Below are 72,089 nucleotides of genomic sequence, written 5' to 3'. Positions count from 1 at the left end.
TTAAGAGGTATTCTCTGAAATTTAACGGAATCTTGTAACACCTATTACTGAACTATGTGTAAATTTATGGTGTTCATAACAACTATTCTGTTGTCCGATTTAAGTTTATCTGGCACAATACCATCACTGTACTTTAAATATCAAATAGAAACCATAAATGTTCGGTGAGATTGCATCAGACATTGGAATGTCTTGCAATTACCATACCTTATATTAGTAGTGCTTGAAATTTCACTAGAGGAAAAGGTGCCCTTGACAGCAATGTTCCACTTCAGGGTTTATTGCTTTTATTGAAAAAGGATCAAAATTATGAAAGCAAAATCATTTGAATACCATAATGATGTTCGTTTAATATTGGGTATTATAAGCATATTTTGGGCGTATGTGCCATATTAAAAAATAATATATAATTACGAGTTTTATTATAAAATACATAGCTAACAACATTTGCCGTTATACATAAAGTTAGAATACATCCAAAACATATGGCTTGACAGACATCACATGATTAATTATTTAACTTTACATATATTTTATGTATATATATATATATATATATATATATATATATATATATATAAAACTTTTTATAGATAAATAGCATCAGATAGACCCCTTATATTTAAATAATCATAGTTTCCGCCAACTAATGTTGGTTTGTACAGTATTCTATATTGAGCTTACAGAACAGTTGGCGAATTTTTATCCTTTCAAAACAGGTTACTCTTAATTGATGGTTACTTTTTTCATTAAAAAAATACATAATTTGGTTCCTACTATTTTGTACAATTAACGTATTATCTTAGAAAGCCTTTAAACATGTGTGTATAGTCTGTTTTTATAGTTTTAAATTCATTGATGCAAATACAAAAAGGGTTACAAGTTTTTTTTATCAAGGATATGTTTGTATTTCCTTTTGAATTCTAACTAGTTTCTATCACTATTACCCAATAAAAAAATACTTTTACTATTTACATAGTTATATTAACTAATATGTTTACATACAATACTATTCAGTCCAGTGCCTTTACAAAAAGTTTTTTATACGAGTTATTAATTTATGCCACAACACTTACATAGTTTGCGATCCATTTTGAGGAGTTATATAATAAGCCACAACTTGTTAGTGTGAAGAGATCTGCCAATCAGTATCTCAGGTGCTTAATTTTTTACAATTCGTGGAGGGAACAATACATCTATACATAAAACAAATGACGTAATACACAGTAAAATTATATATTTAAAATATATGACAAGCCATGTGTTTATTTTATTTTTTATATTCATTAACAAGAAAATATTCCATTTTGACTTACAATTATTGAGGTAGTAGAACACTAAAACTTAACGGCTAGATTAAAGCAGTAAACCCCATATATATTGATATTCTGTGATATTTTATACAGTTGTATTTTTAATCTCAGTTATAGCTGTTTTACAGGGATATAAAAATAAAGATAAATAATAAATATAAACACAAATATAAGTTCAGGTATCTTATCAAATTTCAAAGTATAATTTTTATACTAGTTTTTTTTTAAATACAATGTGGTTTAATAAAATGTAAACTATATACATTATATTATAATGTATTATATAAATATAATATATATATATATATATAAATACAATATATATTATATTTATATTATAATAAAGACCTACTAAAAATATACATAATTTAATGTAAATTTCAGCTGTTGTTGTCATTTAACATACGAACATTTGATGTTTCTAAATGTTTGCATTAAAATTGAAAACACAAATCTTTAAAAACTATGACATTGCCCCCAAATATTTAAAAACGAAAACGACTAATTACACATTCCTAAAGGATGTTTTTAGGAAGGAAATAATAATATTATTACGTATTTTAAAATATTATATTGTGTACATAATACATTACGTAACAGTTACCATACAGTGGCTGGTTAATTAGTCACAAAATCATATTGGACGAAAGAACTTAATAATAAATATTGTAATATGTGGCTAATCAATTTTACATTGATAGCAACAGAGATGTCAATACTATACATGTAGAATCGTGTATTTCGTATAAACACGTTGAGGCAGAGTGTAATTATGATTAATACCCAGCTTAGTCAAATTATCTAATATTCATATAGTGATGTTTTGTTGCATAATCGTCATTAGACTTGTTAATTTTCTATAAATAAATTCGTGATTTTATATACATACGAGTTAGGTCGAGGTTATTATGCTAAATAGCTACCTCAGTCAAATTATCAAACATTCAAATCATCATGTTGTGTTGCGTATCCGGGATTAAAAGACTTGTCAATATTCAACATGTATAGATATGTTTTCATATAAACACGTTTTTTTGGCGGAAAATTATCATGCTAAATAACCCACCTCAGACAAATTATCAAACATTCAAATCGTCATGTTGTATTGCATATCAGGGGGATTAAAAGACTTGTCAGTATTGAACATGTGTAGTCATGTTTCCATATAAACACATGTAGGCAGAATATGAATGTTGATATTTGACTGGGCAGGGGTATTTAGCTTAATAATCATTCCAGCTTAGTCAAATTATCAAACATTCAAACCATCATGTTTTGTATATACGCGATTATCAGATTTGTAAAATTCTACAGATAGAGCCGTGTTTTCGTATAAAAAACGTTAGGAAGAGGATTATCAAGCAACCATTTCCGCTCAGTCAAAACTATCAATAAATTCATATCACTTCGTTTTGTATTATTTCAGCTTATCATACATATCAATATTATAAGGGTAGATTTGTTTTTTTGTATAAAGACGTTAGAGCAGAGAATCATCAAGCAAACACCCAGCTCAGTTAGATAATGAAGCATGAATATTGTTACGTTTTGTTGTTTTCGCGATTGTTAGGTAGTTAATAAAAATACGGGTAGAGTCGTGTATTTCGTTTAAACTCATTGAGGCAGAGGGATTATTATGACAAATATATCCAGCTCAATCAATGTATTGAACATTGAAATCGTTATGCTTTGTTGTGTCCACGATCATCATTGTTGTCAATAATTCAACAGGTAGAACAGTGTTTTCGTAAAAAACTCGTTGAGGCAGAGGATTATTATGCCAAATACCCAGCTCTGTCAAATTATTGAAAAAATATTCATGGTTTTTTGCATCCACGATCATATTTGTTATTATTTAACAGGTAGATCCGATTTTTCGTAAAGAGACGTTGAGGTACAGGATTATTATGATAAATACCCTGCTCTGATAAATTATCAAACATTTAAATGGTTCAAGCTTTTTTATTTGCGATTTAAGTTGTTAATATTCTATAGGTAGAGTAGTGATTATTTTTATTTGTTAAGGCAGTGGATGCGTATGCTAACACCCAGTTTCAGTATAAATATCAAACATTCCAATCGCCATGTTTGGTTCAGTTTTATCTAAAATTCCAACACGCGCTGAAAGGGTATAAGGTGAAACCTAAAACATAAAACAGGATTTGTACACTATTTGAAGGACAAAAATGTTTTAGCTATGTGTTAATAAAAATGTATTATAATTTGTATTTCAGAATCATATATTATTATTGGGGTATAATAGATTTAAATCATTCGAATATAGAGTTTGATTATTTTGCACGATGCGTCGAGAAAAACTACCTTTAAACTAAATATTTTGCATAAAACTTTCATTTGTACCCTGGCTACCCAACACTAGAGGTTAAGGATGCCAACCAGCAATATTTGTTCTATGGTTAAAAGTTTCCCTTGACCTCAGAAAAGCCCGTAACGAGTTCTATCACACCTTTTTAAAATTTAAATCAAAGTTACACAATATTCCCAATGCAAATTTGAGTTATTGTATACTTTCTGTTTTCATTTGGAAAATTTTCCATCATATCAATCTATATAACTGAATACAAAAAAACTAATTGAATTGTATGTTGGAAATAAAAATTTGTAGTGATCGCAAAAACACAGACCTCCTCGCTTTTATTATTACAAGGAATTTATAATAATATGTTTTAATAATACTAATAACATAGAGTAGTCTCTAACAATTCGAACACAACTCCTTAGGTTATATAAACGTGTGAGATAATTAATTATTTTACAATAGTGTCCTAAGTAATTTATCCAAAAAATCTACCTTTGGCCAGAGTTTAAACAGAATTAATTTTCTTATGTTGGATATGTTTAAATATTTATAGTTATATCAAACATGTTTAGAACTAAAACGTTATATAACAATGCTAAGTGAGCCAAATAATTCTTATTATCTGTTTGTATGTTTAAAGACGCACTGAATAGCAGCCGTAATGTAGATTTTTCTGTAATGTAGCATACTTAACGCAGCCTTAAAAATTACAAACCTATTCATATCACATATACTTTCATGATGAGCATAAAGATATTTCAGCATGCACCTTGCAGTCCATGCCCATTTTTTAATGTTAGGATTAGTAAATGTAAATAATTTTGTGTAAACTTACAAACCTAACCACCCTTTAGTATAAACATTGTTCTTGCAATTAACGAATGCATTATGCTTTACAGGAATATATGCCTAAAACGAGTATTAAAATTTCAATCACTTTTAGTAAATTAAATATAATTCGCTCAAAAGAAAAAAGTTACTATACATTATAAGTATTTAAACAGGTAGTTGTAATTGTTACAGTCAAACTTTTACTGTATGAAAACTTGTGTAAATAAAAAAAGAAGATTAATATACATGTTTTATAAAGAGGAAACATCTACGAGTATTTTATTAAAAATTAGTTTTTTGAAAAACAACAACTGATATATTTGTATAAAGGGATGTTTTGATCTTGGTCGTTTAGCTAACGGAGCTGGCATATACAAAAGATGTTATAGTAAATTTTAAATAAATTATGGTAAGAAACTTAGATTAAAGCAGACGAGTAAGTAGGGATCGTGGCCTGCCAGAAACTCCCCTCCAATCCTCTAATTAGGAGTCTTCGCTGTTGTATATAATAGAAATTACAATCTGGCGGTTCCATCACAGGAGATTTAAACCCTAATGGCTTCTCTGCTAAGCCCATCTCAACTTGATCCCGTTGGTGCTTCTGTGTCTTATGGCAATGTGAGTGTCCTACAAAATTCTTAAGATTATAAACTTGAAAAAGTTTTAATATAACAATTGTAAACAAGTATATACCTATTAGCTATTTAGTAGGACAATCCTTAAATTAGGCATGTAATTTAATTGGCGGTTTAACTAATATGAGGTTTTCTTACATTTTTAGTGTTGACATGTATTACGCATTATTTAGGATGCTATAATGTGTCTTTTCATGTGAGTTTTGCGGTTTTTGTCGGGAATCTGTGAGTTATATAATTTTTAGTGCGTAAAATAATGTGGAAAATGAATGAATGTGGAATTTCATTCATATTATAATTAGTAAAATAATTTTATTAGCCAGCAACAATGTACTAGTCACCTTGTTACTGATTTTATTAAATAATAATTCGGGGGTAACTGGATTACCGATGGAAGGAGTAGGCCCAGATGAATGATAAGGGCTGGACTGTACAAAAGAGACTGCTATCGGCGAGGCGCGCATCGCAGATGGCAGAGTGTTTGATAACGAAATTTAGAGGTGGGGTGAGGTAGACCTGCCGTGATTCCGTCTCAGTTCATCGGAAGTGATTGTATACGAGTAGAGTTAATAGTGCTTAGAGTAAATCTTTTTGCTAATCGTCATCGGATCGAACCTGCGGGTAAGTGAAATTGTTTACTGGAGTCCAGTCAATATTCATTCTAAGTTATTTTGAATAATTTTGGGAAAGAAATATTGTAAAAATTAAATTTAAACGGGAATTTAGCAACTAGTCCTTTTGATCTGTGCAATATAAAACTTGTTGGTGGAGTGAGCACATGTATATACAATTTTATGTAAAAATACTAAAAGGGTTTTTGTGGTTGTTACAGATGCTTTCAGCAATTTTTTGATTTTAAATCTCTAACACTGAAGATTACTTTTAAAGTAAAGTAAAGAAAATTAGTAAGATAAAATAATAATAGTAATATAAATAGTATATATAGTATTTATATAGTATATAAATAATAAAAATATAGTAATATAAAAGATTGATATGTAATCCAAATAGGCACAAGACACAGCAAAGTCACTAGACGGTTGATGTCGCAGAAGAAGACGAACAAGTACTTGTATATATTACTTTATTCTAAAATGTAGTGCACATACTTAATACTTTGTAATTAATGCTCTCCTCGAAGGAGTATATGGTTTAGAATCATCACGCTCAACCGGCCGAACGCAGGTGAATGGACTGACTAGAAGAATTCCCTGTGCCCACCAGGAAATCGAACAAAGGGCCAGCTGTTGCGTCCAGAGATAGAGCCAGGAGCGTACCGAGCGGCGCACACAGGAGCGCACCAACCGGGGCACTCGGGGGGTGTCGGCGCCCTACTATGGTTCCACTCAGCATCATCTGGAGCTTCGTTAGTTTTAAGACTGATTATATGTAAAGATTATATGTAAATAGGAAGGTGTGTGAATGTGTTTGTAGTTGAATGTGTTTAAAAAGTAAACGAACAAGAAATTTTTCTTTTAATAGGACTCTTCCCACGGTTAATGCCAGTTTTGAGCGTGGGTGATGCACCATACTAAAAGACTTTTGAGGTTGTTACAGATGTTTTCAGCAATTATTTTATTTTAAAATCTCTAACACTGAAGACATTTTTTTATTTTAAATCTCTAACACTTGAAGACATTTTTTATTTTAAATCTCTAACACTGAAGAATACTTTGAAAAGTAAAGTAAAGAAAAATTAGTAACAAATATAATTGAATTTTTGAAGATAAATTAAAGTGATGAATTGCCAGAATCAGATTAGAGTGTGAATGTTTGAATTTTGAAAATTGAATAAAATACAAGCTGTAAGAACTTTGTAAATTTTTGGGAGTGAAGAATATATTACAAGTTTTTGAATTTAAAGTCATCAAGAAGTTTTTAAATTAATTTTAATTCCAATTAATTATGTTAATAAGAAGTTTTATTTTTAGTTTGAACTTTTATTTATTTTCAGAAGATTCTCTTTTATTTTGAACCTTCACAAAAGTTTTAAATTTCAAAGCTAACCCCTCATGTGCCAGTAAAAACGGTACAAAACCTATTTAAAAACCAAAATATCCTTTAAAAGTTTTAGAGTTATTCATATAATGGGACTATCATAAGTGTCTTTTCCCAAAATCTTTACCGATATCCTTTGTTCTTAAAGATGAATCAGGTATTATAACGTATATCAGACCTCTAATATCTGACTCCTTATAGTAAAAAAACTCTATAATATAAATGCCACAAAACAAGTGAAGAAAACTTGGATATATCTGATATAGTTATACATTTTGACTGTATTTATGGTAATAAAAGCTCATTGACTTTAGGCTTGGTTTTCGTATTAAAACTACAAGTATTTTAAAATACAGCTATTTAGGATTTAAGAATATAGCAAGATTATATGCAAAGTTCCATGAATTGTAGCTCAAATGTTTCCTGATATATCGAGCGAAGGAAAAACAAAACAATCAGTTTATGAGTTATATAAGCAGATGATGAAATTACTTAGAACCCTTAGTGACAACAAATATACAACATATTCCTGTTTATAACTTTACAAGCAGTTTCCAGTAACGAATGACAACAAAATTTCGTAAGCTTTACACGTATATGAGCACTTCTCCTTGTGAATGAATTATATTTCTAACACCAATGTTTGGTTTTCTCGTTGCCACGATGAAGAACATCTTGTATTGGTATATTTATTGTATATATATTTAACCACACAATAAATATAACACAATATATATTATGTAAATATATATATAATATATATATATATGTATAGTTTTTATAAAATGTTATATTTTTAGTGTAAGGTTGGTACAAATAATATGTTCTACTGCTTTTTTGTTTGTTTGAAAAATAAATATCTTTTGTAGATAGCATAAATAACATCAATTAAATTAGTTAATATAAAAGTAAAAAATTATGTATTTTTTTGTCTGTTTCTGTTCGTGCAGATATAACCTCAATTGATCTACAAGAAATTAATAACAAACTGTCACCCTTTTTACGGGCCTCTAATCATAGAAAAAATAAAATAGTAATAGAAAATTATTCGAGGCTGATTTTTTTCCAAAGCCGTCAGAGGAGCGGTTTGGAATCCTTGTGATGGAAGCGCCTTGTGATCAAATATAATGGTTGCATTGGTATTTTCACTATTAATAATTTTACTATGTCATTCAAACAGGTCTTTTTAGTGGTTATAATCGTTAAAAATAAATTTTAAAACACAAATGAACATTTATTTTGTACAGACATATGAAATTAAAATATTTTCAGACTTATATTTTTGAAAACACATAATAAACATATGCTCTATAAAATCTAATTAATTTAATTGCTTACCATTGCTGATGAGTTTATACAGTAAAAGCTTACATTTTTTTATTTAAACATAGAATGAGATGTTTAAAAGTAAAAAATAAAACTAGATTATCTTAATGCATATTCTAATATGTATACTGATTAAAACTATAATGTATACCGGTATTAATCAACCATTTGTTCGTCAATATCTTCAAACATTACTCCATCCATTACATTCACCACAAAGATACGCTGTCATATGTTCCAAAACAGACGTACTGGTTACATCCTCCACATTTGAACCTTGTAGGCCCTATTCTTCTTTCGATCGAAAAGAAAACATCTTCCTCTTGCTAAACCTGTGATCTCTTGCACCGTATTTTCAGGACGAGTTAGTGGCAGTCCAAGAATTTCACATAGTCGAAGTTTCACTGATCATGCGTTTATTATCATTCGTCTCCATTTATTTCGTAGTCCTAACAATAAAAATTATGAAATAAGGTATGTTCCATGACGCGAGAGTATTCGCCCGCAAGAAGTCAGCTGATGGCTCTGGGTCTCTGGAAAGGTACCGTTTGAAGTTGCCGCATCCACCGGCGCCGTCATGCCTGATTGCCGCCCCATACCCCACTGATCTGCGCCATGCACCTCCGCTGTTCCGAATCAGTAAGTTCAGTTTGAATTGGGGTTTAGCTGGAATTTTGTAGGTTATGTGGGTATTGTTTTCTTAGTCACTTTTAACTGCAGATGAGATAGTTAAGTCAAAGCGTTATGTATACAATTATTTAATTTTATCGATCATTGAATGTATTTATCCCTTTTTCACTCGGTATTAATTTACAAATATCTTGTATTTGCATCGTATTTATTTGAGTTTGTTTACAAGCTTGGAGTGGCTGCCTCGCTGCCGCCGACATTGCGTCGACCCAACGCGGTACCAATGGTTGGCGGTGAAGGGGAGGGTGGCTAATTGTGTATAGCACTGGGCGGCAAATCTTCAAATCCGCCTCTGGTTCTAATGTTTTATAGATTAACAATTGGTGCAACTTTCAAGTGGTCAACTTATCTACAAAGTCATTCAGACTGGCAAGCCTAAATATCGTAGGGCATTAGCTTATTTTTAGACACGAAAAACTCGCTGTACTCGATAGGATGGCATAGTTAATTTGCCAAGGGTCAGTCTAAAAATTGGCAAGAAAGCTTTTAGATACTTTTGACAGGAGATATACACTGTTTTGCCACCTGCTTTGGAGAGCCTTAACTACCATTCGTTTGGAACTCATTTAAAAATATTTTTATATAATTTAATTTAGTTTTACAATGATGATTATTTATCCTTTTGGTATGAAATTTGTTTTGTACATCAGCATGTAATTTTGAACAACGCTTGCTGAATAAAGCCATTATGTATTTATTTTTGAATAACTCGGTCACTTATGTAAGGAATTGTGAACTTCGTTTTATTTTGCTTTGTAATTACATATTTCTTAAATTTATTAGATTAATTAAATTGTTGATCTTATTAATATTCGATTTTTTCTCTAAGCGTATTTAATATTAAGCGAATGATAATTTAAATTGTATTTATACAACTTTCATGATTTTTAACACAGTAATCCACATGTTTGAGCCTTACCTCGGCCCTTGCCTCGTATCGTAGCACGTGCCGCCGTTTAGACAAGAGTGCGAACTGCAGCTCTCCGGGACACTGAAGTCCCTGGCGTCACAAACACACTCGGCCGTCTCCTCAACCCTCGGACCCGCCAGGACGGTGGTGTTACCGTTCACTATGTGCAGAGCTGGCAGGATATTCCTCCTTGTTCTACATCCATTTTCTCCTTCACACAGCTCCTCGTCTTGACATTGCTCCTCTCCGATAGAAAATATGTTCGCAGAAAGTGCGCTTTCTATCTGTAATGATAATTTACACGTTTTAACGGGAGGATTTATTTATTATTAAAACAATCTAATAAAAAACGTCTACGTGAATAACAATGCCGTACATAAATGTCGCATTTTAAAACCGAAATTTTAAAAAAATTATACATAATAATTCAAACATGTTCATTTATAACATAAAAATATATAAACCAAATTTTATTTTGAAACTAGAGATTCAAGAAGACGTATTAATGGGTTATACAAATTTTAGAAAATGATTTCACATATTGTTTGTGGTTTATCATTTATATTAAATCATGAAATAGATAAAGTATCTTTTCAATAAAAGTATAAGTATAAACTAGTGCGTGTTATTAGTAATAAGGAATTTATTTATGACAAATTTCATGAAATGAAATATTTCTTTATTTGAGGCGAAAATTAGGGCCTCATGGCCCTTTCTTACATTTATCCTTACATGTGGATTGATTTTTTCATGATGATTTCTGAATTTATTTTGATACAGAGTGTTCTTAGAATCTGCTAATGTAATACAGATTATATAAGAACGACATGCTGCATTATTGTAGGTGAGAACTTATCCTTCAATGTAAACTAAAAAACACACCAATTATTTTTTACGAAATTACTTAAAATTGATAAGATAATTAAGTATGAAATTATTTACTGTGATTTCTTCAAATGTACTAAAAGATATCGTACACTCTTCTCAACTCATAAACATCCAAAACTATTAAAAAGTGCATGATATTTTATATTTGTTACATATACGAGTATGATATATGTGAATTTAAATTTAAACGACTCACTGTGTTTCCGTTCAACAACATTTCCCCGAGTAGTCTGACAGGCTTAAAGTATTCTGAGTGTTCCTTGACACAGAAGCGGACTCCGGTGTATAGCTTGCCTCCACTACTGTTCCCAGGGGCGGGGCTGTACACTGAACACTAACACGTTATCTGTATATGTCTCTAGTAACTGTCCGACTACCTCTCTGAATGTTTCCAGCCTGCTTACGGTGGAATTTCCTTTCTGAAAATCAATAACAAGATTTAAAAATTTTCATTTTTGTATCTTTAAACAGTTATTTATTAAAAAAAATATATATTTGTAAAACAGTTTTCAAATAAATGTTTTCTGGTAAAATATTTTTGAAGTAAACACATATTTTGGAATGATATATTTTGATTCTCGAGTCACACATGAACTAGTTAATACAAAAATAAATATTGGCTATATTGACTATTACAGGTTGCCTTTATGTATAAAAACAAAAACTATTGTGTCTTTTAAATTATACAAGAATCTTATAACTAATGTGGATCTAATAAACGATTTTCTGAAATGTAAATATTTATTTATATAAGATTAATTTTTAACTCAGTACATTTATATTATATTTTATTTTAATATTCCGTAAATTTACTAAAACTATTATCCTCGTAAATAAGCACTGGAAACCTAAAAAATACCAAAAAGTTGGGATTCTAATAATGAATTAAAAGTTTCTTTAATTAATAGTACCCAGGAATACTAATTTTTTAATACTATACACATTATAAAACTTATTATTATCTATTTCACTTAGGTTATTAGGCTTTAAAATATGATAGAGCTATATCTTTACATATTGGAAATTTAATTTTAAATATTAACAACAAACACTTTTTACTTTTGAATGCTGAACATTATTTACTAAATTATTAGACTTTTTAGAAAAAAAAATTAAAAAATAATATGTCAAATAAATACATTAAATATTTTAAACGTGTGTATATTTTTACAAAAAAGGTTAGAAAATTGTGAACCGAATTTGAACGCGTCGATAAAATGTTTTAAATAAACGTTTAAATACATTTCATTTTATAAATTTGTGTTTATTATTTCCTCTTATTTGATTGTTAACAAAGGCTAGAATTGCCTAGTTTCCTAGTTGAAGGTATTTTATAGTTTTAAGTAACTGCGGGTTTTTAGTTAAATTTATTTGTTAACCATCAGCAGTTAAATGTTAAAATGGATTTAAAACTTGACCGCGTTTATCCTTCTGTGACGCAATTATTTTAAAGAATAAACGTTTTATGTGCATTTTTTTTATTATTTGAAATATTAATTATAGTATATTTTAAAATGTTAGTTTTGTTTATTTACACGAAAGAAAATAGTCTACTAGTTTTGGTTTGTTATGTAAATAATAGTTTTGTACAAATATTGGATATATTATTGAAAGAATGCTTTTTGAGATACTTAAATTATTCTTATACTCCTAAAACTGTTACCTTAAATTTCGCAAGCAATTTTTAAAAACAAACGTTCGTAAAGTACTTTGTAAAATACACTAATGATGTAATATAACGGTCCCCTGCAATATTTTTCAAACTAAAATAGGCATAAAATGAGTCTCATATTTATCAGTATTCATGGCGAGACGATCAAAGGTTAGACTTATTCTTATATAAGGTTTGGCGTATATCGGATAATTTCGGTTTAAAAATAAATTATACGTGATTTCCGATGGCATATCTGAGTTTGCCTTGTTACCCTGATCAATATGTATCAAAATTGTATATTAACCACTCATATGTGTAATTGAAAATTTTAGACATTCAAAACATTTACAACATTAAAGTAACAAAACATTAACTAATAAATCTGTTATAAGTTTTTTGTCACATTTATTACTGGGTCCAATCCTATATAAAGAGGCGAGGTGTTATACGTAAAAACATAAAATGATTATCAAGAAACTGTGAACTGTGAACATGTAAGAGTTTAAAACCCCTTAAAGGCTGAGATTGGTTTATCATGTTCCATATAATACACAAGCTTTATTCGTAAATCCTATTATCCTTTACCTCCAGTGCCACCTTTAATGACTGTGAATGGAATAATCTTCATAAAGCTACAGAAGGATCGTATAAATAAATGGAATATACTATCCTGTATGTTTAAATAATATAGATTTAATATATCTATGTAATCATGTGAGTTTTCAATATTAAGAATATTAAAATTATGATATCTATTAATTCGTTCTCTACAAAGCATAACTATACAATAAATCAAGAACTTTGCAACAAAACATATAATTGATGTGAAGAGGTTAATTAAATTTATTTAAATACATGCATATGCAATGTTGCAATGGCTGATAAATCTGAATAGGCAACATCTTGAAGATTAAAATATATTAACATAAAAGCATATTTAGATACTCAAATCCAATACGCAAAGCAAATTCATCAGATATTTTCAACACTTTTCTGAAACTAAGAAACATAAGAATTACAAAAACAAACAAAACATGATTTTTTGACTAACAATAAAAACGTAAGTCCGAATGCATCTGCTTGTTATCCCTCCTCGCAATCATTGCATCACATTAATGTTTGTTTTATATGACGTGTATAGAGCAATTAGAATGATTTTCGTACAGTCTATCACCTAATATGTTGTGTGCAGTACGTGTTATTTATCCTTATTACTGGAGTGACGTAGTTGGATTAGTCTTGACGTGATATACATGCATAAGTAATTTAACAGGGACAGCTAAATGATCATACATTTATTATATATATTTTTTGACATTTTATTTCACCTTAAGCATTTAGTTTTTATTGACAACTAAAGAAGAGGATTAATTTCAAACCATAATTCATAAAGCTCTCTTCTTGTTACATAAAACGATGGCACATATTAGTCCGTTTAATACTTCGTTACAACATCGTTCAACATTACTTTATCCCTTTGAAGACACTCGCAATTGCTTCGATTAAGCTTGATGCTATAACATAGGAGATGTACACAGTAATTGATTAATAAAATGATAGTACTATTCTACCCATTAGGTTTTTTTTAATAAGGAACTTCTACTAATTTACATTAAGTATTGTACGTAAACATTGTTGTTCAAATATTTATGTACATTACAGTTATTATATTTATGTATTACAAATAATAATGTATCGCCTCACCACAATGAAATCCCGGTCCGTGACTCCCTGGAAGGTGACGACCTCTGAATGGTACCAGTCTGCCATTGTAATCTGGTCTCACCATGACAGTGAACTGAGGAAACGACTGTGTCCAAGGAGTGTCTGGAGTCCCGCACCCTGACCCTCAGCCGATAATCCCCCTCCGCTGTATCACCGGATATCCTGAGGGTCCCAGTCTCCTGGTCCAAGTGGAACTGTGGAGACGGGCTCGACTCCCAGTAGAAACTCTTGTCTGGCAGGTCCCAATCATCCTTATCCTCTACGTACACTCGGCCCACTTCCATGTCTTCCTATGCTTCCCTTGAATTCAGTTTATTTAGAAAATAATTATTAGAAAAGTGTATTATTTAGTTGTTAGTAAACTAGAGTCCCAGACTGTAGTTTTCTCAGCTGGCCAAGCCCACAACAGTGAATGGCTGAGGTCTGTGAGAATATTCGGCGTTTTTTGTAACCACGCACTTTTTATTAACTCAGACAAAATTGCCATTATTTTTCTCTTTGGATCTTTAACTGTGATTTAAGTTAAATGATCTATTAATAATAAACTTTTTAAGATTCAATGTTGAAAACGTTGGTATTGGTTATTTTATATTTTTTATTTGGGTGAAATTTAAGTTACAGGTCGATTTGTTTTAAAGTAGTTTTAGTGTCAGTTTTTTCATAGTAAAACTCAAGTAGGTCTTTAGTACTAACAGAATACAAACTCATTCCAATAGTTTGAGCTCCGTCTCCACTAATTGCACTAAAATATTTAAACTAAATTATAACACACGCTATAGCAACTACGGCTATAGCGATATTCACATAAAATCTTATTTATGAGCGACTTTCTGTGGGCTGCAAGTAGTAAGCCTTAAAAACACTGAAATGTAAATCAGTGAGGGCCTCAAGTTGTAGCCAACTTAGCTGAGGGCCAGAAAGTGGTCTTAAATCGGTGACCTGATGAAGAGAACAGCCATAGTGATCCGGAGATCTCAGAGGGCAATCATATAATCTTAATTTCGATGGCAAAGGTCTAATACTCAATATTATGCAATAATATAATTGATATACAATAATGTATAATGGCCTACTCACTTTTAACTTATATACAAGAATGTCCGTAGTCCTAGCAGCCATTCTGTTGTCATTCACATCACCGATGACGACAGTGAGAGTAGATGTTCCTATCATTAAACGGATCTCTGGAGACCTGTATGGTGATGGGTAAATGGTACTCTTTGTGGCGTTCACGATCAAAACTGACTAGAGATGACACAATTGCCACGCCATGGCCATTGTCTCCTCCTGAAATTTGTGGAAAAACTAATTTATAAAATATAATAATTTAAAATAATAATTTTTGCTAATACTTTCATTGTAATTATTTTTATATAGGTATATCAGCATGCACGTGGTCCTCTATTATTAGAAAAACTATCTTGTAGAAAACTTCTGTCTTCGAATAAAAGACGAGAAGCAAAATTAATAAACGTAGAATGTATGTAAGAATGCCTTTAACAGTTAATTATGTATTAAGGCCTTTAACAAACAAACTTTAAAAAGGTAATCTAAGTAATATTTTTTAACAAATTGTTCAAATGGTATACTTGGAAAATAATATAACAACATTTGTTAAGTATTTATTGCGTTAAATAACTAGTTTTTTTATTGCCTAATATAAAAAGGCTACTTTTATTGAATAATAATTATGTATATAATTTTTTGGGCAATTTATACTCTATATTTGCATTTATTTACTAAACTGTATATACTACATTAATCCTATATCTCTTTCTGCGGCCTAGCGCCTACAATACCATTCCTTACTGGATTAAAAATATTCACGTACAGTGACAGACCAATGAAACATTGTTTCCCGAATCAGCTGTTTACTGTACAACTCACCAACCAATCACAACGGTCGACTTATCAAGGATCAATTGCCCACCTTGCAAGCGTGGGCACGCTTTGCTCGTTATACTCTCGGTCCCGCCTGGGGCACTTATGTACTCTCTCTAGCCACTGCTGACCATACTTACTCTCTCCCCCATGTGTTACTCTCTTATTTAAATATTAGTTTATCTCTATTTGTTGTACATTTACATTAACATTAAAGTCAGTGCTCTGGATTGGCAATCTCTACCAGAACGTCTCTGCTCCCGGACACCCCGCGTCTACCGTGCTCTACAGGACTAGCCACCGTGTTATGAACTATTCGTTTGCGGTCGTATTGTGCGTGAGTGAATCCGTGAAGGACATCTTCCGTCTTCACGCCTGCCGACAAGACAGCAGCCTATTTCCACACTTACTGATTACAACCTAGCCCTCAACAACAGCAGACTACGGTTAGGTACCTCTCATGAAAACAAAGGTAACTGTTTATTTTCTGCACTTTATTTGAATATGCACTGTTTCATAAACTCATTATGTGTAACCTAGTGAACTCTTGTTAAAATCAGTTTGTTCGGCGTCTTCACTGCCTAGTGTGAAGTGGTCCTTCTTAATCGAGCCTCTAAAATATTATTTCACGGTTCTCATAACCAAAATTCATTCTTTTCAACATTTTAAAAACCTGGGCTTAGAACATAAATGTACAGCTATTACAAGTTGACGATATAGAGTTATTTTTCATAGAATAAATTTTGTGTAACGGCAAATTGGCACAATTTATTTCAATGGTTTATATCATGCACTACATGTAATATTAATTCACTCATAACAGCCAATTTCATGACTAACTTGGATTAGTATCGACAGAGAAGAGCCGGTTCAGGGAATGGTTAGCGGCAGGGTCCAAGTGAAATGTATAGGGAGGTCCGTTCCCTTTGGCATGGTCATCCATATCTTGTGCGAATAACTCCAGCAGTGTGAGAGGCGCTGTGTTCTCCAGGAGGATGGGACGATATATTCTACGAGCAGACGGGGAGCATTGTCATTTACGTCTAAAACGTTGACGGTCAGAGTGGCTGTCGTAGTCCGCGGTGGGTCTCCATCATCCGAAGCCGTGATAAGAATCTGAAAAAGTATATGTTTTATAAATCCATATCTATTAAATTTAATAGGTGGCCCACTCCAATAGTAAAATTTGAGGCTAATTTATAAAGTATTTTAAGTATCGGGTGTATTGATTTTTCATGACAGAAGCATAACACTAGAATGTAACGTTGATAGTATATAATTTGTTGCCTCTTAAAAATTTTTTCTGTGTATCATAAAACCGAGATGTTAAATTCATCTAAAGTTTTGACTTTCCAGAATGATATTTTACACTTTGTATGATAATAGCAGTAACATTATTTACAGACACAATAACTAAGGTATCATAAAATATATATTTATATATTAAATTATATTCCACTAAAAAATATTTTAGTATTTAAAAAAAGGGGTTTTATAAAAGTAAACCTTCATATTATGTAATACGAAATATGTAAAATTTAAATGGATTATTTTTATGAAGTTGTACAGCACAAAGACAGTATATCATTCAATTTAACATTGATTGCTAGAAAATAATATTAACTAGCCTGGAGGTTCTGTTCCAAACGTTATATTGCCAAAATTATATCACTATATTATTAGTAAGAATGACCAACCATAAATTTGATGTTGTACTGTAAAAATTATAAGAAACCATTATAAGCTCATATGATTAAACACAATATAATTGGCCAACAAAATTGTTTCAGCCATTTAGTTCCAATTTCCAATAAAAGTACTAATTTTTAATTTAAGAAATGTTGTAACAGCATATCAATAATTTGAAAATCAAGGTAACCAGACGGCTCTAACCGGGTATATGATAATTCTCCTTCCCTTTTTTAAATAAAATTTTAGTTCTGTATATAATTTACAAATATTCCACAAATAACTGGCTAGAAAGCTTTTGTATATAGTATTGTTTATAGTATAGTAAAAGATATACTCCTTCCATATAACTATAATATTGCATCTATAAATATTGATCGAACACTGCCTATACATATTGAACATCACACAAAGCTTTGAGAGAGCTGTTGTGGAATTAAAGTTCCGATAAGGTACCGGTCTGTTGTACAGTTTAAGCCCGTCACAGTAACATGTATGACAGACAAGGGAAAGCCTCCATAAGCTCACAAGAGCAGAAGGCTTACCGATGCAGAAGCTGATTACACGTTGACCTTTGGAGTTTAGTTTCTCATCAACCACAAGCGACAAATATCTTGATGTAAAAAATGACCGTTCATATATTTGAGAAAGTTAAGTTCATAACATGACAGCTTAAATTGGGTGCTGCTTTATAGCAGTAGTAGTTAAGTTAAGTAGTTATTCCTAAATAACTGTAAACATTTAACTGCTTCTGTAGTCTGACCCGGTTGGTTTACTATACATATGTTAATAAAGAAATATATTTTTAGAGAACAATCACCCAAGCAAGACTAATAGTATAAATAAAAAAAATTCGAATTAAAAGAACGGTTTGGCAATATTGTTTATAATTTTTTATAACCTTAATAATTAGATATTATTAGATTTTTTGTTCTTAAATTTCACACCTCAGCACTATGCAAACTCATCTCTTCAGCGTATGTTGAATACAATAATTTTTGTAGGTATTACAATTGCTTATTAAATGTATACTGGCCAGGTTTGTATAGCCGCCTTATTTTTTTGCTTCATTGTGTTTTATTGTTTTGTATTTAACTGTTCTAAATATTGGCGACCGTGCTACGTTATTTTAAATTTGTGACTTGCCGTACGTCAACTGACTGTATTTAGGGGTGAATTACTTAAGACAGCTAGTTTGTGTCAAAGAATGAAGTCTCGCATCCGCAACTCACTCAAGTTCCACTTCAAACATTTATGACTTACGATGGGGAAAAGTCTCCAAAAAGATGTGGCTACTTAGATGGAGCAATTCTCTCTTAGGAAATGACCATACGAATGATTTATACGTCCAAGGATTGAGGGGAATCAGTGTTCATAAAATAATGCTAAGAAAACTCCATGAATCAGCATGAGCTCACTGTTATATTCTGTTGTAATATTAAAACTTCGGAAGTTACACCTAATATACACTGACGGACATCTAATAAAACGTGTATCGTTCATAAACTTTTTTAATTATCCGCCGGAACTCTAGTTTAGGCATTCTCACAAATTTAGGCACTATCCAGCAGATAAAGGCAATGTCTTTAGACTGTCTTAACAGAGCAGCTGCTTAATATACTGAATTCTATAAATAAAACTGCTCCTTCCTACTTAGTAGTGTATAAATCATTGCAAGTTATCTTAAATCTAGACTCTTCACTACCCTGCATATGAATCACATACTAGACCACACTACTATGTATAATAGACCTGTCAAGCCCAATGTTTTTTTTTTATTTCGTTCAAGGTTCCTCTAGTCTTAAAGTACTTGCAGTGCGAAATTACTGCAAACTAACCTCTACTTTATGCATATTTGTTGGATAAGCTTTATCACAGGTAGATAAAAAGCTTGAACACTCTCGGCCCACGCCTATAGAAGATAATGAGTTTCAAAATTGAAACCTCGAACACTCTCTCTTCTGCTAATTAAATTACGCAGTTCCGGAAAATGTAATACCCTCGCATTTATGATGCTAATCTTCAATCAATTCCTCATGATATCAAAGAATTCCTATTCTAACCCTAAACCGCTTTTCAGCTATGGTATGTTCACCATTTCTGTCGTCAGGAAATTTACCCCGCGCGCGAACGTCAAAGTGTAGTTATAACCATTGTTTGTCATACCTGCGTTACACATTATCTCTCACTGTAGCTATAATAGTAAGATATTTTTAGTAGAAACAAAACCATGTCTACCTTATGAATAGCACTTCTCTCCCTGTCAAGCGGCCTCTGCACGGTGATTCTGCCGTCCTCACTGACATGAAAGTGTCGCCTCCTATCACTCTCGCGATGTATACTGTACGTCACTCTCCCCTGCCCCTCCTTGGTCCGGGTCTCTAGCAAGGAAGGTATCAACCAGGGTGCCCACCTCCACGTCCTCCTGAAACGACACAGTCGAGCTCGTCTTGTCGAAACGTGGACTATTATTATCGTTAATGTCACGGAGCCTCACAACCACCCAGGAGCTCGCCACGTGGTTCTTATCTAAAATCTAAAAAACTAACTACGCCAAAAACTAACGTAATAAATTTTGTCTCCGTCAACAAGAAGACGAATACAGACCAATTGTGATGGCGGATGAAGCTATCTTAGATAAAGCCGAATCCACCAAGTTTCTGGGGATGTACCTGGACAGGGGACTGACCTGGAGCGATCACATTGACAGAGTTTGCTCAAAGGTTGCCTCAGGCACTTATGTCTTACGCAATCTAGCAAAATTCTGCTCGTTTGATGTACTGAAAAACTGCCTACTTTGGCATAGTACATCCACATTTGACCTACGGTTTGAGACTATGGGGCAGCTGTTCTAAATACAAATTTGACAGAGTATTTAGAACACAAAAGAAAGCTGTTCGAATAATTTCGAAATTAAAACCCAGAGAGTCGTGTAAAATTGCCTTCAGGGAGCTTGGATTTCTAACCTTACCCAGCCTCTATATTCTCGACGTTACCCTGTACTGCCGATTCAAATGTGAACTGGTTCAGGGCAGGGACGTCCATCAGTACGAGACCAGAGGCAGGAACAATTTCAGGACAGAACAGCATAGAACGGCTATGTTCGAACACTTACCCATCTCAAATGGGTTGTCAGGTTAATCAATAAGCTCCCTGGAGATCTCAAACGAATTAATGAACCCAAACAATTAAAAATCTCGATTAAGACACTTTTTGTTGTCAAAGGCATTTTACTCCGTTGATGAGTTTACGATGGGCGGCCGCTGGGATGAAAATTAACATTTTATTATTATTATTCTATTTATCCTTTTCTGATATCCAAAACATGCAAAATACAATATATTGTTAGGTTCACACATTAGTATGTGGAATTAACTGTGCCTATGTTAAGATAGGTTTTAGTTTATAGATTTTTAAATCCAAATGTTGAAATGACGCTTGCAATGCAATTTTGTTAATTGTTTTACTGCAATAAAGAATTATTATTATTATTATCTTCCGTGCTGTTCGGTCCCTAGACCAGTTAATGTTTCTCAATGAACTTCATATTAGTCATATATTAGCCATAAAGTGTATAATGTTTATTAATATGCTATGGGTAACGGATAAATTGTCGAGTTATGAGCAATAAATTAGATTGTCATTGTTGCTATAGGGTTTTAATGTAGTGCACTTTATTCTATGTATAAAAATAAATGTCGCAATGAAATTAACCTTACGGGTAGATAATAAATGTTATAAAGCATATTTTTATTTACTAATTTACTTCTCCAATATTATGGTTACCTTATACATATTTAAATTTGGCATACAGTACGTTTTACTTAGATGGACATAAGAAATCCATTTTTATCAATATATCAACTAAGTTTTTAAGATAACATTAGAACTATATGTTAAACAAAAAGCCTAAATTAATTGCTTATCATGCAAACCTCTTTTACTGAGAACTGCGTAGGTAATTTGTAACGTCATTATACCTTATCAAAACCACAAATAAAGTAAAATAAAGTTTTTAATATGGATAAAACAAATTACTAGGTAATGTTTAACTAATAATTCAGACATTATTAAAACCTTACAGTACAAACATTGATGTGGAAACACGATGAAAGTCAGAGAGGCAATTCACCTGGTCATTCACCTGTATTTTGAACCGGAAGCCCGAACTCTGCAACGGGTCCTCGTAATCCAGGGGGTTGGTAACCCTGAGAGAACCTGTACCATCAGGATTGCGCACCATCATGAACTTGTCTGTGCCCAGTCCACTGCCTTCAACCAACTGAGGTCATCTAACATTAGCGGTAGGAACGTATGTTTTATTTTCATAAGTGTTTTCAATAATAGTGTTTTCACTATATACATAACCTATTTACATATCACTAATACTATTTACATAAGTGTTTTCACTATATACAAAACCAACTGTTCTAAAACTAATATATTTTATGGAATATTTAACATAAAATACCATTGAAACGTAATCATATTTGTATACTTAGTGGTCTGGAAACCTACACAAGTATTTTTTGTACACTTTTACGTTAGATCAATACATTAAAACATTGTTATGACGGACCTTGTAATAGAAGTCGTTGGTCTCAACTTGATCGATAACATTAACTGTCAGGATGGCGTGGTCTGGTATCCTGCCGTCTTCTGATTCGCTGACCTCCGTTACCCACTCATCTTTGGTGAAGGCGGGCGGCATATCGTTGATATCTGATACTATGATGGACACCGTTCCTGTACCTAATAACCGATTGTGAGGTTTAACTTAATAAATATTATAGTACTGATGATTTCCACATATTTTATTTCCAGCGGTTCTCGGTACATTTCTATTGAAATAAAATCGAGAAAACATAATAGTTTACTTAATATGTTCTTTGTAACAATACAAGGAGTATTAGGTATTCAAATTAAATAAATTATTCTGTTTATTGAATCTGAAACTCTCTTACTTATCAATGTTTGTATAGCCTAAGACCAAAACAATCGACTATAGTCTGTTTATAAGTTTATAAAGTTCAGGCTACATATTACTAAACGTATTGAAACGTACAAATAATTGTATCTAACTTAGTACCTTAAATAGATAAAGTATTAGCTTAAAATAAAAAACATATGTGTAATGTTTGACCCTAAGGGCTCGAGAGCCTTTTGAACTCATTTATATATTTCCGTACGTCTCATCGTACTTCTTCAGACCTTACATTCAATATTGTATTCATAAATATCTACAAAATTAAATCATTTAAACTAACTAAAAAATATTAACAAGAAAAAGAACTCAATTAGAATAATAAACCTATAAAAAAAAATCAATATATATATATATATATATATATATATACTATATATATATATATATATATATATATATATAAGATAAAATTGTATAATTAAATAGGTACTATTATATATATATATATATTATATATATATATATATATATATATATATATATTATATATATTGTAAAAATTAGTTCCTAATGTATTATATAATGTAATGTATACGTTTATTTAATCATTCTTAAATATGTTCTTTGGCTAGCGGTTTTTATGAAGCATTAATCATAATACACTAGGACCTATTTATTTAAATGGAATTAAATTAACTTAAATTTTATCTAAATATAACCTGCATGCTTTTGAAATCAATTAAGAAATTTCCTTTGAGTAAGGCACTTATTTTTCTAGGTAGGTGGAGTTTAGCATGAAGCGTCTCAAAATTGCTAATTGTATGAAGTGTTTATTCTGTCTTATATTTATAATAGTATGTTTCTCAGGCTGACACAAAATCCGTCAGCCCAGTAAATAAACCATAACCCAGATCGGTCAACCCCGTATATATCCTTAAACTGGCTACTTTTACTTCCTTTACGTAATTCACAGACGAATATGGAATCAATATTTATTTATCTGACATTTAGTTTAATTATATAAGGATTGTTTAAAAAAATATAATCTCAAATACATTTTCTATTATATTTACCGTTTTGATACTAACCCATTCGACCAAAGTCATCACTTACGTTGCTGAAAATACATTTCTTTCATAACAAAAACTCATCGATGTTTTCAAAAGAAAATATATTACGCCGTTTATACAGTATAATGCTAGCTTCATAAATAAAAAAGATTTATAAAAATAAATAACATTATAATTTGTAATTTCTTTAAATGTAGAAAGTAAAATACATTTTTTTTATTAATGTTTCCTTGAATATTTCCTTGAAAGCTGTTACGTTTAGAAAAAGAAAAGAATTTCTTAGGAAACTTATTTTGTAAACTGGACATGACTAAAAGGTTTAAAGAGTGGTTATAGTTTTACGTCATCTCATCGGTATAAGTTTCGGTATTGTTTCTGTTACCATATACTGAGAAAAATAGTAAAAGTTTTATAAATAACTTATCATAAAACTTCCAATCATATTTACTTTTGCAAATTAAGAGGTTTTTCTCCGCGTTCTCTATTCTGTGGCTCATTTATTGCCTTCAGAGTAAGGTACCTAAATTTGGTAATTGTAAGATGTTTTTAGTAGAAACAGTAACATAATGTATCATTGCTTTTCGTTTTAATTGTACAAACTATAATAAATAACGATATTTAAATGCCATGGTCGTAATAAAACTAGGCGCGTGCGTTGCACTCGCGGGTCAGATTTATCGTAGTCTCCGCGAGGGGTACTTACAAGGATTGTTGCTGCCGCCATCTAGAGGGCGCGATTATCGAAATGATATATGACCAGGAGTTACATTTTTGAGTTTCACTAAATAGTAATTTCAAGATTTGTTGAATAAAGTTAGAACCTTAATTTTGTTTGATTGCTTTGCTTCGCGTGCTATATTTTGTGTAAATTTTAATTAGCTTCATTCTCACTATGAATGTGCAGGCATTTACAAAAAGCATATGTGTTTATAATTTAGTTTTAATGATTAGATTGTTGTATAATAAAATATTATGTTAATACTAAGCATTCAGTCTCCTGTGAAAATCTGTATTGTCTATAATTACTGTAGGACTCACTAAATTACCAATTTGCAAACAAAAGCAGGTAATAACTTTACACTGCGAGTAAATAAAATTGTTATTCTATTAATTAAACATTTCTTTTATTTTTAGGCTATTTTACTGCTGTCAAATTCGGTCCTGCATAAATGTAATTTTAGAAAGTCTAAAATTTTCGGTACTACAGCTCAAAGCGGGTAATAAAGATAAACAGTATCTAAAGTAAATAGTTTTGATTGAATATAATATTTTAAATTAGGCTCTTGGAATTATATCTAAATCAGTCCTGTCAAAATAAATGTATTCATCCCTAAATTTCCTTTATGCGGACATAATTGGGTCACGACAAGTAATCACGAGTTTATTGAACTATTTTTGGGTTAAATAAACCTCCGTTTACTATAATTAATTAGAGGGAATGATAATTCGACATTACAGAGTCTTTAAGATTACTGTTTTGTTGATTAAATTCTTCCCACCGTTTAGGTATAGCAATAAAATGTAAATGTTCGAAACAATTATCGTTTTTATTCTTCCTAAATTTGTTTCTGATGATCATTCATTAGCGTAGTTATGACGATTGTAATTTAGTAGTGAAATTTCACATATAATAATGATCGTGTATTTTTTGTGAAGGGAAGGAACTGGGTCAAAATATACTGCTATATATAGACTATTAGGAAATATCCTTAAACCTAAAATGATTAAAATTATCAAATATTTTGATATCTGTGAAATATGTGTAACGTCATCAACTTTGGTATATTGTTTCTAACGAAAGTCTTGGATACTTGCACAGAATACAAATTTAGCCAGCGTTAGGTTTTGCACTCGGATCTGCCATAAAAAGACGATTTGTTGTGCAAATTTCAACGTTCCTAAACAAAAACATGCCCCCTGCATAATATTTCAAGTCACGAATGTTGGGCTCTTGTAGTGTATTATTCATTGCGACTACAAATATCTTAAAGCCGGGAACAAGTACGATTAAAGTTCATGTGTAATGGATTGGCGATTCTTTAACAAGTTTTAGGACAGTTAAGTTGTTTTTACAATAGGACTGTATCGTTTTTAAAATTGCAACTTAATTATAGGGCGCAGTTGAAGGAAGAAACCGTAATTTAAATGTATTTTTAGGAAATCTCATTATTTTATTATTTATGAAGGGATTTACCTCCGTTATTCATGCAAAAACATATTGGAGTTGTAACGAATGCATTTTATGTTTGCATTTCAAGATTCGTTAAAGTATGGATAGCGATTTTATAACAATGTATGCAAATACCAGCTGTTCCATTTTCCGTCAGATTGGTAGTACTGAGACTCTGAAGGAAAATCGGAGCATTATCATTGACATCCTGCAAGTTGACGTGGATATCTGCATACCCCACCAAACCTTCCCCTCCTTCATCTTGGGCGAACACCGTGAACCTCCACTGGGGTCGTCCATGAGGGAGGTCACGGTCTAGAGGCTGTAAACAGAGGAGGAGGAAGTGCGTAAATATACATTTTATCTTACAGCTCATTCAAGCCTTTAAAATTTATTTTCTTGAAAATTGCACAGAATTATAGCCTTAAATAACGTTAAATTTAATAAATAATATATTTTTCATAATAAACCAAATAACTTAATTTAAAATTTAACTTTTTAAAAAAACATTCCAGATAACTAATGTAAATGATAGTTGTCTTTTTTTGATTTTTACTTATATGTATTTCTATTGATTTTTAAGCAATAACGTTTTATAAACATAATTTATTATGTTGAAACTTCAGTTAAACCCGTAACAATTCAACACTTGAATTTACGTACTCGTAAATGTATCAATAGTTAAATGAATATAACAAACCCACAGACCAATTCCAGGAAGAACAAATTAAAAACAACACTGTTATTCCACTCTAAACAACAATGTACATTTTATTGACCTGCATGATATTTAAAACAATTTAGGGTACGTTCAAAATTCAACTGATTAAATGGTTAGTTTTATGAAGTAAGCACACACTGCTACTCCATATGTTTCATTGTGGCCTATGAGTTTTAACAAGGAAATACAATTCCAACATTTATTACTAATACATTTTTGGTTAAATCACAATTAAACATCAACCACAGTTCGGTTTACATACAATACTACGAATAAATATATGTTCCAATTGTTAAATATAGGTAACATGATATCATATAAAACTAGTCTTGATAGTTTTTATTTAATTTTACTTTAATTTAGAAATTGCAAGTATAAATTTCATAAATCTTTGACCGTTGCCTTTTACTTTTTACGAAATAAATAACGGACATTTTTTTTTTCAAAGGAGAAGCCGATCTCCTTTTATGCCTTATTCTGCCCGTCCTCATGGGCCATTGGCCTGTGCGAGGATATTAACAAACAGTATAAGTGAGAGAGTCGATACAGTACAAGGTCGATGGTACTAATAAAAAGTGCAACGGTCACAGACAGGATTCGACACTGTGCTATCTCTAACTCAGACTCAAAGTGTATCGTCTTAGACTACTCGGCCATCGGCACTCTCAAATAATTTACATAATTTAAGGGGTGATTTGATAAATGAGGTAATTCACATTTATTTAAGAAAAAGAGTTATCAACATGCATGAAGGGGGTAAGTGCCAACTTATATTTTCCACTTACTCCCAGAATTCTGTGAGTCAAAAAACAGCTCTGATAGCCAATGTATGAATGAGGTTAGTGACTATGTTATGTTATATATCTATAGCATAATGGAGGTAGGTATAGTACTATAGTACTTACATCCTTCATCCACAATACATAGAAAGAATTAACATATCTCCTTCATGCACCTGTTAGCTGCTGAATATTAGATGAGAAGAAGACAATAAAGATTTTTAACTATTGGGTTATCAGTTTTTTTAATACCAAAATAAGTATTAACTTTTAATACAATATCTTTTAGAGGAAGGATTTTAACATATTTGAATGTAAAATGTAATAGTGATCTTGAAAGTATTGAAAGAATAAAAACTAATGAGCAAAAAGCATGAAAATAAGAACCTGAATAATCATAAAAAATGTTTCTGCAAGTATATAGAAATGAACATTTTCTTAACTTGCCTGCAAAAAGAGGAGAAATTGTTTCAATAATATTAAAAGTAACTACAAAAAGGCGGAAAATATTGCATTGTTGAAATCAAGAAAACTTATTAAGCCTTTCACTACTGAAAAGGCGAATTAAGACCCGCTAAGCAAAATTAATTCAGGAATTTTTGCCGCAAGTTTTATCAGTCAACAACTAAAAAGCGAAGAGAGGAAATATTTTCCTACTTCTAAAAACTAGGAATTTATGGGGAAAAATGTATTTCTTTTTAAGAGAAACGAAAAATTTAGCCAAATCGAGAGAAAATTGCAGATTAAAACATAAAAGCACCTCATACCAATTCAATTCAATCCGACTAGTTGTGGTAAACTAACAACGGTATGCTAACTCACTTTCATTTCGTTGCTTGGAATGAGTCTGAAAAATTTGGATCTGATCCAAAAATCAATAAGATTATGGGAAAGTAGTAATGATCTGACAGTAGAGGAAATACCCTCAGTCAGACCCAATAAAGTAACAGGTAAAATTGCCGGATATTTATCGAGCATATTTCTAGCTATCTAGATGAAGAAGTACACTAACACAAATATTGAAATATACATTAAAATATCTTTCATATCTATTTTAGATCCACAGAATTCATTAAAAATTTAATTGGATATTTTCTAAAGACCCGGAAAAGATTAACCATACCTAATAAAAGAGGCAACTTACATATTCATTTTTATTAATCATTCAATCTCACATATATTTATCCCAAAAATTGTAATTGTATTGTTATTTATGTCCTTGTAATTCAGGTAATACAAGCAAAGAACACATTGGAACTACAGATAAGCTTTTAACTCTCAATTAGTCCATAGGCAATATGCCAGAGACACCAATAACTCTGTCTTATATCGCTATAGATTTACAACGGACTATGCTACCACCAAGGCTTAGTAATTGAAAAGCTTTTTATTTGAGGCAGCTGTCGTTTATAATTTAGGAACTTAAATAATAAAAAAAAGTTAGAATACCCTGCCTGCACACGAAACAAAAATCAAGCTTCCAGAGACAGCTTAAAACTTTTAGCCGTTTTTTCCAAGGTATCGAATTGGATCCAGCCCTCAAAATAAAATTATCTCATTTTGTGGACAGAAATATGTTCCATCCCAGAGATACCATTTATATTTACGTTCATATGGAGCATTTGTACGCAATAAAAAAAAATTCAGGAAATAAACAAATATGTATACTCCTAAGGAATATCATGTGGTCATTGCGTCATCAATAAATATAATATTGTTATATATTTGCAGTTTTACTTTAGAGATACTAAAACTGTGATAACAAAATTAAACTAATAAATGGCATTACATATATTCTTCATGAATAAGTGAATTTCAAAACTGGAAATAAGTGGATTCGTGTCGAAAAATTTGGAGTGTATCTTTTCTAGGTTTTACGATTATAACACACCATTCAAAATGGTACGTATTCTCAAGCAATAACAATCCATTTTACCTGAAGATTTTTGAATGCCAAGCATCTTCAAAACATTGGATCCATATTTAAAAGAAAGACAGATAATCTAAAAGACCAGATGTGCTTCGTTTTAATAAGGATAAGTGGTATTATAAAGCCTTTATTGTGTAGAAAACTATTTAAGAAGATGATAAAGCACCCAAAGTATGCTAAAATGGATTTTAATGTGTAAAAAAATCTATAAATACCAAATATGTGTTTATCATATACTAATGTTATTTTATTCTTGCACATACATTTTGATCATAAAAATAAATATTTTAATGTTACATCTTTTTTTTTATAAATAACCTGCTGTTTCCCGCGGCTTCGCACGCTTTTCGTATGTATGTGCACTTCTGGCTCAAGTAAATCATATTTCCAACGCCAATGTAGAGTTTAATTTGTTGCCACGATCAAGAAAATCTCTATATGTTTATAGCCATTGTACATGTACATGTGTTTTATTATAAAGTGTTCTAACACTCAAGCACTCAAGCACTAATTAAACCAGAAAATTTATATTCAAGACAAATAAAATTCATAACTTAGCGCCTTCAAATAGTGTTTGGCTATTAAATATTCGTAACTGTCTCGTAATTACATTTTATAATGTGCAGGCGCTTTGAAAACTATTATTTTTGGCAACGCCACTTGGAGGCGAGTTACATCAATAGACATAGCATAGAGACCTTCTTCGTGGAAAAATACATATACATAGAAATTTTCGTAATGATCGGTCAAATAGTTTACGATTCCATATAGGACCAACCCACAAACATATATATATATATATATATATATATATATATATGCTTCTGTATATATATATTATATATATATATATATATACAGAAGCAATAAGTGCACTTATGGAAGGAGATAAGTACTAGTAGATAATTAATAATGTTTTTAAATAACTAAATAAAATTATAAGAAGTCTTTGTTCCCATGAAAATATTTCTACTCTAGTAAGCAATGTGCAATTAAAAACCTCGATCATAAAATATAAATTATAGACAACGTTTGAGTAAGGAAACTTTGAAGGAAAACTTTTCAAAGACCTAATTGTGTTACATAGTACTTTCATACCCCTATAATTATTAACAACTTACTTGTAGGACATAAACCTCTCCGGATGTCTTGTTAATGGAGAACTTGCCGTTCGAGGGAACATCTGCGTCTACACCCGGGCCGGTGAGGAAGTAGTCAATGTTCCGAGGCCTATCGATGTCTGAATCTGACACGTTTACCTGTAGAAAGAACATTAATTTTATTCATTATACACAGCCATTGATTCAAAATAATGAATAATTTCAACGTGGTTTAAGCGTTGAATCTAAGATATTTAATTTTAAGCTAGCTTTGAACAAGAACATATTAAAACAGTTTTGAGTTTTGTTCATAAAATAAACTTAAATGAATACTTTGTTCCAAATGCAAATAAATAAAAAGCATAAATAAGCGCATTACCACATCAAACGTTAAAAAGTTTGCCAAGGGTATTCCTGTTGACCTTGATTTCAATCGAACTAAGCATTAGAAGATTGGAAACTATTTTATAAATTTCCGCTAGAGGTCGGGTATTAATAAGTGTTGTCGATACACGGGCGCTCAGTGTCTGTCAGTGAGGAATATTAAAGTCACTCTCTGTTAAATTCTACAACCAACTTAATATTTATATTTTCTGAAATGAAAAATCATCGAGACACGGCCAAGTCGTGACCATAAGTCTGTCAAAACGTTTATGGTGTTAATAAATTCTGAATAGCTACTTGAGCAATTAAAAGAGCAATTATATAGGTACTTTTCCAATTCAAGATCTTGCACCATTGTAAAAAAAATCTATATTCTCAAATACTGATACTACTATAATAATCAAATATATACATTGAATGGAATTTCTACTTCTTCAGTTTTAAGTAATATATTTCGTTATAACACAAAAATTATTTGACTGAAACAATATATAATTAACAATAACAATAACAATATTTTGAAAAATTTAAGAATTAAATTAATTTATTTTACCTGTAGTATTTTTTTCGGTAAGTTAGTGGAGTCCTCCTCCAGCACAAGGGCACGATACAAGGGCTTGTCAAATACGGGAGGGTTGTCGTTGACATCTAGTACTGTCACACGTAGACTCGTGTAACTGATTGACTCTTCGTCAGTTACGGACAGTCTCAGCTCATACTAAAAGTTATTAAAAATAAATAGCTGATAATATTTTATACAACTAGACATTTATATCTTCCTATCTTTTTGACATGCACATGCTAACTTAATCTCTAACTCCCCAATAAATCCATAATTTCTAAATTTAAGTAATAACTTATTGGATGAAATATCACATAATATCTTCGTTAAAGATCTATTTAATTTTTGTAAATACTATGTATATTGACTATCTTAAAATTTTAAAATATTTCTACTTAAAATAACAAAAAACACAGGAACGTAATAGTTTTAATTCTTTTGTAGAGTATTAAAACATTTAGATTTATTTAGATTTATATAAATTTATTATATATATATATATATATATATATATATATATATATATATATATATATATTGTGATTCAATGTTTATCGAAATTAAATTAGGCTATTGCCACATATACAAATTTAATAAATGTAAGCAAAAGTCTTTTGAGAGGTATTTGGTCTTCCGATCATATGTTAGTTTGGTTATTTAAACGCATATGTGATAGATACGGCCAAATACAATATAATTTAATCGTATAAAGTGAGGGCTCTGTGGTGTAATTGTAGCACATTCACCCGGCAAGTGAGAGATCCGGGTTCGAGTCCCGGCGGAGCAAGTACTTTTTGTGATTCAATGTTAATTGAAATTATTTATATATACATAGATATATATATATATATATATATATATATATATATATATATATATATTGGAATATTTACCTTATATATTAAGGAAATATACTTAAAAAATCCAATACAACAATTCAATTTAGGACCAATGTAGGAAACAATATTTTAGAATAAAATGTTTTTAAATAAATAAAAGTCTTGTCGGTTGTAAAAATAATAATATTTGTCTTCTGAAAGCTATAACAGGAATTATTTGAAACAAAAGCTAAAGATAAAATATTTCCTCTAATGCCACAAATACTAAAAATGGCGTTTATTTTTTCGATAATGTCTTAATTTGGTTATTGAAATACATATACGACACAAACAATCCAGTACAAAATAAGTGACTCATTAAAGGTAAGGGCTCTGTGATGTGTTTTTAGCATACTTGACCGGCAGGTGAGACACCCTGGTTTTATTCCTAGTTAACCTAGTATATGTTTTTCAATATTTATTATACTTATATATACTAGATGATATTATTTTAAAATTAGTAATTGTTTTGTTAAACTACAAAAGACTTTAAAGGAAATAGATGCAACTTTATTGTTACTACTTACCATTTTCTTTGATTCGTAGTCCAGTTTTGCAGCAAGGGAAACATCCCCTGTTTGTGAATCAACGGCAAACACACCACCTATGTTACCGCCCGTGATCTCGTATCGAATATTCGTGGCTACAACAGCATTTACAAAACATAGCACACATATAAGTCAAACAGGCCGATACTAATACTCTTAATAAAGAATAGCAATAATATAATAATGTGGAGGAAGTAATAACATAACAATAATACAATATTTTTTCCACATGTTAGAATTTATAAGTTGCATATGTTTATTATAAGATAATGTTTTATAGTGATTGAAAACGTTTTTATTTTATGTTTTTGCCTATTCTAAACTAATTATTTTGGCCACAAAACAACAGAGAAAACAACAAAATTTTTTTACTGCATCCTACCAAATTCTTTTACTATCAAAAAAATGTGTCATTAAGGGTTTTATATAATACTTGAATGTTTTCTTTTAAAAAAATTTAAGAATAAGGGTATTGGATTGGTCTGAATTTGGGACATTGGGAAAATATTATGAAAGAAAAGACTAAATTAATTTGTATAGGTCATTAAGAATTATACGATATTTTTAAATAAGCTATTACAAATTATTGCTATAATTCACTATTAATTAAAGGTTCAATAATAGTTTAGATTTGAATGTCTGGTTTCTCTGCTACTTTTGACATTTGTTAACGATGATCAAGGAATTTATTATAGACACTTTCTATAACTAAAACAATTACTAAGCCTTATATCTATCTTATAAAATTTTGCATATATGTATTAAGCAATTAATTGATTGAAGTAAAAAACTTAGTTTAAAGAATTAAGACATGTGCATTTCAATTAAAAATGTTAACATACAATCGCTTTCAATGGTTAGGCCTTAATCTTTATAATATCTTCTCTCCATGTTTTAGCTTATAGCTTTTTATAAGAAACATATTCTAAATTGTTCCCGATAGCCTGAATGTGTTTGTGTAGTAATAATTTATCATACTTAATTTTATATATACATATAAGAATAAATAATTCATTATATTATTTAATATTCCTGAATACAAACAATATTGCTGTTGATTAGATAAACATATTTACTCAAGCACAATGAACATCTAGGAAGATTTGTAAAAATTTCATTTGGCAATAAAATTTTTTCAAGAGTTGAATTTTCTACAGACGACAGTATTTTAAACCAGGTATCAAAAAAATTGTTTATATTAACAACTAAAAAAACTTTACCATCATCGTGATTTTGGGCGGCAATACGCATGATTGGAGTATGTAGTTTTTCATCCTCTTTAACTTCTACTTCATACAGGGATTTCTCAAAGTAAGGAGCGTCTTCTGATTCTGATGTTCCAGTCTTAAATATTTTACTCACTGAAAAAAAAAAACACTTGTTTTAGGTACAATAAATGAACAAATAATAGTAATGTATATAATTTTACCCTAAAAAGATTCAATAATAAATAATTATTTATTATTACGAGAAACAAATGATTTCTTAGCAGTGTTTTATATTAAATTTCTCTATTAAACAAACCTATATAACATTTTAAATATTGTGATTAATAGCTTATTAAGCACGCGGCAGGAAAGAAATGCATAAATTGAACTTTTACTCATAAATTAGTACGTGCGTCATAACCTTTAACCATATTCTATATAGTATGATGATATACGATGCGACCTGTTTCTGCGATAATGTTTTATACCTATGACTTTTCAGAACCTGGTAAACCGATTCGATGTAATTTTTGGAAGGAAAGAAGGCTCTTAAAGTCCGGTTTCACTAAGGTTGCTTTATAGATGTGACTCGCATTTTGTCTTAAATATAAAACCATATGGATTAACCAAAACAAAGCAATTTGTGGAGATGTGGTTTTTTTGCACTTTTCCTATTTCGGCTTTTCTAATTCTTTTTAGAAAACATCCATGTTTATTTTTTAGTTCGGCATGACGTAACTATATGAGGAAATTTATAAAAATCGTCGTAAAGTAACGAAACAGGATATTTTGCGGAGTTTAAAAATATTTATTAAAAGGTTTCCTAGTTTACATAAAAATTCCTGAAAGCTTTAGTATTGAAGTACTTTTATACATGACATAGAGCAAGGAGACTGAATAAAATGCCGTGATGTATTTTTCTTAAATGACCACAACTAACGTCTCTATGGAACATAGTTTTTCGTAGTACTAGAAGTAACTACGGGTTTTTTTTACTAGTAACTTACCTGTTAGAGGCAATATGAAATTCCTGTCGGAGAAATGAGGCAGAGATTGAGTTTCAAATATGTAATTATGCACATCACCATTGCTACCTCAGAGTTTTCATTACCTGAGTCTTCATTTGTGTTTCTGATAATGGTGGAGTCCTTTGAAACATGATGTGGATCAACAAGATAGAATGAGATACCAAGATATAATTTTCCTCTGATAAAAAATACGTACCTCATAAATTTTAGAAAATATCTTTGTTAAGAATAATGGTGCAAGTTCCAAGACAGTCACTTATATATAGCCACTGTTGAAACTGACTGGAAAGAGTTTGAGTATCTCATTGCACATCAGGATTGTTAGTTACGTTGTTTTAGAAATAATTTGAACCACGATACGGGGGAGCGAGAATACCTTATGTATATATAAGATATACACTACTATGTTACTAGTAATATCTTAAACTGGGAATTATTTGGCAAGGGCTAAAATATTATGCTTTTTGTCTGAATTGGTTTTCTAAGCACTACTGTATATATAGTTTTTATCAGGGAAACAGGGTATACTTAAAAATGGCAATGGAGGTGTAAATTATTCGAACCGGAAATGCTTCTATACGTGGACAACAGGACATACGTTTGAGGTTAAACCTCTCATCCATTTATTGTTGCTATTATAATGTAGCTTAAATATAAATATTAACTCTTGAACATTTCATAAAATTCAATCATGTTACATCATAAACGCTTATAGTGGATATTATAAGTACTTCGGTTTTCAAAATTGTGTGCAAATCCATGGGTACCAGCTAATATGATAAATATATTTCAGAAAAAAACGTAATATAAAATGAGTTTAATAACTTCAACTTTTAAATTTTTATTGAATTTATTGTCTGATGTAACTTTTCATTGAACATTTTAAAATTATTTCTTAAGTAATAACTTTAATTCTGTTCTTAGCAGGTCGGTAAATAAAGCTCCTTGCATTTATATTGTTTATGAATAAGAAAACCCTATATTTTATAAAACTGTTGAAACACAATCGTGTTTATTTAAAAATAAAAGGCTATCAAATTCATCCTATAAATAGGTATTTTATTAATTATAAAAAACGATTTCTGAATTTCGCGGACGCAAAAGAGACAGGCTTGGATTTCAAGTAAGAGATTTTGAACAGATTTATAGTATTGGCAATAGGCTCTTATTACGTATCGATGTCTTCGTTGCATGCCTTGCATTTTTCTAACTTTATCTTAAGCATTCGTTTCCTTAGATAAAAAAAAACATTAATATTTACAAAAGTCCTGTTAAGCACTTTTTTTATGGAAAATGTTTCATCTTAGTTTATATAAAATGGTGCATCAAATGTATAGACACCCGCGAAAAATTGTTTAAAATGTGTTTTATGTAAAAATATAACTCTTAATTTTATTCAAAAACTGCTGATACCAAACACTTACAAACATATGCAATATTTACTCCTCAGCACACTTTTAAAATTCGGATTAATATTTATGTGTGCTTAATAAACTTGCAGTTTCATCATATTTGGTTGTTACAACGAAGTAATTTTATGGTAATCTGTCCAATTAGGAGACTCAGAGAAACATACATCTCTATCTACTAATTGTATAAAAGTATTTCTGCTTAATTTCATTAATACAATTTTAATAATCATTACACTTTAAATGAAGAAAAGTAACAGAGTAGTATCTGAACTATCACTTTAATATTTTGGTTTTGAAAATACTGGTAAATTTGTAGAAAAATATATTTGAAAACATTATGTTCAAAAAGATATATTACTACATATCCAATAAAAGTAATTGTATAATGTAGCCTATAATAAGGCTGAAAATGTAATCAGTGTAAATATTCGTGACTAATTTCCTCATTCAAAAGCAAATATAACATTAAGTCTCACAAACATGAGTGATGTTATTCCAATTAAAATTGAATACTATCATAACACTATGAAGTTAAATATTCATGCACTGCCTGGATGCTTTTCATGTAAATTTGAACACGATTTAAAATGTTGTTACAGCATAATTATCTACATGTTTGCCATTTATAGTTCATGTAATTCATTCACGCACCTGTGAAACATTTATGTTCATTAGTAAATATTTCTCGTGCAATCTTAGCAGACAATTCAATAATATTTGGAATTGCAAGATTTTTAAACATCATTTTTAATAAAGGACAGCCCATCAGTGTTTTTATTAAATTAATTAGTTGAACTCTAAATAAATATAAGGCATGTAAACGTATAAAAGTTACTGTTTAATATTTTTTATAAATACACTTTTATTTTACTATCTCTTTCATTAGAGTCTGAAGACAAAATTAAAAATAAAGAAGGAATTTGAATGAAATACGTTTATTTTATGAGTGGATGGCACCTTAAATATACGAAAAGAATTCATTAGTTTTGCATTGTAATTTGTAAATGGTTAATGTAATAAAAGCAAATTAATTGTTTGCACATAATATTGTTACGGGTTCGCCACGGCTTATCACGAAGTGTGCTGTTAAATAACAGGTACGTCATTGGGATATACTTTAAACGGCATAATAAATAATCCTGAAAATAAGTGATGGCCACTAAAAGATATTACAACCTAATGGTCATTGATGAACCAAAATTATTTTATTTTAAGTTTAAAGAGCAGTAATTTGAAGCCGTGAGTGTAACCCTTTGTTATAATACACTAATTTCTCTGCAATTATATTAAACTGGTAAGAATAGTAAAATACGATATTATTTTACGTTTTGATTATAAAAATTAAAAAAAGGCTATTTAATGACTCAGCTCTAATAAAACTCGCACAACGCGCCGCCATCACGGGCCGGATTGTCGTTGATCTCCGCGCGGGTTGCTAACAATAAAATCCTGGCGCCAACTAGTCATCGCGGTCATCGACTAATATATTGACCGGCAAGGGTTTATCAAAGAAGTGATACAAATGACATCGAGGAGAACGCTATTACAACGATATACGATCGACTGCTCAGTGAACTAAAATTTGTCTATTGGTATAATATATTTCAAGTTTATATAAATAGTAAATTCACTGTTTGGAGAATAAAGTTATGAATTAAATTGTGTTTGTTTGCTTTGCTTGGCATAATACTTTTTTTGTAAGTTGTGATTAGTTTGTTTTTCACACTGCATGGCTTTTCTTGCATATTTTGTATGCATAGGCTCGAATTTACTTTTGAGTATTTTGTTGAAATTTAATCATCTTCACTGCTAGCGACGTTTAGCCAGGCATATAAAAATTAGTTTCACAATAACTGTAAATTGCTAATAAATTTAATTCTCTTCCAATCATATGAAACTTTCTATTATTATTTAGCTCTTGGATTGCTGAGAAAGTTGGTCCTGTCTACACTAAAACTTTTGTTACCCAAAATTTCGGATCTGCTGACCAAAGCGGGTAGTAAATATAAATTTCAAGTAAGGTAAATAATTGTTGGCCTATAAAAATCATTCATTTTTCATTATTTTCTAGCTCGAAAATCGATACTGTTTAAAACAAATTTAGTTTTCCCCAAATTTCAGATCTGCTTACAAAAGCGTGAAATAACTAACTATAAATTCTGAGTAAATAAAACTTTTTATTTATTTAGAAAATAAATCTTATTTTATTATTCGGCTCTTGGCCTTCTGTGAAAAATATTCCAGTCTGTAATAAATATTGGTTTCCCAAATTTTTGATATGCTGTCATAAGTGGGTCATAATGATAATAATTATTAAATTAAATTAGTTTTTGGGTTTAGTTAAATGTTATTTTATTGTTAGTCTCATCGACTGCTGTGAAAATCGGCCCAGTCTAAAATAAATTGTTTCCATAAAAGTTTTATAACATTTATCTGACATAAGCGGGTCATAACGTGTAACCATTAGTTCATTTAACTATTTGTAAGTTTAATTAGCTTCTCTTTTCGATAATAAATTAGAGTGACTGATAATTCGACATTACAATGTGTTTGAGGCAACTGCTTCGTTGCTTACATTCGTCCCACCGTACAGGTAAACCAATGAAAAGTCCGTCAGTTGGATACCCTCTATAAGTTCAAGGTATATGATTTTTTTTTATGATCAGTGTCAAGTAGAGTCCTTTCTACTAAGTAGCAAAAGTCGCTATACTGCTAGTCCCAGTGGCGACGGTTGTGAAGACACTGACAAGAGTTGCGCTGGTACTTCCCTCTAGTGCAGGACGGGAAACGTTTTTTCGGTGGGCTTAGCACTGATGAAGTAGGCTAGAGCCAGACAACTCAATCTGCCATTGGATTGCAATGGACTGGTCCTCCAGGTTGGGGGTTGGGCGTAGGGCTAACAACCTTACCCCAGAAAAACCTATTGTTCAGAATCGGCAACAAGCCTCGGAACGAAACTTCAATTGGATTCTGGAAAACAACTAGATAGCTGCAACTGTTTACTTAGTTTAAAAAACGAGTAACATTTTGCGCCCTTCTAAAAAGAAACAATTTACAATGAGTTACAAACTTTACGTGACTGTATTTGAATAATAATTTCAATTCGCTGTAATATATTTTAGAAGTCTGTAGTTTCATACCTACTAGGATTTTAATAGTAAGTTATGCATCTGTAGGAAATTATAATGGTAACGGTCCTCTATTATATTGCATTTGTGTTTTTATCATCTTAATGCCCATAAAAGTAGCAAACTGGAAAGAACGGTGTTTTAATAAGATATAAGTAAAATGTTACTTATTCTGTCTCTTTTGTTACACGATAACACAACTAAGATATAACTTTTCTCTCACGAAACTTTTAACATCCGTTATATCCTGACGTTGGTTTTATTTGCCGACTATAAATATACAAGATAGAAATTTTTCGTGAATGTGAATAGTGATAATCTTGAATCTTTCTGTCGGTTTACTTTGGCGAACAGCATTTAACTGTCGTAACTTTAACGCTATCTGAGTGGGATTTTTACTATGATGATTTACAAATTATGGCAGTTTTACAATCATAAATAATTATATTCTATAAGCCAGTACAAATAATACAAAATTTAACCTTAAATTTTATAGCTATTAAATGCGATTTGGTTATACAGAGCATTTTGAATCATTCAAAAACAAATTTACCAAGTAAATAAAGATAAGATTAAAACAAAATGTGATTATTAGATAAACATACATAGTCACTATACACCTTTGCATTAAAAAATCTTATTTGGTATCTGTCTGACAATGTCATAAAGAGTTAAAATTTTACTAACGTGACTCAAGCTGTCATCATGCATCATGTCATACGATATTCAAAGTCAGTTTTTCAGCGAAATAGGACACACAAGATCTAATCTCAAAAAAGTTAACTTTATACAATAGTAAGTGTGGTAAAAAACTTTATCATGAAAAAGACTTGATCGAAAACTTTAGTGTAATTTTAATTTCATGGTGGAATATGCCAGAATTACGAGTACTTAATAAATAATTCTATAAACAAAATATATAGACTTGGAATGAAATGTTTTACAAATATTCCACAAATAAAAAATGCGCCATGATATGAACATTTCTTTTATCATCTTATGTGAATCCATAAGATAATAAAAGTTGGTATAAAATACTCCTCTAAAACCCTCATTACATTTGTGACTAAACTTTAGCCAATAGAAGAAATTTCACGATGCGTTCATTGAATAGAACAACAGAGTGTAGTTTATGATTTTCAATATGGTTTTCTATGGTATAGGTTTTATATAATTACCAATTATCCATATTGGTAAATAACAGTATGGAGGGAAGACGGCAGAATCCGGGAAATGAATGAGACACTTCAGTTTTCTATTGAACTATCGTGCATTGTACAAAATATAGAATGGTGATTTAACAGTATTTGTTTTAATATCTCAGACCTATTTCATTCAAATAGTCATATATTCATGAAGTATAAACATTAATGGTATCGACTACTTGTAAAGTTATTATACCAATTACATGGTATACTTTAAAGTTATATATGTGCACATATATTAGGCAAACTCCAATGGGATTTTCTGCTTGATCTGAAACAATAAAATATACTGAACGTATTTATACCAATGGGAAACTATCTCAGGAAGGAATGATACTAAAAACTTACTATGGGAGTTGCAATGGTGACTCTTTGCAAATGTTACCACTATTAATAGATAGTTTATAGGGCGAGCATGGATTAAATAGGGTTACACCAATGTAAAAAAGGTTATTATTGATTGATAATGATTAAACATAATTTTTATTACAAAAACATAACTATATGAACTAGATAGTAGTATATTAACCTGTTGATTTAATTACCAGTTTTAAGAAAAACATTACATATGACAAATTTAAACTATTCTAGCCACAATTGCGAAGAAACAGAGATCACAGTGAGATATTATATATATATATATATATATATATATATATATATATTCGTTTAGGTTTATATAATCCTTGACAATTATTTGTTAACAAATTTTATTTTATAGTTTACAACTTGGATGCAATATGTATAATTCATTAACAGTCAAGTAGCCGAGCACATTCCTAATTGACCCTAAATGTGTTGGAATATTATATTTCTCTCTTTCTTTAATATTAACTATATTTTCAGATCATACTCAATTACTTACAGAAAACCGAGGAAATTAAAAGAATATAATAACTTTAAACAGTTCTTTAGTATTTAATTTGTAATCATAGTAGATATCGTCTAATTTATAACGGAAGGGATTTTATAAATTCACTTCATAGGACGTGGTATCTATTTTTTTTAATATTCAATAATTTTGTAGTTGATGGAAATAAAAAAAGGTAAACTTTAAATGTACATTAAAATGCACTAGTCGAGCCTTGTGCTTAGCAATTTAATAGTGCCTCGTTTGAAACAGCTTTATATAAAATTTGCATTGCTATCCTTAATATTGTATCTTACTATCCTTATTTGGTCTAATCGCGTTAAATTTGGTTTTATGTTGTCCAGGATCGAAATGAATTTGCATTATATAGGCACACAATCTAGATTTTATAGAAATCGCTAAGCAGATTTCCTCAAAAAATAATTAGGTCGTCACACACAAAAAATAATCAGACATGCTGTTTTATTAGCGTACAAATGTGAGGGTTGCCTAGGATTTAAAATAAGGTGTTAAGTTTTTAGCTATATACTATTAAAACTATCGCTACGAAATGTATTACATGTATTTTAGTACCAGCTTACCGTATACAGACACTTAAGTGCTAAATAATCGTCTCTTTCTTTGTTCTATTTTAAAATAATATGACTCATATTAAAGTGCCTTATGGACGGTTTTAAGTGTATTAGGCTAGGAGAAACTTATTTACCAAACAAATTTTATTTTGTATGTTTAACACCTTTGACATACTCCATTTTAAATTGCAGCCTAAATAACCTTGTTTCTCAATCTTTATTTCTGCAGAAAAACATTCCTATACAAGTTTAAAGAAAAAAAGATTAGGTCCATATATAGTGCAAACTTGTTTAGGAGATAAATATATGGCAAAAATATAAAACATCAGAATAATGAAACTTAGATTGTTGTTAAATAGTTTTAATGCCCAGCGTATTATTCGTTTATTTATGTAATGCATGAAAATCTGTTAAAACTAGATAAAATTAAATGTTAGAGATAGTATGAATTCTTTTATTGATATACGTTATTTATGGTTTAGAGATAAACGTTTTTAATAAATGAAGACTATACTATCCAAATATTGACAGCTTTCAATAATGGTATATGGTTGTGAGAGAGAGGTCGGTATACACAAATTTTCATAAGGTGAATCTTTCTGTTCATGAAAGGTTTCCACTGTTGTAGTTTTCTTTTCGGTCACGGAATTTCCTTTTGGAAGCATCTACATAATGGATAACAGAAAATTTTATATATTACATATATCAAAAGCTTTATACAGTGAAAAATCATATTCGTCAGTAAAATAAAAGTCCAGGAGAAAATGTATGTGGTTGACATTAAAAAACTAATGAATCGTTAGCTTTCGGAATTTAGTTTGTTTAGAGTGTTATGTTTGACACATTACAGAGGTATTCAGACGCACGCAGTTCATTGGACGAGCATTACCAAGATCATTTTGAAAGAATTACGATAAAAAACTGACTTAACTATGAACCCAGTAAGGCAAAATATGTAGCCTATTGCGTAAACTTAAAGATTTTCTGCTTATTTGTTTTTTTTTTTATTAAATTTGACATATTTTATTCAGAATAAATAATGTTTTTTGCTTTATATCTGATTTAGAGAATCTCTAGTGAACTTTAATCTCAAAACAGAATGGACAAGGACTAGGTGGAGCTCATTAGCCACCATTCCGGACCCACTGATTATCGCGGTGCTGTCAAAGTTCTCCCCTGATTATATCTATATGACTTCAAACGGGCCACCCAAAATTGTTGTTCATGACTACCAAAGAAACGTGCAATAAGACAACAGTTAAAGAACTGTTTTTGTTTACATACTCATTAATGCTTTTGATGTTTATATTAAAAATTTACACTGTATATTAAAATAAGCAGGGTTTCGTACTGTGAAATAGCTCAGATGTTAACTTACTTATAATTAAAAACCATACATTCAAAGGACGTTTATAATATTTTCGAGCCTATGATACATTTTTAAAATAAAAATATTGTATTTCAGTATAATAATGTCTTTCTTATAAATAAACTCAGTAGAGTATTTTTTCACAAGAACATACGAAAAGAAAATATGTTTATATAAAAAACATATGTTTACATATGTTTTTATGTTTATGTTAAATATGCGTATGTTTGTGTGTGTTGGTTTATGTTTGGTGTATGTAAACACAAACTATATAGGTGTCTACATTTTAATTATTACAGTATTAATACGCTGACGTAAAATTGCTCTTAATTTTATGATATAGAAACTGTTATACAATGTGTTTTAATATCTATCTTAAATTAATAATTAAATATTTTACAAAAAGATAAGGCAACTTATTTAGTTCCAGACCTCCAGGTTTAAATGATCAAATTTATTTGTAAGGTAGGGGGCCCAAATATCGCCCATGTTCCTAATATCGCCCACTGCAGTAACTTGCTGGTTAGTGCTGCGATCTACCCATAACTACTAACTAGCTGTCAGCTGGAGTAATCTGTGAAAGTTGCAAGTTTGGCAAGGTTATCGTGTCTCAGTTTTATGTTGTGATTTTTTCAAAAATATTCGCCTAAGGTGAAACTTAATAATTAAACCCTGTGACTTATTATTAGTATAAAATTAAGAGTTAAGGTAATTACTAAATGTTACTGATCCTACTCAAAAACTTCGGAAACAGCTTTGGTTTAAGTAATATTTTTAAACCGTTTTATTTTGCGTGTTTGGCTGCAGTGGCCGCCATGTTTGTTTGAGGAGTTGTTCCTAATATCGCCCCACCGCAGTGTTCCTATTATCGCCCACTAGGCGATATTGGGAACACATTTTTTAAGCATTTCGTTCTTTGTTTTTCAGATGGCGCATAGGAAAACATGGGATAAATTAAAGATGAAGGAGGCAGTAATTTCAGTGAAAAATAAAGAAATGGGTTTGCTAAAAGCCTCTAAAATATTTATGGTGCCTAGATCGACACTAAAAGATTATGGTAAAAAAAAAGTGAAGACGAACTAGAAAAGCTTCTTTTAGTTCCATTGGGGCGAAAACCTGTCTTGCCGACTGAAATGGAGGATGAGCTTGTAGAGTATTGTCTAAAAATGGAAAGGTCTTTTTATGGGCTCACAGCAAAAGGTATCAAAAGAATGGCCTTCCAACTAGCTATACGAAACAATATTGCCCACCCTTTTTCGCAGGAAACAAAAAAGTGCAGGAAGGAAATGGCTACGGCTGTTTTTTTTAAACGCCATCCTGAGTTGTCATTACGGAAACCACAACCCTTGTCCTTTGCCAGAATAAAAAGGATTTTCACCTGAAAATGTGAAAAAGTTATATGATATTCTCAAGCCAGAACTAGAGCACGTTAATTTCTCACTAACTCGGGTATTATTTAACGTCGACGAGACTGGTATAAACAAGTGTACAGCACAAGAGGCATGCGAGTTGTATCTTTAAAGGGGAAAAAAGAGAAGTTCATAAACTGTCATCTGCCGAAAGAGGTCGCTTCATAACCATTGTTGCTTGTATGTCAGCATCAGGAAACCAATGCTGGTGTTCCCACGGAAGAGAATGAAGCCTGAACTGATGGATGGAGCTCCTCCTGACAGTATTGGTGCTTGTCATATTTCAGGTTGGATACAGACAGATTTGTTTTACTAAATGGTTTTACACAATTCATTTCTTACGTGAAACCAAATAAAGATGATCCAGTGGTGTTGATTCTTGATGGCCACACAACTCACACTCGCAATTTAGACTTGATCGATCGATCTAGCTCGTGAAAATGGCGTCTCATTGTGTGTGCCTCCCTCCTCATTCTTCAGATTACATGCAACCTCTGGATTAAAACGTTTATGAAGAGCTTCAAGACTTACTACGCTCAGGAAATTGAGAACTGGATGGTAAAACCATCCATTTAGAGCCATTTAGAGCCATTACGGTATTTGAAATAGGTGAGCTTGTTGGAAAAAGCCCATGAAAAGTCGGCTACATTAACAATCGCCACAAAAGGGTTTGCAGCTACAGGGATTTTGCCATTTTAATCCTAACATTTTCACCGATGAAGATTTCCTCCATCACCAACAAAACACTAGAATGGAAGAAGAAGTCCAAGAAATACAGACACCTCAACAAAAATAGCCAAGCTCAATCACATTTTCCCCTACAGACATCAATCCTGTACCGTCTCTTTCTCTTCCAACAACATCGAATTCCAGGGCTGGATCAGCAGCTGTTGTCAGTGCTTCCCCCCTTTAAAAATGCACTACTTGGGTCTATAGACAGGACAACGAAAGGTAAAACGGCAGTTGACTTATGACTCAAGCAAGTCTCAGGCAAAGAAGAAGAAGAGAAACAGAAAAAAAAAGGGATGCCGTCTCCTGACTCAACTGATGACGACGAAGACCTACCCTATGTGTCAACGGATGACAGTGACAGTAGTTATGGTGATGGTGATGATGCTCAATGTGGACTTTGTGATGGTTTTTACTCAAGTGACAAAAATGGTGAGACTTGGTTAAAATGTAAGAAATGTTTCCTATGGTTTCATGAAGCTTGTGACAAAAGAAAGTCTAAAAAACAAAAGTTTTTATGTTTGTCAAGATTGTTAGCCAGTAACTTTTTGCACAACAAATCAAATAATTTTGTACTACTATGATTAAAATTCTTTTTCAAAACAATTTTTAAATGTTTCTACTAATTTTCCAATACTATTCCCATATGCGATATTAGGAAACACAATGGGTGGGGCGATATTAGGAACACTTTTTTAAGTTAAAACATTCAAAAACTTGTCTTATTTTTATTTTTTTATGTGAAACTGTGTTGTTTTAGAAAAATATAAGTTACGTTATAAGGTAATTGAATACCTACTTTACGTATTTCAACAATTATTTTGAACAAAAATGACCCATAATAAATTAACCTTTAACTTAAAATTTTCCCTTAAGTGGGCGATAGTTGGGCCCCCCTACCTTACATATATCCAGCGTTCAATCAAATCCATTAATCCCATTCAATAAATAGAAGTGCAAAATATCTCAGACTTTATAAAAAGCAGTATGTTATGGGTAATATTACTGTGTCATAATAACATATTCATAAATAACAAAGTATATCGTAGATCACATAGCTCTACAGCCATAACTTCCACACTTTTTACTAAACCTATCTTTTCTTAGATTCTTAATATTCTATGGGTTTACATTATTGTATCTAATATATTGTTAGTTCCTAAATACAAAACTAACATCGATCATATATTTTTAATGTGTAACGGTTAAAAGTTTGAGAGCTAAACTGTTAGTTTTGTGCTGTTTACATTCCTGACTGTGGTCAGCAACATTTGGTTTAAATAAGCTAATGTTCTAATTTCCTTTTGATAGCCATGTCATGCTAGATATTTTCTCTATTCAGCTAGAAATTTCTAACTGCTACAAGTTTAATTTATTAATTTGTATCACAATAGAACAACTGTCTCATAATCACTTAAATCACAATTACTGATGTCCTTCACTTTAAAGCAAATATATTAGCTGTGTCCTGAATGTTTCTATTGTTACCAATTAATCGAAGAATAGTTTTACAATATTAATAATAATATAAATATTTTTATTAAAACTTTAACTATATACTTTTAAAAGTAAAAAGAGAAAGATGTGTAAATTTAAAAAAAAGGTTCGGAAGTAATTGCCTAAACATGCTTTTTACTTTTGCAAAATCTTACTAAAAGGCATAGTAAGTATTTAGTGTGTTTGAAAAGATACACATTATCTTAAGTTAAGGTTTATTAATGTAGAACTCTCATTACTTCATGCTCACTTCAGACTTTTATACATTTACCTTTAAGCTACACTACCTTCTGAAAAAAAGGTGTGCACTAGCAGTACGCAACCTCATGGATCTAGTAGTGGCACATCACTAATGATAACCATATTGAAGTAAAAGGGCAAATCTATACAATTTGTCTGCGCAGGATAACTCTATGTGACTCAGTAGAGCTTCCTTAATGTAATTATTTTTCACAGAATTTTAATAAGATACAAAAATAAAAGACTGTAACTATTGATACTATTAAGTACAGATGTTTAAGGTAGTAATTGCACCTAGGCCGGTCGGAAAAGTATTAAAACATTATTAATTTAATCTATACAAGATATTATTTTAACTCTCATCTAAAGTCATTTAATACTAAACAATTTTTGTATATTTATATTTGTGTTGCTCAATATTAGTCACCTCATCACAAGACATGTTTAGAGTGGCTGAAAATAATATAGAAGTAAGGACACTTACATAGCTTAATGAGCTACTTCGGTCGAGGTTACAGCCTGAGGGAGGAAAATAGGAAGTGCAGCCAGCCTGTGTCCATTGCAGAGAGCAGACGAAATAATGCACGCGCACGAATTAATACGTTTTAGTTGGTCTAATAAATAATCAGTAGCAGCATAATTCTATCACGTAGTAAAAAAGGATATGATACTAATAATGTATACATTAGTATAATTTAGTACCTGGGCGAAACAAAAATAAAAAGAGAATTGTTTAGTTTAGTGGAAAGTTGGATGTAATATAAGATGTTTTTTTTCTAGTTCACTAAGAAAATAAACCTTTAAGTTGGAATTTTGCAAGAACATAAATTAAACTCTAGACCGACATTTATCTTAAGGCAAAATATTTATCTTTAAACCATTATTTTGGAACTCTATCATAAAGTGTTTACTAATAAAGCAATAAAATATAAGAGGTCCAGAACACGTGCATTAAGTGATTCGATAAGAAAGCAAGACGTGTTATTATAAGGTATTCTCTGAAATTTCATGGAATCTTGTAACACCTATTGAACTGTGTGTAAACCTATTATGTTCGTACCAACTGTTCTGCTGTCCGACTTACGTTATCTGACACAGTACCATCACTGTAATTTAAACATCAAATCGGACTGTAAATGTTCAGTGAGATTGCATCAGAGATTGGAATTTCTAGCAATTACCATAACTTATAAAAGTAGTGCTTGACATTTCATTAGAGGAAAAGGTGCCCTTGACAGCAATGTTCCACTTCAGGGTTTATTGCTTTTATTGAAATGGACCAAATTATGAATGCAAAATCATTTGAATACCATAATGATGTTCGTTTACTATTGGTATTATAATAATATTTTGGGCGCATGTGCCATATTACAAAATAACATATAATTACGAGTTATTATAAAATACATAGCTAACACATTTGCTGTTATAAATAATACATACAAATAATATGGCGAGACAGACATCATATGTTTAATTAATTTAACTTTACAAATATTTTATGTATATATATATATATATATATATATATATATATATATATATATATATACAAATTTCATCAATGAAATAGCACCAGATAAACCCCTTATATTTTTTATTTTAATAATCATAGTTTCCGCCAACTAATGTTGGTTTGTGAATCACGCTATATTGAGCTTACAGAATAGTTGGCGAATTTTTATTTGTTCAAAACAGCTTAGTCTTAATTAATGGTTACTTTTTCATTTAAAAAATACATCATTTGGTTCTAATATTATGTACTATTAATGTTTGAACTTAGAAAGCCTTCAAACATGTGTGTATAGTCTGTTTTGATAGTTTTAAATTTAATTATGTAAATACAGTAAGGGTTACAAGTTTTTTTATCCTGGTTATATATGTATTTCCTTTTAAATTATAACTAGTTCTATCACTATTACCCAATTTTCGAAAACGAGTTTTACTGTTTAACATTAACTAAAAATTTTACATAGAATATTATTCAGGCCACTGCCTTTACAAAAATTGTTTATACGAGTTGTAATTTATGCCACAACACTAACATAGGTTGTGATTCATTTTGAGTAGTAAGAAGAAGCTATTACTCGTAGTATGACGAGATCTTCCAATCAGTATCCAGGTGCTTATTTTGTTACAATTCGAGGGGGGAACAATACATCTCTACATAAAACAAATGAAGTAATACACAGTAAATTATAAATTTTAAAATATATGACAAGCCATGTGTTTATTTATTTTTTATATTCATAACAAGAAAATATTCCATTTTGACTTACAATTATGAGGTAGTAGAAAACTAAAACGTAATGACTGGACTAAAGCAGTTAACCCCATATATATTGCATTCTGTGATATTTTATACAGTTGTATTTTTAATCTTAGTTATAGCTGTTTACAGGGATATAAAATAAAGATTTATGTTAGATAAATAATAAATATAAACACAAATATAAGTTTAGGTATCTTATCTAATTTCAAAGTATAATGTTTATACTAGTTTTTTTTAAATATATTGTAGTTTAATAAATGTAAACTTTATACATTGTATATATTATATTATAATTTATTATATTATATATATATATATATATATATATATTTATATATATATAAATATATATATATAATATATATTTATAGTATTTTATGACCTACTAAAAATAACACAATTTAATGTAAATTTAAGCTGTTGTCATTTAACATACGAACATTTAATGTTTCTAAATATTTGCATTAAAATAGAAAATACTAATCTTTAAAACTATGACATCGCCCCCAAATATTTAAAAACACCTAAATTCACATTCCTAAAGGAGGTTTTTAGGAAGGAAATAATAATATTATTACGTATTTAAAATATTGTATTGTGTATATAATAAATTACGTTACAGTTACGTACAGTGGTTGGTTAATTAGTCAAAAAATCACATTGAACGATCGGACTTAATAATAAATATTGTAATATGTAGCCATCAGTTTACATTGTTAGCTGACAGAGATGTCAATACTATACATGTAGAATTGTGTTTTCGTATAAACACGTTCAGGCAGAGGGTAATTATGATTAATTCCCAGCTTAATCAAATTATTTAATATTCATATAGTGATGTTTTGTTGCATAACCGCCATTAGACTTGTTAATCTTCTACATATTTATTCGTGATTTTATATACATACTTTTGGGCGGAACATTATCATGCTAAATACCCACCTCAGTCAAATTATGAAACATTCAAATTGTCATGTTGTGTTGCGTATCCGGGATTAAAATATTTTTCAATATTCAACATGTTTGGTTATGTTTCCATATAAACACGTTTTGGCGGAAAATTATGATGCTAAATACCCACCTCAGACAAATGATCAAAGATTCAAATCGTCATGTTGTATTGCGTATCCGGGATTAAAAGACTTGTCAGTATTCAACATGTGTAGTTATGTTTCCATATAAAGACGGGAAGGCAGAATATGAATGTTGATACTTTGACTGGGCAGGGTATTTAGTTTAATAATCATTCCAGCTTAGTCAAATTTATCAAACATTCATATCATCACGTTTTATGTACGCGATTATCAGATTTGTAACATTCTACAGGTAGAGCCGTGTTTTCGTATAAAAACGTTGGGAAGAGGATTAAGCATATTTTATATCAAGCACCATACTCAGCTCAGTAAAACTATTAAAAAATTCATATCACTTCGTTTTGTATTGTTCGAGATCATCATAGTTATCTATATTATAAAGGTAGATTTGTTTTTTCGTGTAAAAACGTTAGAGCAGAGAATTATCAAGCAAACACGCAGCTCAGTAAAATAATTAAGCATGAATATCGTTAAGTTTTGTTGTGTTCGTGATAGTTCGAATAGTTAATAAAATACGGGTAGAGTCGTGTGTTTTCGTATAAACACATCGAGGCAGAGGATTAATATGCCAAATATATCCAGCTCAGTCAATTTATTAACCATTCAAATCATTATGCTTTGTTGTGTCCACGATCATCATTGTTGTCAATATTCAACAGGTAGAGCAGTGTTTTCGTAAAAACTCGTTGAGACAGAGGATTATTATGCTAAATACCTAGCTTTGTCAAATTATTATTTAAATATTCATGCTTTGTTAAATCCACGATCAAAATTGTTGTTAATATTTAACAGGTAGATCGTAAGGTAGAGGATTATTATGTTAAATACCCTGCTCTGATAAATTTTCAAACATTTAAATGGTCATGGTTTTTTTGTATTTGCGATTTAAGTTGTTAATATTCTACAGGTAAAGTCGTGACTTTTTACTCGTTAAGGCAGTGGATGTTTACGCTAACACCAAGTTAAGTCTAATTAATTAGCGAACATTCCAATCGTGATGTTTGGTTCAGTTTTCTCTATTACTCCAACTGAAACATAAAACAGGATTTATACACTATTTGAAAAACAAAAATTTTTTAAGTTATGTGTTAATAACAATGTTTTATAATTTTTCATTTCAGAATCATATATTATTATTGGTGGATAATGTATTAATTTATTCAAATATAGAGTTTGATTATTTTAATGAGCACCCACGTAATCAAGGATCTGAACATATTTGATATCAATGTGTTTACTTATCTGCCTACTTATCAGTTATTGTGTCCGTTTATACGATGCCTCGAGAAAAAAACTAGGTACCTTTAAACTAGATATTTTGCATAAACTTTCATTCGTATCCTGACTACCCAACACTAAAGTTCAAGGATGGAGTATGCCAACCAGCGAGAATGGTCCTATGGTTAAAAGTTTCAGTTAACTTCAGAAAACCCCGTAACGAGTTCTATAATACCTTTTTAAAATATAAATCAGAGTTACACAATATTCCAATGCAAATTTTAGTTATTGTATATTTTCTGTTTTCATTTGGATAAATTTACGTTGAAGCTACTTTTTTATCACTGAATACAAAAAACGAAAACAAGTTGAATTGTACGTTTGCAATAAAATATGTAGTGATCGCAAAACACAGACCTCCAAAGAAGCACAGAAGATTCGATGGATCATTATGAATATTATATAATATATATATATATATATATATATATATATATATATATTATATATATATATATATATGTTTGTTTTAAGGAACATGAAGGTAATGTCACAGGTCCTTTATATTATAAATAGTATATAATAGTATATCATTGTATTCAGTCCCCGAGTTTCTAGCTTTTATTATTGCAAGAATTTATAACAATATGTTTTAAGAATACTAAGTACATATGATGGAATAGTATCTAACGATTATCAAACACAACTCCTTAGGTTCGACAATCGTGTGAGAATGAATTATTTTACAAAAGTGTAATAATACATGATTTATCAAATAAATCTAACTTTGGCCAGAATTTAAACGAAATTAAATTTTATCTGTTGAAGTTGTTTAAATGTTTATAGTTATTGTTTTGATTTTTTAAGACGCACTGAATAACAGCGTAATGTAGATTTTTATTAAATATAGCATACTTAACGCAGCCTTAAAAATTAAAAAACTATTTATATTACATATCCTTTCATGATGGGCATAAAGATATTTCAGCATGCACCTTGCAGTCCATGCCCATTTTTAAATGTTAAGATTAGTAAACGTAAATCATTTTGTGTGTCCTTACATACCTAACCACCTTTTAGTATAAACATTGTTCTAGCAATTTACGAATGCATTATGCCATACAGCATAGAGGCCTAAATAAGTAGTAATGCAATTACTTTTAGTACGTTAAATATATTTCGCTAAATAGAAAAAAATTACTATACATTATAAATATCTGAACAAGTTGTTGTATTGTTACAGTTTTACTGTATGAAAACTTGTGTAAATGAAGAAAATAAGATTAATATACATGTTTTATATGGAGGAAACATCTATTTAATTAAAATTAGTTTTTTTGCAAAACAACTGCAACTTATATGTTTGTATGAAGGATATTTTGATCTTGGTTGTACAGCTAACGGAACTGACATATATAAACGTATGTAATAGTAAATTGTAAACAAGTTATGGTAAGAAACTTAGATTAAGGCAGACGAGTAAGTAAGGATCGTGGCCTGTCAGAAACTCCCCTCCAATCCTCTATTTAGGAGTCTTCACTGTTGTATATAATAGAAATTACAATCTGGCGCTTCCATCAGAGGAGATTTAAACCCCTCTTCTGATGGCTTCTCTCCTAAACCCATCTCAACTTGATCCCGTTGGTGCTTCTGTGGCTTATGCTAAGTGGCTGTCCTACAAAATTCTTAAGCTCAGAAACATTAAAAAGCTTTAATATAACAATTGTAAACAAATATATACCCATTAGCAATTTAGTAGGTCAATCCTTAAATTAGGCATGACATTTAATTGGCGGTTTAAATAATATGAGGTTTTCTTGCATTTTTTGTGTTGACATGTGAAGATGTATTACGCAATTATTTAGGATGATATAATGTCATTTAATGCGATATTTGCGGTGGTTGTCGGGAATCTGTGGGTTATATAATTGTTAATGAGTAAAATAATGAGAAGATTAATGGATGTGAAACCTTGTAAATTAATTATATTAGCCAACATTAATGTACTAGTCACCTATGTGAAAACAAAATATTCTTAAAAAGTTTTAGAGTTATTCATATATTGTCCTATCATAAGTGTCTTTCTTAAAATCTTCCTTTGTTTTTAAAGGGGAGTCAGGTATTATAAACTGTATCAGACTCCTAATATCTGACTCCTTATAGTTAAAGAACTCTATAATATAAATGCTACGAACAAGTGAAGAAACTTAGATATACCTGATATAGTTATACATTTTGACTGTATTTAAGGCAATAAAAGCTCTTTTACTTTAGGCTTCGTTTTTGTACAAAAACTACAAATATTTTTAATACAGCTATTTAGAATTGAAGAATATAAGATTATATGCAAATTTCCGTGAATGTAGCTCAATTGTTTCCTGAGATATCGAGCGAAGGAAACACAAATAATCAGTCTATGAGATATACAAGCAGATGAAGAAATTCCTTAGAACCCTTATTAACAATTAAGCAAAATATACAATATATCAAGTTTATAAATTTACAAGCAGTTTCCAGTTACGAATTACAGCGAATTTCGTAAGCTTTACACGTGTATGAGCACTTCTCCTGTAAATGAATTATATTTCACACGCCAATGTTCGGTTTTCTCGTTGCCAGGATGAATAACATCTATATTGGTATTTTTCATATATATAGCTCTGTATATGTAAAAAAATACGTAATTGTATTGTGTTTAACTTTGGGAATTTGTATTTAAGTTAAATACAATAAATTTTCCTTAATAGCTTTCATTGAAAAACTTTTACGTGATTTACATGTAAAGTTTAAAAAATTAATTTAAAAATATTACTTTTGGGTTAGTGAAAGAACGTACATTGTAGCGGAAAGAGGAGTTATTTTATAACATTACTTTCCTCATTTTAAAATCATATATTCTTAATAAGTCCTTCAATAAAACCGAAAAAAAACATTGATGGTTTTTTTTTCTTTCCTCCCTTGTAATCCTCTCATGCCAATTTTAATCGTATTACGTTCATATTTTATACAATAATTATGATTGTTTATATATTTATTTGGCCATTTAAAACCCATGCCACTGTACGAAAATTTTAAATTTTTTTGTTACTGTATATGAAATAAAAATCAATGTTATGAAATAGAATAGGTAACATTTTTAGTGTTACAAAATTCACGGAATTTGTATATCATAAACCATAATTTAAGTTTGTTTCATATTTACATTTATAGGTTCCTAATAGTTGACTTTAAACTGAATTAAATTAAAAAATAATGCAATTGTTTAGTTCCATCACAGCATTTTGTTATAAAATTTAATTAATATTAACTTGACATATGGATTTAATAATAACTAAATACAAAATTGTCCGTATTTTATATGTATAGAATTAAGATTATCAGCCATACTCGAATGAAACAGTTTTTCTTCCAAATCCATCGAATCCATTGCACTGTCCGCTCCAATAATATAAATAGTGTATGCCGACATTGATAGATGCTATAAAGAATTATTTTACCGATGGGATATCGGTTGCTCATGTATATATATATATAATAATTAACCTTTTTAACAATTTGTAATCTTTTATATTTTTGTACAATGTACATTTCAAATTCTAGGAATTCATCTTCAGGTACTAACGTTAAGTTAAACAATAAAAATATATAAATAAAATAAAATTTTCGTGTGTTTCAACTACCTTAGTTGCTGAATTTGTTGTATTTAATTTTATGTGTGATCAATTTATATGGTTTAATAGTCCATCGAATAATAACTATTGATAATAAACTATTATTTATTATATGAAATATATTTTCAACTCATTATAATGTAGTCAAACATAAGATACACAAACATTTTACATTATATATTACAATTAAAATGAACTGTATTAGATCAATGTACAAATTATAAATTATATTTACATTATCCGGACGTTCACGTTTTGCAATCATCCCCTTCCGCTTGTGGGAATAACTAAATATATACAACAAAACAGAACTATTCTGTTTCATAATTCTACTGATCTGGGTATTTAGCATAATAATCTCTTCTACCCAACAAATTTATATGAAAACACGACTATAACTGTAAAATATTGACAGCCCTATTAATCATGGAAAAACGACAAAATAAGACGATTTGATCTGATGTACTTATTCTCAGCTCAGTAGCTGTGTATTTATTTGGTAATCCTCTGCCCCAACGATTTGATATGAAAAATTGATTATACCTCTTAAATATTGTCCGCCCCGGTAATCGCTGATAGACAAAAAGGATGACGATTTGTGTATTTTAAGAATTAACAGAGGATAGATTAAGTGACCTTTGCGCTTAAAATATGACATAAAAACACGTTTTATACATTTAGATTATAGCCGAGGGAAAACATTGACGATAAATAGTTCAATAGTGCGTGTCAAATTAGCAGATTTCCGCGAATTATCCACTGTAATTCGCGTTTTAAACCACTAAGAATAAGTAAGATTTTGTGGAATCTGTAACTTGGTTTATATTTGAGACCTTTCTCATAACCTTGATCGATTTCTCAAAAGCTATAATTTGTTTTAAGTAAATCTTTTGTTTGTGGATTAGTTTAACATACCTATTTCAAAATATATGCTTACAGATATACGCTTGGTTTTAACAGAACAGATTACAGTATATAATAAAACACAATACTTTACCTTGATAGCAGTTTATGTTAGGAATACGTATGACTGGAATATTTAGTTTTGTTTTTACTTTCGATTACTTCAAATTTATGCAGTCGTTTCTCGATGTAAGGAGCGCCATCAAAATCTGATGTACCAATATAAATCCTCTTTCTCGCTGAACTAAAATCATTAAAAAAAAGCAGCAAATTTTAAAAGAGTAAAATATATACTAGTATTATTTCACTGAATAATAAGTAAAAATCACTGTCTATTTTTTATAAAGTGAAACAATTTATGTCATGACACAGTCTTGTATTACAATTCTCGTATTTAATAAACGTAGATCAAATTTCGTAGTGCACGATTATAACTTTTGAAACTCATCAGGAACGCGACAGCAAAGCAATGAAGAAATTGAAAATTCAATTAAATCAACTGTGAAGGTAAAGGCAGAGAGAAGACAAAAGGTTGAGCCAGCTGCTCCAACGCTCATTTCTCTTCAGACAAAACTTTGAATGAACTTCGTTAGTGTATTAGAAACTCTCCTTTATTTTTGGTGAGATTAATTAAGTGTAAACTGTATAAACCTAATACATTAAAATAATATATTACCTTTAATTCATGTTTTAAACACTCCACGGTAATTGAATGTATTTTTTTCGATAAAACTTTGGTCATTTACAACGTAGAATATTTTTCCCTGTTCTTTTTTATTATTTGGGGGGGGAGGACGCATTTAAAGTAGTATTTTATTCACTACTTTACGATTTGTTACTAAATGTTTTTTATCATATTCTTAAAAATTAGCTTAGCTCGCAATTTGTAGGCACTGCAAGTGTATGAGCACTTTTTTCAGTAAGTTGTATTTTAACTTTACGCTAATATTAAGTTTGCATTGTTGTCGCGATTAAGGAAATATGTCAAATATTTCATATTTATAGCCAATTCAATTTTCACCGGTCTTAGTTAATTTTTGTTCCATAGTGAATTTACCTTGTTTTATAATCAAGAATGTACATATACATTTCTGAGGAACCTTCCTTAAGTGAAAAGATTTATAGTAAAGTTAAATAATAACTTTGTCTTTTATAATGCTTAATATTTGCTGAAACATACAGTTAAATGTATATAGATGCTTGGCCGAAGTTTCCTATAGAGTCAAAGTCCCTATGAACTGCTGAGCTTGAATATTTTACCGAATGCTTTGAACCAAAATTGCAGGAGCAATTACAGGAGTTGTGTGCGTGTATCAATGAGGGGAATAGTAGTTCATTTGAATTTCTAGTCAACTCGGGTCAACACTGATGTAATAGTCATTATGAAAGATAAAACCATAACCCGATATTTAATCATAATTGAACGCATTGAAAAATGTATTTTGATATCAAGCCACGTATCGGCAATTTATTGAATATATACATATATATTACGGGTATATCAATAAAAGAACCGTTTATTATAACTCGTTAAGAAATAAAAGTTCAACATACTTTAAAACAATTATAAATTTTCTACACTAACTGTTTCTGTAAACGAAAAAGTTATTTCAGGAACATTAAAAAGAAATAATTTAACATTCTCCATTACATACTGCTTAAATACACATCAAATATAACATAATAATTATAAAATTTCGTAATTTCATTACAATAACCATGTACCGTAGTCATAATTATTTATGCTAAATCGCGGTAGGAAGTAGGCTCTTTGTTAACTAGACGCGGTGCGTGGACATTGTTTGTTGGTTCGAGACCGGTCAATCAGCTGATCGTGTTATCTACGGTGATACGTTCCGAACCTGTTGGGTGGAGAGAGGGACGTCTTGAAGCCACAACGAGGTGCAGACGTCAGCAGAGAAGCGGTGGTTCTTCCTCTAATCCTATAGTTTTGGGATTTAGAGTAATTCTTTTATCGCGTGTAAATTTAATTCAAGTATTTAATTTTTCTTCAGTGCGTATTAAATCCCTATCAGCCTCCGTAATCTTCAAATTAATAAGTCCCGTACCAGCGTTTAGTTAATATCTTTTATTTTTTATACTGTTGTAATTAAATTTCTAAAGTTTCCCATCTTACAGAGTCTGAGAATTTAATTCTATTTTTTTGAAGTATTGTGAATTAAATTTTGGTCGTAAAGTTAATATCAAGTTTTGTGTTATATTGATTTTTGAGTATTTTGAGAAGAGAACTTTTTATTTTATTTTGTTAATTTAAACCATTTTTGGAGAAGTATACATTTTTAGTTTCATTTTAATTTTAATTCATTTTTGATCAGACTCTTAATTAGATTTGTTCGATTGTGTGAAGTTTTGAAGAAAATCGAATCTAAAGTTTGTAAACTTTGTCAAATTTTGAGTGAACTTTAATCTCGGAATAAATCAAGTATTTCCGAAAAGTTGTTTTGATTTACGAAGTATTAGCTCCATATAAATTTAATATATGTACTATAATAACGGTACAACCACAAGCTATACATATATTATGTAAGAACATCTAACAGACAACACCAAAACTTATAAATACAAAATATACTTAAAAACTTATAAATGAGTGTTTTATTGTTCGTATCGTTGATGTAATATAATTTAGATTCTTGAATGATATAATAACGATAATAATATTCACTACTAATGTGATTAGAAGACGACATATATAACAAAACAAAAATAAAAACACCTTATTAAAACAACAAAAACCATTTTCCCAATGTCTGATAAAACGTTATGAAGCTTCTCGAGCACAAAATGTTTGGTTTTCATTACCACCACGGCAAAACATACTTCATATAGTAGTATTCGCACGGACTGCAGGGTTATAACTTTAAATATTTGCAATGGATCTCTTATGATGAAATTAACGTAATGTTTTATTCATATTAGTTAATAAAGACACACACACATACACGCACGCGCGCACACACACACACACACACACACACACACACACACACACACACACACACACACACACACACAATCCATTGACCTGATAGATTTACTAGATCAGGTCAGTTTATGTCAATATCAGTTCCGTTTTTAGTCAAAGAAGTTAGCAGGCATAAATTTTATAGCATGGGTCCAGCCAATTATAACAAGTTTATAATATTTTGTGGGAATGATATTCTTTTTGAGAAAAAACATAAAGTAAAAATGAAATTGTTAGAATTTGTTCATTTGTAATGTTTATTTATACACACAAATTAACTTATTATTATCATGTTGTATTGTTGCTGTTTTGCTGTTATATTGTTTTTAATTTATATTGTTATTGTTATGAAGTTATATTATTATTATTGTTATGAATTTATATAGTTATTGTTATGAAGTTATATTGTTATTGTTAATAATTTATATTGTTATTGTTATGAATTTATATAGTTATTTATGTTAAGTTAAATGTTATTGTTGTATTGTTCTTATAATTATTACTTTCTTGTTATTTGCTTTGTTTATGGTTCAGGTGGTATATTGAAAAAGAAAATATTTAAATGATAAATTATCTATGTTTATGATTATAAAAATAAGGTATGAAATATTTAGTGACTATAGATTGCTGCCAAGATACAATTAGCATAAAATTAAATAAGAATGGCCAACTGTATTCCCGCACGCGCCGTACGTGGTGCATTGGGAATGATTGATGTAAACTGTGTTCTGTATTGTATTGAATAAAGGATTTTTGAACTTGAACTTGAACTTGAACACACATAACTATAAATATATATATACATTAAATTGTATAAATGGCAATAGCCTTATTTTATTTTCAATAAATATTGAATCACAAAAAGTACTTGCTCCGCCGGGAGTCGAACCCGGATCTCTCACTTGCCGGGTGAATGTACTACCATTATACGACAGAGCGCTTAATTTTTCCGATTCAATTATTCTGTATTTGGCCGTATCTGTCACATATGCGTTTAAATAAGCAAACTAACATGATTGGAAGACCAAATACTTGTTAAACTACTTTTATTTACATTAAATTGTAGAAATGGCAATAGCCTTATTTTAATATATACAATACTAGCAGACCCGACAGACGTTGTCCTTTACACACGTCTTTAATTCGAAAATTTTAAACTTTGATTAATCTGTAACAATTTGGGCTGTTTTGATACAAATGTCTAGTAAAAAGTTATTACAATATCGAAATTCATTACATGTACATTTGATCACACGACCTATCGATAGTGAGTGAGTATAACATGAGTAAAGTCAAATGTAGACAGTGTTTAATGAAAACTTAAACTTATTTAAACTGAAGATAACAAAGTTTAATCAAACTATTCTATAACAGGTAAAATAAGTTTAAATAACTTCTAGATAAAAATGTATTACAACGTAGACTATATAAAATACTAAATAAGTACCTATTCCCTATAGGTCTGAAGTATAATAAGTGGCCTCCATCACAATCGAATTATTGATATTTCTGAATAGCCCATAAAAACTTCTAAAATGACGATCCGAATTAGATTATAATTATTTAAAGGGTGAAGTCTAATAAGGAGCCACCATCACAATCGAATTATTGTTATTTATGATAACTTGTCTAAAGTACCGAATTTTATTATAGTTATTTAAAATTACATTATAGTATCGGAACTGGCCAACAAAACTTAATTTTAAGCCAATTCCTATAGTAGTTATTCACACATGCGATTTGTATGCTACTTAATTTGAACTTATGTGACCAATTTTGACTGCAGATTAAAAATGTAAATTACAACAAATTGTTTTAAATCCAATTAGTTTAATACTTGATTATCTTAACTGTTAACAATAGTTATTCACAAATAGAAACACAATCTTTTGATTTGTATGCTACTTAGGTTATTTGAGGTTATGCGACCAATATACTCACTTCAATAAATTTGCACAGTGAGTTCAATAACTTCAATAAATAACTATATTTTTTATGCACTTTTAGCATCCTCAATTTCTATTAATGTATAATTACAATTAGCACTCACAAAATAATTACACTATGTTACAAAACAATACACAAATTTGATAGCAGTACAAACTGTCGGGAAAACCCGGAATTAAAATAGAAAAACATTTAAAACTGCAATTTATTTATAATATTTATTATAAATAAATAATTAACTGATCAATAGCTGCACACTTAATATATACTACGAATTTAAGTTAAAAGCATGTTTTACTAAAACTTCCAATTTTATATCTGGATAATCTCTATCCTCCAAAGTGAGTACAGAATATATTGAAATAACAAGTTGTGTTATATTTAATTGTTTATGCTTACTATATGCTTTCAAGACTATAATTAATTAAACATATGGCTGTGTTGCAATATTATAATGTTTACATAGAACAATTGGAGAAACTTCATTTTTGCCATCTGCATTACACTACTGATAAAGCACTTTATAATAACGTAATATATTCTACAATTTAAATATAAGCAAATTGTTCTGCCTCTTTGCTGAACTTAAGCTAAAAGTGTTAACAGCTGTTGGGTAAAAGTTAACTTTGTACTACGTGTCGTAGTGCAGTCTGGCGGATCCAATGTTAAATATTCTAAGATGAACAACAATTTATTTATAACTAAAAAAAATATTTACACAGTATAAACAATTAAAATTAGACCGAATTGTGAATCTAAACAATTCTCGGATCCACCTGTAGACACACAAAAAGTTTCAATAAAATCAGTCAACCCGTGTAGGAGGAGTTCAGCCCTATAAACACGCACACAAGATATATATATATATATATATAAAGATAAAGGAAACGTGTTTTACTTAAATTACACGCTTTTAGATTATTAAGTTAAGCTCTTTGAAATCTACTTCGGACAAAAGGCGCAGTAGATTTTCTTACCACGTTATTTACTTTCGTTTTGAGTTATTTCTAGACCCCTATACGTATAGAGAGTGAGTTTTATGTCCAGGCACACCTGGATATAATTTAAACGGCCCGAGATATCTATGGGAAACTTAACCCTACCTATTATAACAATTTTTTTTAAATTTTTCTAGTTGTTGAAAATTTTGCCCTCTTTTCTAAAGGGGGGTAAAGAGGGACAACTAAACATTTTCAAATAAAAACCTCTATCATGTGACCCCTCACGAACTGTTCAAACTGTTCAGCTTCGGCTTTTTCACAGTGTGCTAGACGTGTGTAAAAACTTGAGACAGCATTCAAAAAATGATCTCTAGGAATTATTTGAGATAAGTTCAAAATTCTTTGCGTTAAGTCATGGACGTCAATTGGCATTGTTTATTAAACCAGATATTTCAACTAGCCCCAAAAAAAGTAATCAAGTGGGTTAAGGTCAGGAGACCTTGCTGGCCATTCCACAGCGCCACCATCTTGGGAAGACATTATTGAGATATTGTCGTACTTCAAGACCATAGTGTGGTGGTGCTCCATCTTGTTGTAACCAAATGTTATCAGCTTCTTGTCCAAACATATTTTGGAATGCAGGCACAATCTGGTTTTCAAGCATATCTAAATACTTCACAGAATTTAAATTTCCATACATTATAAATGGACCGAACAATTGGTGATCAACTATTCCTGCCCAACCATTAACTTTTGAAGGGTGTTGTGTATGGGCCTCTACATACCAATGTGGATTGTTATCTGCCCAGTAACGACAATTATGCCTATTGACGGCATCGTTGGTAATGAAAGTTGCTTCGTCACTAAAAGGGATTCTGTTCAGTAACTCAGTTTTCAGCGTCTAGTTTGCCCATCATTAGATCACAAAATTTAACCCTACGGTCATAGTCATCTTCACTAAGCTCTTGCACTAGTTTGACTTTAAAAGGTTTGAATTTATTACATTTAAGAATTTTTCTTACCGGAGATTGGCTAATGTCGTTCTCCAAAGCAGCTCTTCTCGTAGATGTGTGGGGATCTTCAACAAAGGACTGCATAACATATAATGATTTCTCCTCGTCAATTACATGAGCCCTTCCAGGCTTGGGTCTATCTTTTACAGAATGAGTATCATTAAACCATTGAACAATTCTTGCCACCGTGAATCTAGTTATGGGATTGTTCCGGTTTGGAAATTCCTCATTAATTAATTCTGCTACTTCAGCGTATGATCTCATACGTTCTCCATAACCTCTCATCATCAACACAGTAATTCGTTTAAACTCAGAATTCTCCATGTAGATATAAAATAAGTAACACTATTTGTCAGAAAAATAACCTTAAACTGATGTTTTTATAGCAACTGAACCAATCACCTGATAAAATTCAAGTGAGTAGTGAAGAGAAAGTCAGACAAGACTGTTGCAAGCGGTTAAGTAAGAACAAGGGAAATTCCAAAGCATGTTGACTCATGTTACGATAAACAGGACATGACAGTTAATGATTGAATGCTGTCTCAAGATTTTACACACGTCTAGCACACTGTCAAACAGCCGAAGGTGAACAGTTTGAACACCTGTTACATTAAAACAGGTAACTGTTTTTAGAATTTGCGTTAGTGTTGACTCATGTTACGGTAAACAGGAAAAGACAGTTACTGATTTTATTATTGTAAATTTGTCATAAAATCTGTTAAAATAAACGTAGAGACGTCTAGTTTGCATTATAGAATTTCTTTTTTTATTCTCTTTAAAATGAGCGGTAACATGATAGGGGTTTGTATTTGAAAATGTTTAGTTGCCACCCTTTACCCACCTTTAGAAAAGGGGGGGGAATTTTCAACAACTTGAAAAATTTAAAAAATATGTTATGATAGGTAGGGTCAAGGTTTCACATAGATATCTCGGTCCGTTTAAATTATATCCAGGTGTGCCAGGACATAAAACTCACTCTGTATACGGAGTACAGGGAAACGTGTTTCGTTTATAAGGATAATGTATTAAGTTCGTGCAACATTTCAGAATTATCGTGTATATTTTTGCAGGTTATGCGTTATAGAGTTTTTGTGGTTTTTAGGACCATTTCTGGGAAAGAATGAATGATCAGGTATGTTACATTTATTTTAAGATTTTCCTTAAACACCTTTAAAAATGGCATATCCAATTATCAAGAAGCAAAATTGAAAGTGTCGAGTACCTTATAAGAAAACATTCACAGCTTTATTAATGAATGCTGGTTTTATAACGGCACTTAAGAAGTCGTAACAATATTTTTAATTCGTCAGTAGGGCAATATGGAGTAAAATTCAGATACTAAATTCGTCTTAGCTCTCTAAATCACTCCTGATTGTGTACAGATATACCATTTAAATTTTAAAATAATGTTTATGCCTCCTTGCTCCAATTGAACTAAAGATGTCAACACCTGTTTAATTTTTAAGAAAATTTGGATTACGAAACATAAGTAAATATAATACACTAACTATAGCAGCCAAATCGGTCTAGCAGTTGTGTAGACTAGCGCTGGTCAACAAATTTAGCGATTTATTATATTTTTAGTATATAAATGTAATGAAAATATTTTTTGCAATGTCCTATAACTTTAAGCTATGTATGAAGTAGCACTAGTTCTTTTCTGAACATTATGCGTAAAAATGTATTATATTCAAGAATGTCTTATTGTATAATAAGGTTAAACAGATTTACAATACCTTTTTATACAATTTTTCCACGTGTATTTTCGCATTGGATTCATAATTATTGTTTCTTGTAAGACTATTTTTAATATGTGGCTTATCCCAATACTTAATAAATATTTAAACTATTTATCAATGCACCATGGAATTTTGTTAGGTATGTTATAGTTAAATAGTTTTTTTGTCACCTGTTATGCATCATAATTAATTTAAAGGTTTATCATCAATTCATATTAACAGCTCTTTCAAGTTGCAATCCAATTATAATTGAAAACACTTATTCCTCTATATATTCACCTGATTAGAGCATCATGCGTTACATGGCATATCTGTTGTATTGATTAGTACACAAATCCTTGATATGCTGTAGTGGGTACATTATTGAAAGTACAAATGTCATATTTTCTATAGCCATTTTCATTATCATTTATTACTAGTGATACATCAGTATAATTGTGGATCGAGAGCTCATTATTTACAGGTTTAAACAATAGTTATCAATTTCAATCACTTAGAATTTATAAAGAATTACATACGATTCCAAATAGTGTTTTCACAATAAAGACAAATATAATTACCTGAAAACTTTTGCTTAAATAATAATTAAAGATTGCAATGTGTCTGAAATAGTATGAAGAGTAAAACTTGTTTACCCTTTTTTATCACTATATAACTCAAACAAGTTTGTTGTAAGTCCATGTACGTTAAGAAATTTTATTTACGAAATTATAAATATATAAAGGTTGTATTTGACACGATACATTCATGGTGTATCCAAAGATGGTAAATAACACGTCTACAGGGTTAACACAAATACAGTACAACGTAGAGGTTTTTGGTTAGATATTAATAACTGATTCTTCTAAACTATGCAACATGTTTAAAGATAAGTTTGCTTTCACTAATAAGACAGAGAGAGTCTGAGGTTGGCACGTGGATATTATGATTTACTCCCCAGTCTCCTATTGTTCAGATATCAAGCTATAATGTGAACAGAATATGGCCAAACCGCCCCGTGGTTGGATTAGTTTAGTAAGGTCAAGTTCCCTGCGGTTTTGTATTCTCTTGCGGGCATTTTCGTTCTGTGTTTCGTCGTTTTTACACAGACCGGTCTATCTCTACGTTTGCGGCTTTTGTCCGCCTCCCTTCCACAACGATACAGGTTAACTTACAATGTATCAGACCAAAAAACCACTGGTAGCTTATATGTTTGCTCAATACCTCCGCTTCAACCGCCATCTGCCCTGCAAAGTGACTAATGTTTTGAATGATTGTGCACCATTTTGTGTACAATAATAATCTCAAATTTAAGAATTTGTGAAAACCCTGTATCGGCTATATTTTTGGGAGGGCTAAACGAAAGTACTGTCCTGTGTTGCAGATAAGTACAGCTACGGATAGTATGATAGTCCTATACTATGTTAATAATTTACCTTCCTCCTTATAAAATACCATCTTTTACGTACAAAACACAAGAAATAGGTAATGTTATTTTTCATTGTCTACAGAGCAGCTCGTCTAGTCTAATCTGTAATTCAAGCATGTGATAATTTGCTTGATGATGCACTATTACCAATAGTTATCCTTTGTGTTCGTTAGAAAATTACGTAAAAAACAGTCCGTCTTATTATAATTTTAAAATCTAAATAATTCATTCATTTACTTTAAAAATACATTAAATATTAGAATTTATAAGGTAATGTGCTTCAAGTTCTCTTACGAAAAGAAGCTTAGAAATTGCATTGTCCTATATAGACATTGACGCTTCTTCTTGAGTGACATGATATTCTGGGCGGCTAAAGTATGGGGTAGGACCCACCTTCTATCAAGATACACGAGGAATAATTTAGGGTACTAATCTTAAGTTAAGTCTACTAGGAAGAAGGAAAAGCCAGCTCTGAACCAGTGCTTCCAGTTAAAACAGTGAGGTGTTTGCATACCCTTATGTCTACTTTAGCAAGAAAGCTTGGCTCTCATAAATCGAACCCCACAAACTCTAGCAGTCTAACATCTCCCATTGTAGACTTAAACCTATCAAATTACTGTGCACTCCAAAACCTCGACATTTAAGGGTAGTGAAGTGCCGCTTAGTTTACTACCACCCGCCTTTCTTTACTACTGTTATAATTTTTGTAATAAAAATTATGTTATTATTATTATATTCTATAATAATATAGAACTGGCTTGGAATAGGGAGGTAATCAAGTGGTGTGAGATAATGTCTAAAATCATGGTGTGTACCTAATGAATAATCAGACTAACTTTTCACCTAGATTACGTTTCATTGTGTAGTCGAAGTGACTATGACGTCGGAACGATACAGGTTTGTGGTTGTTTATTACCACCTGTTTTTGAATTTCTTCAGATGTACATGAATACAAAATCCAAGGGTCAATTCTGTTCCAGCGTCTGAAATTCAAAGCTAAACTAAGCGGAAGGTGAATTAATACTAAACTCAACATTTACTTTTCATTTTTTGATTAACTTCTCGTAAACGTTCTATATAAATTAAGATTTTTTACTTATAACTGTATACAATATTAAAAGAAATATTTTTGTAACGCTTTAACCACTATGTAAAGTAAAACTAATGAGATGTTTTGTTTCTTTTGTGGTGTTTTTAAAACAACTTTTGTTTTTTTTAAGCTTGTAATAAATCTAAACCGATCATGAAACGATGGATTGAGAATCACACAGTAAATGACAGCAATATGAAGACAGTGCAGCATATCTTATAACAAAGTCATACAAATTTTAAACTTAAATATACTTCAGAGAGGCTGAGTAATTCTAGTGCTAGGCATACCTACTAGTAACGAATAAACAGTTGGTGATCGGAGATCTCAACGGTCAATTGTAGAGTAACTGGGCGTGAGCTGCTGTTATAAGAGAATCTAGGTTGACATGTGATGACGAACAAGTGTGGAGAGAAGGTACCACGCCCAACCATTACCTTAGAATCCTCTGGTCCGTGAACCGTCGTGATACCCGGGGCATGAACGCCTCAAGTAGGCAGTCGAGATACATGTTTGTCAGTTAAAAGCTTCTTAGTTCCTTTAAAGCTTCATTACGGTCCTTAAAATAATAGCTGTTTACTTAATTTTGTAGACAGTACACAGTTTTTCACAAAACTCCACTTTAAAAGATTCTGTTCCATACGTTCTCGTCCTTGATTTAGATGTATAATATATGAGCTTCTCCACTATTATCAAGGCTAACAAGCTTTGTGAGTATCGTTAAAAACAAGAGTTTAATATACTCTTACCACATCCCTTCGACTGAGACAAATCTACACATTACCCATCTATCCTAATAAAGTAAAAACACATATCTGGACTACAAAATTCGCATTCTTTCAGGCATAGTGACTGAGGTATCATAAAATTATTTTCATCAATACCATATTTCAGCCGAAACTGACAGTGATAATGAATAGATGCACTATGTCTATCTCATCCTTTGTAAAAAAAATTGGAGATTTAAAATTTACACTAAGCCCATACCATCTTTCCGACCAGAGAGACGGCGAGATGTCAAAGTAAAGTCCTATCTTTCAACCCAAAAATGCAAGGGTACAGAATAAGCTAAAAGGGTATAAAATGATTTTCACACGGTCAAAAACCGAAAACTAAATATTAACCATATTTTAAAATAGTTAGGTACACTAGTAATTAAATTTAAAATTTTTTACCAACTTATTACTTTATTTTGGTATTATATAACATAATTTATTTATTACCTAGCATCATCCGTTTAGTAAAATTGCGTTCTCTTCGTTGATAGTATATAATTATTATGTTTATAATCCTACCTTGTCCATACCCCTTTGTAATTCGTAATTTATTTAATGTATACTCAAAGCGGCTCAAGGTACCACCACAGCATAAAGCATTGAACTTCAAAAGAGAATTTTTAAACTTACTTTGGGGTAAATTTTAACTAAGAGAGGAACACTTTGTGTGATATTATTCAAAAGCTTTGTTTTTGTTACTGTACGTTTGTAGAGATACCAATAAGTTATAGTCTATTGAATTAAACAATTTTAAAATAATTCACTTGTATGAAAAAACCACTTCCCTTTACTTTGACTTATATTTAACTTTTATAAGTGAGAAAAGAATTTCATTAAAATAAAAATACTTTAGTTTTATATAAAAACGTATAACAAAGTATATGTTTCCAAAGTTCATCAAAATTAGTGGCTAAAAACGAGGTTTTCAGAGACCTTCTGCTAAAAATTCACTCACGCTAAACAAACCAAAACACGGTGAATAAGAGACTACACATTATATCGCTCTATGTCATGTTCTTGTTACGTATGTGTATTGCCATGTCTAGGCCTGGAGGGGCTTTTGGACCAAATTAAAAGACGAATGAAATGACGCGATGCGGTTTTCCGTAATCCGTGACTTCTGTTCCTTCTTGACTGTTTTCAGTGCTTCATGACATTTTCCGATATACTTTCATGAGGTATATTAATGTCAAACGATAAGACCGTATCTCGGAATTTAACATGATGAGGATTAAATCGATAATGAGTTAAAGATTATAAATTAAGGGAGGATAAAGCTCTAATGGTGATATATACAAGTTATCCAATTTACTTTAGTAACTTTAATATTTTATAGAAATTGATAGAGAACTATTTATGTGTATTGTTCAACATATACAAATCGCTAAAGCCCACTATCTTGATTTGCTTTAAGGTTGGTTTTCGCATTTTGGTTTGGCCAGGCATACACATACATAAATTGTAAAAATGCGTATTTCGACACTAAACGTTTCTTTTAAATTATATTGTTATCATTACAGTAGAAACACTGCACTGCTGGTTGTGTTGTTGAAGGCAGTTGAAAGACCCCATACAAATGTATATTTAATTTCTATATATTTGTGTTAGCATTCTGATATCATGCTTGTATCTAGAGGAACTGTTTAAAAATATTCGCTAACGTTTAGCAAAATACCACCTAATGAAACACAAAATCGTCAAGATCATTGTTGCTCATATACATATATATTATGAAAGAAGTTTACTGCTAAATTATATATATATATATATATATATATATATATATATATATATATATATAAATAACTTGGAGCAGTTTCTATATATACCATATAAACGTACACTGAATAAAAGTTAAATAACAAAAGAAGAAACATCTGATAACAAAATTTTTTAATCTAAAGAAAATTTTTGACATTTAAACTATTTTTATTTGGTTTTTTATTTAACAATAATATTAAATGATGTTATATAATGTTTAATTTAGGTTATTTATTATGTTGAATACTGTGTAAGGCTACTAGTTTTTTTTTAGTCTTTGTGACTAATTGAAGAACAGTAACTGGCCATTCTTACCTTCAAAGAATTTGAGGTTTTTCCAATGTAGTCCTTGGGGCAAAACCTACAGGTGAGCTGGTAAATTGTTTTGTCGTAGGTACAGTCAAATTTACCAGCTACATAAATAGAGAAAAAATGATACATTTTTCAATAAAGCGGCGAGTATATAATCTTATTGTGTAATGTACGTAACAAATTACTTATATGGTATTTTTTGTTTTGTTTTTGATATTATTTAAACTATTTAATTCGTATCACCTTGCATGGTCATATCTCTGGTACTATATGAAAGTTATAGTTTTAAATTTCTTATTTATACAACCTACGTTTCCATGTAACTCCCACTTCATTTATTTAAGTAAGAAAGTAACACGCGATGTAAACTATACTTACTTAATAGTCGTTAAGGAATTGTTTGGTCCAAGAACAATAAAGTAATAGACTAAGATCATTTTCAATGAATTATAAAAAAGCCAAATTATTTTCCCAGAATGTAAACAACAAAGCTATCATATTTCTGTATGTTTTCGCTATCTTATACTAGTTACACGAAGAGTAACTATTATACATCTTAATTTCATACATCTTGATTTAAGTGATATTAAATTTAGACGACTCGCTGTACTTCAGTGCAACAGAACTTACCTGAGTAGTCTGGAAGGCTTAAAGTATTCTTAGAGCTCCTTGACACAGAAGCGGACTCTGCTCTGCTACTGTCCCTCAGGCGGTACACTGAACACTAACACGTTATCTATAGCTGACTGTCCGACTAGCTGTATAACTGTTTTTATACTGGTTACGGTGGATTGTCATTTCTAAAAACAATAAAAAGGTTTAAAGGTTTTTAATAAATGTAATATTAAACAATTATTAAAAATCATACAATGCAATATATTCCTTGATGAGTTTTTTTTTTAATGAATCATCGAATCTTAAATAGATAGTTTGTATTCCGTCATTACACAGTAAATTTTAAATAATAATAATTTTTATATACAAAATAACAACATCCTTTTATGTTAAGACATCAATGCAAATTTACTAACACTATGCAGGAATCTCTCATAAACTGTAAGGAATTGCCTCCAAACCATAATAAGTCAGGATTATACAAATTTACATAATGGGAATAAATGTTATCAAGTGATTAGTAATAAGAACTATTCAACATTAGTAAGGTTACGAAATATTTCTTTATGGAAAATTTAGGATTAAATATTAATTACTAATAAATTAATTCTATAAATGCTGAGAATTATTAAACTATGCGAAATCGTGAAAACATATAAAGAAATAAAAATAAACTGCTTTTAATGGCTTATAATTCAAATTTATAAGGAAACTCCATACAAATTTACAAAGTTAATATGCAATAG

At 30.5% G+C, this 72,089-nt stretch overlaps 1 protein-coding gene across 1 annotated transcript; it reads right to left on the bottom strand.

Annotated features, from left to right (window-relative positions):
- Window positions 1-22,409: 22,409 nt before the first annotated feature.
- Window positions 22,410-45,723, bottom strand: LOC124365436 (putative neural-cadherin 2). The gene is made up of 7 exons (XM_046821416.1): window positions 45,663-45,723; window positions 34,150-34,290; window positions 32,909-33,024; window positions 31,495-31,659; window positions 30,579-30,716; window positions 26,163-26,349; window positions 22,410-22,612 (listed from the first exon to the last, which is right to left on the bottom strand). The coding sequence occupies exons 1-7, from the start codon at window positions 45,721-45,723 to the stop codon at window positions 22,410-22,412; spliced, it is 1,011 nt and encodes a 336-aa protein (XP_046677372.1).
- Between the last annotated feature and the right edge of the window lie 26,366 nt (window positions 45,724-72,089).

The sequence above is a fragment of the Homalodisca vitripennis genome, chromosome 6 (assembly GCF_021130785.1).
Source record: "Homalodisca vitripennis isolate AUS2020 chromosome 6, UT_GWSS_2.1, whole genome shotgun sequence".
Lineage (NCBI taxonomy): Eukaryota > Metazoa > Arthropoda > Insecta > Hemiptera > Cicadellidae > Homalodisca > Homalodisca vitripennis.
Note: the sequence above shows the minus strand (reverse complement) of the source record. Positions and strands in the feature narration are given on the sequence as shown.

Bases quoted from the DNA above. Each gene is read 5' to 3' on its own strand.
- LOC124365436 (XM_046821416.1), bottom strand. From the start codon at position 45,723: ATGGCTCTAAATGGCTCTAAATGGATGGTTTTACCATCCAGTTCTCAA. The intron at 30,717-31,494 runs GTAAAATAAATT...TTCTTTCTACAG, and splicing joins TACCGAAAAAAATACTACAG to GTAAACGTGTCAGATTCAGA. The intron at 22,613-26,162 runs GTATTTGCATAC...ATCGGTTATTAG, and splicing joins GACGGAAAATGGAACAGCTG to GTACAGGAACGGTGTCCATC.